The 60,918-nt window shown below is 38.4% G+C and overlaps 1 protein-coding gene across 1 annotated transcript; it reads left to right on the forward strand.

The window, feature by feature from the left end:
* Positions 1 to 3,254: 3,254 nt before the first annotated feature.
* On the forward strand, positions 3,255 to 51,657 carry BUB1B (BUB1 mitotic checkpoint serine/threonine kinase B). Its single transcript, XM_059372503.1, has 23 exons — positions 3,255 to 3,488; positions 6,602 to 6,748; positions 9,744 to 9,803; positions 11,025 to 11,169; positions 15,866 to 16,062; positions 23,728 to 23,897; positions 24,960 to 25,174; positions 25,337 to 25,428; positions 31,980 to 32,209; positions 34,219 to 34,331; positions 35,035 to 35,150; positions 36,081 to 36,127; positions 38,100 to 38,160; positions 38,281 to 38,386; positions 39,882 to 40,156; positions 41,542 to 41,675; positions 41,983 to 42,123; positions 42,612 to 42,712; positions 44,804 to 44,953; positions 47,118 to 47,260; positions 48,610 to 48,781; positions 49,572 to 49,678; positions 51,081 to 51,657. The coding sequence occupies exons 1-23, from the start codon at positions 3,454 to 3,456 to the stop codon at positions 51,310 to 51,312; spliced, it is 3,189 nt and encodes a 1,062-aa protein (XP_059228486.1). The 5' UTR covers positions 3,255 to 3,453; the 3' UTR covers positions 51,313 to 51,657.
* The last annotated feature ends 9,261 nt before the right edge of the window (positions 51,658 to 60,918 follow it).

A 60,918-nucleotide genomic window follows, 5' to 3' on the forward strand; every position in this document is an offset into this window, starting at 1 on the left:
TAACCCAGTGAGGCTTGAGGCAGACTTCTGACCTGCCAAACTGTAAGATGATAAATTTGTGGTGTTTTAAGCTACTAAGTTTATGGTATTTTGCAGCAATAGGAAATGAAAATAACCCTTCCTTAGAGATTCAAAATACACGTTGGCATATTAAAGAGACGAGGGAGACTTTCAGTAAAGATACCAGTTTAAGTCGGCATTTCAGAAACTTATTTGAAAACCTGGGGAGATCCAGAGGTTTTCATCTTTGCAGTGGTTAGTGTGCGAAAGTAGGATTTCATATAAATCCTGCGATGCCTGGGTGGCTCAGTCAGTTAAGCATCTGCCTTCAGCTCAGGTCATGGTCCCTTGGTCCTGGGATGGAGTCCCATGTCGGGCTCCTTGCTCCTCAGGGAACCTGCTTCTCCCTCTGCCTGCTGCTCCCCCTGCTTATGCTCTCCCTCTCTTTCTCTCTCTGACAAAGAAATAAATAAAATATTTTTTTAAAAAATAAAAGGAAACCACACCTTTAGTCCCCTGTAACATCTACTAAGCATCTTAGAACATGATATGGAAAATACTGCTGTAAAGCATTAACTGTTACTAACATCTTAGTGTGACTTAGTTCCTGTTTTCAGTGTGATAGCTAGGTGAGAGAGAACAGGACACAGGACAGGCAAGTTTTAGCAAGCCGACATGGAGCCCTAAAGGGGTGAACTCTGGTACAGGAAGTCAGGGGAGAGAGTGGGGAATAGAAAGGAAGTGGACACAGACTAGAGAGAAACTTCAGCTATGACAAGCCTGTGCTGACATGCTCAATAGTTTGTGCCAAATCTTCCCTACCTTTCAGGTTGACCATCTTTGCTACAAAATCTGCCCTGACTTCCTCCTCTCCCCCAGGCCTGGGCTGGAAGGTCCTTCATGAGCCTCCATGGCCCCCTGTGTTTGTTCAGCTCTGGCCGTGGCAGCCATATAGTGAAATTGCCTGTTTATTCGTCTGTCTCTCCCACTAGCCTGAAGTTGCTGGAAGACAAAGGCTGTGTCTGGTTCACTGTTCACATCTTCTGTGTCCCACTCATGCTCGGCACATGGAAGTACTCAGGCTGAGCCTCTGTCCTCCCCTTTTTGGACCAGAACTGTATATGAGATTATTCCTTTCTTTATGACCAGTGAGTACTGTTGAGACCTGTATCACCACTCAGTCACAGTCCAGCCCAACAAGAACTAACCTTCCCAGTAAGACCACAGAGCACCTTCTGTCATACCTTTAAAAAAAAAAAAAAAAAAAACAAACAAAACCTGTCTCCCTTCTCTGGTGAAACAAACAGAGTTTAGTCTGAAAGTGTTCCACGTTGGACCACAGTTTGTGGAGCTTCTGTAGAGGCTATAAGGAAGGCAGGTCAAAAGAGCACATGCTACATCTTCCAAGATGGTTTATAGGAAGCAAACGGAATTAAGGGTTGTATGTGTTGAACTCCGGGGAAAGGAAACAAGGGCTAGGTCAGTACTGGTGTGAGGTGAGAGATAAAGCAAACCAGAGAGAGAATCCCCTACACCACCTCTCCCACAATCCCGGAAGTCTTCTTGGACGTGAAACACTTAGAAGTAAAGAGAAACCAAAATTTCCTGTGGGGAACCACCCCTTCCCCTCTCCCCCCACCAAGAAGAAACACATGATTTGGGCCTGGATGGTTAGAGCCCTGAATCTGCTAGTTCCAGGAAGGGGGCGGGTTGGAGGGATAGAGGGAAGTAGGCAGATGAGAGTGACTTCTGAGTCTGAACTTGAACCTGGAAGGACAAAGTCCTGTAGCTGTCACTCAGTGGAGAATGACAATAAACTACCATAAAGAAGAGCAGAGGTGAGAAACAGAAAGGGTCCCAGTTCTGGTGCCACCACATGAGTCCTGGGTTAAGTGTCATCTGAAGTCTTTTATATATGAGTCAATAAACTCCCCCCCCCTTTTAGATTTTATTTATTTGAGAGAGAGAGAGAGAGAGAGAGCGCGAGCACACAAGCAGGGGGAATGGCAGTTAGAAGGAGAGGCATAGGAAGAACTGGCTCCCCACAGATATGGAGCCTGATGAGGGACTCCGTCCCAGGATCCCAGGGATCATGACCTGAGCCAAAAGCAGATGCTTAACCAACTGAGCCACCCAGGTGCCCCTAAACTCCCTTTTCTGAGGAAGTCAGTTTAAGTTGGATTCCTATTCCATTGCAATCAAGAGTCCTGATGATGTAGAAGAAAGAAGAGCTTACATAGTATGAGAAAATAGTGGAAGGGCACTCAGGTGGCTCAGTCGGTAAAGCCTGCAACTCGGGGTTTTACGTTTGAGCCCCATGTTGGGTGTAGAGATTACTTAAAAATAAAATCTTTTTAAAAAATGAAGAAACCTGAAAACCAAGAGGCAAGGGGTAGTGAACACCTACTTCCAGCTCTCCTCTCTGGGAACTGCCACCTCTCCCCACCCCCAAGTTCACAGGAGGAGGGCTCCCTTGTAACTGGGTTTTGTTCAAAAGACCCTGCTCCCCCGGCCTCAACTGAGCCCACCATATTTTCTTTCTCAGGAAACTGGAGCTGGGACTTAGAGTGCAGTGCCAATGGAGGCTGGTATCCCGAAGATGAAAAGACGCCAGGCATAGCTGGGACGCGAGGCATAGCTGTATTTTCTGCCTGTGGACTGTGCAGTAGAGAGAAAGGCAATACATCACATTACAGATGAGAAATTTGAAAAGTCAGAGAGACTATATAGCTTTGCCTAAGGTTGCACACTTGGTACGTTTTTCACAGAACTAGAGTCTAGCTTTTCTGATTCAAAAGTTAGGCAGGGGGGCGCCTGAGTGGCTCAGTGGGTTAAAGACTCTGCCTTCAGCTCAGGTCATGATCCCAGGGTCATGGGATCTAGCCCCGCATCGCGCTCTCTGCTCAGCAGGGAGCCTGCTTCCTCCTCTCTCTCTGCCTGCCTCTCTGTCTACTTGTGATCTCTGAGTGTCAAATAAATAAATAAAATCTTAAAAAAAAAAAAAAAAGTTAGGCAGGAAACAGCGGGATCGGGGCGCCCCAAGAACTCTAGACCTGTGAGCAACTTGCCTTGCTTTACAGCACTTCCCGAGAATTTACACCGCCTCAACCTCAGCGGTCCGAGCAGCCACTAACTCCCCGAAACTCCAACTCCCATTATGCATCGCGACTGCACGGACTAAACCCGGGATAAACTACAAGCCCCAGAATTCTTTGGGAGAGAGCTACGCTAGAACGAAGGGGCGGAGGCGCGTATTCACGTCGGCCGCGCGGGACCGTTAAATTTGAAACTTGGAGGGTTTGAGGTGGCTGGTTTGCCAAGGAGTCGGTGCAAACTTTTGTCCCTCTGGTCGCTTTGTTACTTCTAAGGGCAGGTTGCGGAAGGAATTCCAGGCGGTCTGCGGCCCTGAAGAAAGGCCTGCGGCAGGAAGAGGGCTTGAACCGGGAATGCAGGATGGCGGCGACGAAGAAGGAAGGGGGTGCTCTGAGGTGGGTACCGGAGAAAGGCTGCGGGGAACTGTGCCTGGGAGACCCGAGGATGTAGCCGGTGACAGTCTCTGCTCAGTGCAGTCCAGAGGAACACGGTCGGGAGAAGAGTGGGCCTGGCTGGAGCCTCCTTCCTGCTGGAGTCGGGGGCGCAAGTGTTGGAGGTGAAGACAGGGTTAGTTAGCATCGACCTCACTGGGGTGAGGGCACGGGAGAACGCAGCTGCATCAAAGCAAAGGAGGCTGTGCGATCCCAATGTACAAAGAACTGGGAATTTGTAGTGTGGTCTATGTATCTCCGCTCAGCCATTTTCTAGCTCTTTGATCTTGGACTCACTCGTCTTAGGATGGAAAATGCTGGTGGGTGGGGGACGGCCCTAACGGGGTGATGGGCATTAAGGAGAGCACTTGAGGTAGTGAGCACTGGGTGTTATATGCAACGGATGAATCACTGAATTCTACCTCTGAAAGTAGTAATACTGTGTATGTTAAGTGACTCTAGATAAAAAAAGGATAGCCGAGATATAATAAATTGCTACTTAAATATGAAAATCATACTGTAATCTTATAAATAAAATCACACTGTTATCTTTTTAAAAAAATATGGAAAATGCTGATGAATTCAAAGTATGTGTAAGGTAACTGCCTCCAAATAAGTGCCAAATGGTAGGTGTTTCCATGTCAATGGCATAATTAAAAATATAAAAAGCCCTTCTCTGCATGCTTGCTGCTTTTCTATATATATATATCAGTTCTTCTAGGTTGGAAATCTGTATGCATTTTTTAAAAAGATTTTATTTATTTATTTGAGAGACAGTGAGATAGAGCATGAGAAGGGGGAGGGGCAGAGGGACAAACAGACTCCTCGCTGAGTGGGGCACCCTAGGTGGGGCTCCACCCCAGCACCCTGAGATCATGACCTGAGCCAAGTCAGATGCTTAAACTACTGAGCTACTCAGGTGCCCTAAGGTATGCATTTTCATTATGGGGTACACCATACTTAGATAAATGCTATATGGAGAACTCTTTAGCTTATGCAACAAATATTTATTGATTACCTACTAAGTGCTAAATATGGCAAATAAAAGACACAAAAATCCCTACCCTTGTGAAATTTAAGTTCTGGAGTGGGGTGAGGGTGGGTGCAGCAGACAAGAAACAAGATCAATAAACTTAAGTTAAATGGTCAGTACGAAAAGAACTAAAACAGTGGGGATTAGGGGCATTGATGCAATTTTAGATATTTTTGAACACGGGGCCTCACTGAGAAGGTGTCTTTTGGGTCAAGACTTGAAGGAAACTGCTCTGAGTTGGATTCCCTGCTCACCATGGAGTCTGCTTCTCCCTCTCCCTCTGCTGGTCCCCCTGCTTCTCTCTCTCTCTCTCTCTCAAATAAATAAAATCTTTAAAAAAAAGACTTGAAGGAAACTCAAGAGTCAGTCAAGCACATATCTGGGGGAAGTACAGAGATTTGAAGGGTGAGGGTTGGGGGAGGGAGCTGCATCTGGCAAGTAGTTGGATTCAAGTGAACCAGAAGAGCAAAAGGAAATGAATGATGAGGTAGAGGTGAGGATGCAAAGATTGTAAGGACTTGGCTTTTACTCTGGTTTAAAAGTCAGTGGAAGGTTTTGAGCAGAGGAAAGACAGGATCTGATATTAGTTTCAATAGGATCACTAGCTGCAGTGTTGAAAAGACTAAGGCAGAAGAGGATGAAAGCAGTTATGAGGTTACTGAAATAATCCAGGCAAGAGAAGATGGTAGCTTGAGCCAGACTAGAAACAATGGAGATGATAGAAGGTTGATTTCTGAATCTGTTTTGAAGGTAGAGCCGACAGAATTTGCCAGGTAACTGGAGGTGGGGGATAAGGAAAGGGGTGTCAAGGTTGGCACTGAAGATTTTTGGCTTGAGCAACTGGAAAAATGAAATTGCCATTTATTTGAGATGGAGGAACACTGGGAGGAGCAGGTCTGGAAGGAGACCAGACAAGCAAGGAGGGAGGGGAGCAGTCCCAGCTCAGTTTGGGACATTAGGTGAGGTAGTTTAATTGCTATTTCAAGATTAAGAAAAGAAATTCAGATGAACTCAGCAGACATTTATTCAGTGCTTCCTGGAGACAGAGTCTATAATATTAGACCATGAGGTTGTAAAAATAAATGACATGGCCCTTACATTTATAAGATTCACACATATAGTTAAAAAGATGTGAGTAGTTACAACCTAAATTATTAATCACTTATAGTTAACCTTGAGAGTTTTCAGCTCTCATCTAAACTAAGGTCACATGTAACTTTCACTTTATTTCAAAGATTAGTGCCTATCTGTTTCTCTGTTTTAAACCCAGAGATGGTGTCTCTCATAGTTACAGAGCTCTGAAGTCCAGAGCACATACCCCATAAGGTATGGGGTGCCTCCAAAAAACTTGTGGGAATTTCCCCATCCACAGTCTGGGGGCAGTTGTAACCAATAAATCGTATTTTTGTCTGCTTGTGCTCTGGGCTACCTGTATATACATATAAACTTCAGTTTTAAGTCATCAGTTGAAGCATGGTGTGTTGGTCTGACAAACTGCTAATTTTTTTTTTTAAGATTTTATTTATTTATTTATTTATTTGAGCCTAAGAGAGAGAGAAAGCACACACAAGCAAAGGGAGGAGCAGAGGGAGAGGGTTAAGCAGACTCCATACTGAGCGCAGAGCCCAACGTGGGGCTCAATCCCACAACTCTGAGCTGAAATCAAGAGTCAAATGCTTAACCAACTCAGCCACCCAAGTGCCCCTGTTTGCTAATTTTAAACTGAATGAGATGATGCATTTAGTGCTTTTTATCTACTTTGCCAAATTTATAATTTTTCTCCTTCTTTTCTTCCTTAAATTTTATTCTTATAACTGTCTTCAGTACCCTAGTTACATTCTCTCTTCTATTAGGCAATACTACAGCCATAAACTTGGAAACCAGGTTACAGAAAGGCCCAGACACTTAGGAGTATAAGAACACTACTAATGTGCCAGTCCACCATATTCAGCCCAAAGATCATGAATAATCACTTATTTGAAAACATTTATAATAATCTATATATACATAGAAGTATGAAACTTACTTTCATTTCTCTTCACAGTGAAGCCATGTCCTTGGAAGGAGATGAGTGGGAACTGAGTAAAGAAAATGTCCAACCGTTACGGCAAGGGCGGATCATGTCCACACTTCAGGGAGCATTGGCACAGCAAGAATCTGCCTCTAACACTACTCTTCAGCAACAGAAACGGTGTGTAGAATGGTGGGGGGTGAACCTGTCATCATTCATCTCCAACTGTAGTTGGTAATGAAGATGTGGATCCATGCCTACTGGCATTAAGAAGTACTTTTCAAAATTTGATAGTGTGAGAATCTGTTCCCCACCTGCTTTTTCATCACACAACAGCTACTTAAAGATCTGCTCAAGTATGATTAAGAACAAGAGCTATAGGATTTCATTTAATTATGGAGCAGTCAAACTCTTGTATCAATAGAAATAGATCTTATACAGAACAGTGAGAAACAAGGGAAAGTAAGTATCATATTAAACAATATTTATCAAAAGTGTTATATCATGCTGGATCCCTAAATAGAATTAACTCTTGAATAGTAATCAGTTAAAAGAAATTGCTTCCTTGGATTCTGAGTACTGAGAGAGTAAAATCTTCTTTTTTTTTTTTTTAAGATTTTATTTATTTAGGCAAAGAGGCCAGCAGAGAGAGAGGGGGAAGCAGGCTCCTTGCTGAGCAGAGAACCCAATGTGGGGCTCAATCCCAGGACCCTGGGATCACGACCTGAGCTAAAGGCAGAGGCTTTAACCCACTGAGCCACCCAGGTGCCCCTGAAATCTTCTATCTTGTGTATGCATTCAATTTTTAACTTTCCAGGAAAGCATTTTTGAGAGTACGCCAAAAAGAAATAGTGATCTCTAAAGAAAATATAAACCTGAGAGAAATTAACCCACTGAGCCACCCAGGCACCCCAAGGACTGCTGATTTTTTTTTTTTTTTTAAGATTTTATTTATTTATTTGACAAGAGATCACAAGTAGGCAGAGAGGCAGACAGAGAGAGGAGGAAGCAGGCCCCCTGCTGAGTAGAGAGCCTGATGAGGGGCTTGATCCCAGGGTCCTGGGATCATGACCTGAGCCGAAGGCAGAGGCTTTAACCCACTGAGCCACCCAGCGCCCCGGACTGCTGATTTTTATCAGTAGTGTCTTAGATTTTAGTTTTCCACCATTTCTGCAGGTAATGGCCTCATTATCTCATACCTAAATCACCATATTAACTTCATAATGGTGTTTCCTTTTCTAATTTCTTTTATTCTTAAAATGTTACTTAATTGATCTTTTAAATCTTTACTTAACATATTCAAGATACTCTCCAATTAAAGAACCAGTAGTGGCTTGAGCAGATGGAATCCAAAGTCTTTTAGTTTAGTTATATTTCTTTTAAGTAATCTCTGTGCCCAGTGTGGAGCTTGAACTCATAACCCTGAAATAAAGAGATGCATGCTCCACAGACTAAGGCAGCCAGGCTCTCCAAGTCTTTAAATTTACATTTAAAACAAGCCCTTCTTCTCCAGTAGACATTCTAACGTAGTGTTAGACTACTACTGACCTCCTGACAATATGTCAGAAGGAAGATCTTTTGCTCCTAGACCATGGTTGTGTGTTTGTATGTATATCATGGTAAGGTTAATCCCTTACTCTGCCTATCTCCGTTTATTCCTGATACAGTTAGTGTCAGGAGCTAGTGTTAGTAACTCTCCCACTTTTACAACTTTATTCAACATTGATTTCTTGGAAATCTTGGAAAAATCCCCCCCCCTTTTTATTTTCCCCAAATTTTATGGTTCCTTCAGAATCCCACCTTCTGAAGCTGCTTCTGTGATACCTCCTTTTGACTTATCAAAACCTTTATGATCCATTCTTGGCAACTGTGATATACTATCCTGCTTTGTATTGTTAGTTAATTTTCCCTTTGTATACTTTGTCTTTCTTATTATAGATGCCTTTGCATCAGTAATTATTGTATAGTTCTTTGTATCAGATATAACCTTTTATATGGTTTTTATAAATTTTTTATTTTAATTTTGCTTTATTAATTTCTATTAATGTAAATTGTTTATTACCTAGTACTTCCTATCATTTATGGAGTACTTATTATGTCTAAACACTTTATAGTAAGAGTAATCAACCTAAATAATTAGATAGGTACTACAGTAGTCCTGCCTGATCTGTGGTTTCACTTTCCTCAATTTCATTTACCTGCTGTCACCTGTGGTCCAGGAGCAGATGATAGTCCTTCTGACATTTTGTCAGGACGTCAGTAGTAGTCTAACTCTGTGCTAGAATGTCTACATCATTCACCTCACTTCATCTCATCATGTAGGCAATTTATCATCTCACATCATCACAAGAAAAAGATGAAAGATGAGTAGAGTACAATAAGATAGTTAGAGAGAGAGACCACATTCACATAACTCTTACTATAGTATATTGTTACAGTTTTTCTATTTTATTGTTGTAAATTCCTTACCATGCCTAATATATAAATTAAAGTTTATCATAGGTATGTATGTACAGGAATAAAACATAGTATATATAGGTTTAAGAAGTATCCTCAAATTCAGGCATCCATTGGGGATCTTGGAAATTATCTTCCTGCAGATAAAGGGGGGACTTCTTTATTTTTATTCCCAATTTACAGATGAGGAGACTGAAAACAGAATTTGAACTGGTTGTCTAATGTCACTGTGCTATTGATTAGTAGAACTGCTAATTTGAACCTAGGGAGTTTTTTTCCAGAGTTCTAAACTGCTGTGTAATTCTGTTTTTCTGTATGTTGTTTTGGAATTTATCTAATTTCCCCATGTTTTGTCCTTTCTGTTATATTATCAGGCAGAATCTTGATTATTTCTATTTTTCTTCCTGTTTAACAAACCCTCAAGCTCCAGTGAAGTTATTTGGATTGATGCTAAAAAATGAATAAAATTAAATGAATTATGAATGAATATGAATAAAATTCATATTAATAAAATTGAATAAATAAAAATAAATGAAATGAATAATAAATGAAATAAATAATAAATAATAATATAATAAATAAATATAATAATAATAATAAATGGAGTGAATAAATGAAAAATGAATAAAATTAAAAAATGAATAAAATGGAAGTGATGCTTGTTTATTTGGCTATTTATTTATTTTGCTAATGCTAACATTTTCTGTTTAAATTTCAGGGCATTTGAATCTGAAATTCGGTTTTATACTGGAAATGACCCTCTGGATGTTTGGGATAGGTACGTCTTTTATTTCACAAGGGCACTAGAAACTTTTTTTTTTTCTCATAAAATCAGTTTATTTACAGTTTGCCACCTTACTCTAAAAGGATATGATAAAGGACACGGATGAACATCCAGATGGATGAGATGCATAGGGCAAGGATTGTAGAGCTTCTGTCAGTCTCTTTGAGGGCCGTTCTCCCAGCACCTCCACCCACGTGCTCCAGCCACCTGGTGGAGGCTCTCCAGGCCTGTACTTGTGGAGTCTTAGGGAGGTTTCATCGAGTTGGCATGACAGTCATTAACTCCATTTCTCCCCTCTCCCCTCTTCGGAGAGTGGGCTTAGGGCTGACTTCCAAGCTTCTAACCATGACCAGCTCCCATCCAGGAGTCACCACATTAGAACAAGAGACCTTGCTCTCATCCAGGAAGTAAGGGCACTAGAAACTTAACAGATGAGTCCTTAGGGCCATGCCTCTCAAATTAGGGTGTACGGAGCAGTGTGTCAGAATACAAAGTGGTATCTCCCTCTCTCTTTTCTTTTTTTTTTTTTTTTTTAAGATTTTATTTATTTATTTATTTGACAGACAGAGATCACAGGCAGAGAGGCAGGCAGAGAGAAGGAGAAGCAGTCTCCCTGCTGAGCAGGGAGCCCAATGCAGGACTCAATCCCAGGACCCCAGGATAATGACCTGAGCTGAAGGCAGATGCCCAACCATCTGAGGCACCCAGGTGCCCCAAAGTGATATCTTTGAGAGAGACAGTGTTTCTTCCTGAGGTGTTCGTAACTGAAGAAATTTCAAATTTGTGGCATGCAGCTGAGAGCTACACCCTTTTATCCCCATACCCATTATTTCCCAGAGGCACATGTTAGCAAAATTTAAGAAATATAGGCTTAGGACATGTCATTGAGGGCCTCTAAATAAACATACTTTCAAATTAGATATTTTTGCTTAAGAAAGTCAAGAATGGGTCTTGGTGCAAGAATAAAAGTACACATTAAACTTTAAAATTCTTTTTGAGCGCCTGGGTTGCCCAAAAAGTGGCTCAATTGGTTGGGTGTCTGTCTTCAGCTCAGGTCATGATCCCGGAGTCACAGGATTGAGTCCCATGGCTAGCTCCCCGCCCAGTAGGAAGTCTGCTTCTCCCTCTCCCCCTGCTCTTTTTCTTGCTCACTCTCTCAAATAAAATCTTTAAAAATCAATCAATCAATAAATAAAACTTTTCTTTTCCATTCAGGTATATTAATTGGACAGAGCAGAACTATCCTCAGGGGGGGAAAGAGAGTAATATGTCAACATTATTAGAAAGAGCTGTTGAAGCACTACAAGGAGAAAAACGATACTATAACGATCCACGATTTCTTAGTCTTTGGCTCAAATTGGTAAGTCTTTCTCAAGTCTGTTTGAGTTTAAAGTATTACGCCAGGTGATTTTCTCTAGAGCTTTCTGGTACATACCAAAAAAAGAAAGGCAAAACCTGAGCTATTTAGTAGGTACTAAACTAAACAATTAATACATACTCAATATTTGTCAAATTGGCTCTATTTAAAGATGGATTTTAATGGAAGTTGGGTTTTTTTTGGCCCCTTTAAAAGTGATCATAAGGCCTGTATACCTCCTCATGGGAGTGGATTATTTATTTCAAATATAACTGGGCCATGCAACTGTACTGGGAGAGGATCTGTAGGAGCCAACACATGGCAGTAGTATGATTGTTAGTGAAAAAGTTTTCCAGGTGATTCTGGTATCCCTTTGTCCCCTTTCTGAGAATCAATACCATGAAAAGATAGTGTTTTTTATGTAGTATACTGCTACATCCAAAAATATCTGCCTGTCCACTTTATATTATCTCATTTGACATGTAGTTCTTTTATTTCTAGAACACTCTTTAGGCTTTTTTTTTTTTTAATGAAAATATCTTCAAATAAGATAATGACCAGAATTTCTTAGGTATTAATTTCATTGCCTTTATCCTAAAAGAGATAAGAAAAAGTAAGTGATTTAAAAAAAAGAGAGAGAAAAGAAAGATAAAGTAAGTGATAAATATTTAGAATAGAATGTTAGATAATAGATAATTAGATAATGGATAACTGGATACTTATAAAAATAAATTATTTTTATTAAAACAATAAAAATAGATAATTTTATATTTTTAAATTATTCTAAATAATAGCATATTTACAATAGCCATTGTAATATAAAATATTGACATTTGAAATTGATAAAATTTTTGGCTAAAATATATCTCTTGAGACCTTATTTTAAACTTCAAATATCACTAATAAAGGGAATTAGGTGAGTCCTGAAGGCATAAGCTATCTTGGTTTCCATAGGACATTTGACATATCTTGGCATCATTATTGACAATTTGGAAAAATTATCTTTGGAGCATTAGTGGTAAGGATGTCAAAGGATGGTACCCAAGGAATGCTAAACAGATTTGTTAGCATGGAGACTATGGTCCCTGGTAGCTTACAAATAGATTTTTTTTCTTCATTCCATCCTATATAATATTCTTATCCTAAATAATGTTCTTATATGTGATTTACCTAACGTTTGGACTAGATAAATCTCTAAAGTAATTCTTTATCTCAGGATTAGATGATAATATTTAGTTGGAACTATTGAAAGTAACAATTAATTGGAATAATTTTGCTGTTCACAAAAGCTGACCTGGTGCTGGTATTGAAGAATAGTGATATTATTATAACATAAAAAGCATAGTCTAGACCAAAACTACTGGAAGAATGGTCGGCAGACTGTTCAACATATGTAAAAGTTCAGAGCAAGCATTTCGAAGTTTTGTTAAGTTTTGTTAACAAATTTGACTTTCCCGCAACATCCAAACACATCATCGTATTTCTAGTAATTTGTTTTTATTATATTTTTTTAAAAATACCAATCAACAATAGGAAAAAAAAATACCAGTCAACAGGGTGCCTGGGTGGCTCGGTGGGTTAAGCCTCTGCCTTCAGCTCAGGTCATGATCTAAGGGTCCTGGGATTGAGCCCCACATTGGGCTCTTTGCTCAGCGGGGAGCCTGCTCTGCTTGCCTCTCTACCTACTTGTGATCTCTGTCTGTCAAATAAATAATTAAAATCTTTAAAAAACAAAACCAAAAAACAGTCAACAATGGAATGGAAACTTGAAACTCTCACACACCAAAACTAGCTTCTTTCCCATGGACAGTCTGAGAAGTGCTGTTCTAGACAACTCTCAGAGTCAAATGATCAGCCCTAGAATGATCAGCAATAATCTGAACTTTGTAGATGGTTAACAGGATGCATGATGAACTATTTTGCTGGTTTTTTTTTTTCTTTATGTAATGGTCAAGAAGAGTAACAGTTGGCTTCCTCACACTACTTTCTTTGCTTTGCAGAAAAATTTCTCTAAGAATTATTTTTGTAAGGGGTAACTACAATCTAGCTAAGGAAAAAATTGTTCTTAGGCAGTATCCAGGATTTCTAGTTAAAAGTGTAAAATAAAATTGTTGGGCGCCTGGGTGGCTCAGTGGGTTAAGCCGCTGCCTTCGGCTCAGGTCATGATCTCAGGGTCCTGGGATCGAGTCCCGCATCGGGCTCTCTGCTCAGCAGGGAGCCTGCTTCCTCCTCTCTCTCTGCCTATGTGTGATCTCTCTCTGTCAAATAAATAAATAAAATCTTTTAAAAAAAAAAAAAAAGTGTAAAATTGTTTTAGTTGGCTTGTTAGGGATTACCAGAAAGATTTGTTTAACTCTTGGATATATTAATCTAATCATGTGGTCCTTTTATTTATGTTATTTCTTAAGTAATCTCATTCAGCACTCTAGAATAACCTGATCTTTTTTGGCTTTTTCAGGTTGAACCAGAGCTATTTAGAAAGCCATTAACAAGTGCAGTCAATGTTAACCTTTATTTATATAGTAATAGATGTCGAGGACTATATCTGATACTGATAACATGTTCAGAATTAGAACTTGAATTGCTATCACAAAGGGGAAAACATCACTCATTTGGATAAGCAGAAAACTCCATTTATTGTATTACTATACAATTAAATTATAAAATACTATTTGTTTTTGTTAAAGATAGAAATGGAGTATTTCATTTATTCAGTTTTCTACCAGACCCTATCTAGAGATTGGGATATAGTGGATAGTAATATTTTGTGCCTTTGTGGAGCTTACTTTATTGGGAAAGACAGATGTTAAGCATTTAATTGTCACAAAAGAGAAAGCAGGAAAGTATTGAGTTGTGTAGGAGTGAATACATACAAGGAGGACTTAACCTAGGCTAGACAATCAGGGACAGATATAGAGGAGAGAAAATGTATCAAGTAAATAAATAGGAGAAAATGTTAGTCTCCTTTGTGGTATAAGAACTCCTAATTAGAACACTGAAATGCCATTTTTGTATGAAATTAAAATTGGGTATTTTCTGTGAAATTAGTATTTGGGAATAACTACTAGCATTTTAAATTTGTACAACACTTAGAAAGCAAGTTGTTGCTTTTTTAGAGTGATTTAGGGTGATTCAGTCCATTAGGCGTCTGCCTTAGGCTCAGGTCTTGATCCCTCGGTCCTGCGATTGAGCCCTGCATCAGGCTCCCTGCTTCTCCCTCTGCCCCCTGCTGCTCCTCCTGCTCATGCTCTTTCTCTCTTTCTCTCTCTCTCTGTCAAATAAATATATAAATAAAAATCTTCTAATAAAAGGGCAATTTTTTACTGTTTAACATAGTTCTATTTCTAGGACTTTATTTAAGGGAGTAATATGAAACATGAAAGGTTGTGTGCATGAAGATATTTGTTATAAAAATTATTGTAATGGGGCAAAGTAGAAGCTGTCTATCCAAAAAATAGGGAGTAGCTAAATGATGGAAGATTTCTGGGTGGAATATTTTTTACTTATCTAAAAATAATAACGAATAACCAGCAACATGGAAAAATGAATGATGGACAATTAAGTGGAATAAAAGCAAATTTTCTTGTGATTAAAACTTTATAAAATGATAAAAACCCCTTTATCTGTGTAAGATGATATATGTTCTTTTTTTTCCTTAAGGAAAAAATATATGTTGCACTGTTAATGATGTGGGATTTTTTTTTTTAAAGATTTTATTTATTTATTTGACAGAGAGAAAGATCAAGATAGGCAGAGAGGCAGGCTGGGGGGGGGTGGTGGGGTGGGTAGCAGGCTCCCTGCTGAGCAGAGAACCTGGTGCGGGGCTTGATCCCAGAACCCTGAGATCATGACCTGAGCCAAAGGCAGAGGCCCAACCCATTGGGCCACCCAGGTGCCCCTGATGTGGGATTTTTATTGAGCCATTCCCCTACCTTCTTACTACTAGAATTATCTACATTATATCTGGTCTTATAAGACCCTCCTAAAATACAAATACAGATTTGACCATGTCATTCCCTTGCTTACAGCTCTCCCACCCAACACACATACATTTACTATCAGGTAGATTTAAAATTAATTATCTTAACATTTAAGACCTGTTAAACCCTTTTTTCCAAGCTCCTGTCTTGTCTGCATCCCTATAAACTTTAAGTCTCTGTCTTTGCTTAAACCATTTTCTCTGTCTAGAATGTCCTTCCTTTCCCATTCTCTACCGGATGTCTATTCCTCCTTCAACGCCACACTCAAATGTCATACTTTCTTGAGATCTTTCCTTCTCATCCCTTTTCCTTTTTTTTTTTTTTTTTTTTAAAGATTTTATTTATTTGACAGAGAGAGAGAGAGATCACAAGTAGGCAGAGAGGCAGGCAGAGAGAGAGGGGAAGAAGCAGGCTCCCTGCGGAGCAAAGAACCTGATGCAGGGCTCAATCCCAGGACCCCGGGATCATGACCTGAGCCGAAGGCAGAGGCTTTAACCCACAGAGCCACCCAGGCGCCCCTCTCATCCCTTTTCTTACAAATTAATTTCTTTTGCTTACTTTTTAAGTCTTCCCAGTAAAGTCCTTATAACATTGTATTATAACAGATACATATTTTTTCAATGCAGAAACTACATAAAACTCCAGTGATTTTTCTGGCACATAAAAGACAGTAAGTGAATAGAAATTGGTTAACTGTTAATGCTTTTAATTTGTTACAGGGACATTTATGCAATGAGCCTTTGGATATGTACAGTTATTTACACAGCCAAGGGATTGGTGTTTCACTTGCTCAGTTCTATATCTCATGGGCTGAAGAATATGAAGCTAGAGAAAACTTTAAGAAGGCAGATAAGATATTTCAGGAAGGAATTCAACAGAAGGCGGAACCACTGGAACGACTACAGTCACAGCACCGGTAAACTTCTCTAGAGCTTATCTTCACTCTTTAAAACTAATAGATATAAATCATTGGTTTTGCATCTGAATAAAATGTTCTCCATGGATTGGCAAGTTTCCTTAGTTTTAATTTTTAATTTTTTTAAATTAAATTTTTTAAAAGACCAATTTATATTTAGCATATAGTAAAATCTACTCTTTGTTGTACAATTCTGTAAGTTTTCACAAATGAATGGAGACCTGTAACCATTACCATGATCAAGTTCCGACACTCCATAGAATTTCCTTATGCTCTCTGCCTTTGTAGTTTAACACATACTCTCATTCCCAAACCTTGGCAACCATTGATCCTATTCTCCACCTCTATAGTTTTGCCTTTTCCATAATATCACATAAATAGCATCATTCACTGTAGCTTTTTGAATCTGACTGCTTTCATTTTAGCATAATGCATTTTGGTTGTTAAATTGATTCTGCTTTAAAGATAGATATTCTGAATTCAAGTCTTTGTCAGGTATGTGACTTGTAAATCTTCTCCCAGTTTCCCTATGGTCTATTTGTTCTATTAATAGTGTGATTATAGAACAAAATGTTTTAATTTCGCAGAAGTCTAACTTACTTACTTTTGCATGGATCATGAGAACTCTGTGTAGTGGAAGGTTGCCAAAAGTTTCTCCTATGTTTTTATCTTGAAATTTCAAGAAAAAAAATTTGAGTATAGTTTATACACAACATTGCATTAGTTTCAGGTGTATAGTATAAGGATTGGCTAAGTTGATAAATTAAGCTGTGCTCATCACAAGTGTAGCGCCCATCTGTCACCATACAAAGCCCTTACAGTATCAATAACTTTCTTATGCTATTATTCTTATGCTTTTATTCCCATGACTTATTAATTCCATAACTGGAAGCCTGTGTCTTCTCTTTTTCACTCATTTGTCCAGCCAACCCACCCCTGTCCTCTCTGGCAATCAACAGTTTGTTCTCTGTATTTATAGGTCTTATTCTGCTTTTTGTTTGTTTAAGTCTGACTTATTTCACTTAGCATAATAGGCTCTAGGTACATCCATGTTGTCACCAGTGGCACCAATTTATGCTTTTTTATAGCTGCATAATATTCCATCGTACACGTGTGTGTGTGTGTGTGTGTGTGTGTGTGTATGTGTGTGAGTGTGTGAGAGAGAGAGAGAGAGAGAGACATACACACATAAGCACACAATATCTTCCTTATCTATTGAGAGGCACTTAGGTTGCTTCTATATCTTAGCTGTTGTAAATAATGCTGCAGTAAACATAGGTGTTAGGTGTGCATATATCTTTTTGAATTAGTGTTTTTGGGTTTTTTTGGGTAGATACCAGATAGTGGAATTATTGGATTATATGGTATTTCTATGTTTCTATGTTTAATTAAAAAAAAAAAAAGATTTATTTATTTACTTTAGAGAGTATGGGTAGGGGCAGAGGGAGAGAATCTTTAAGCAGACTCCCCACTGAGCACGGAGTCCGATATGGGGCTCAGTCCCATGATCCATGAGGTCACAATCTGAGTTAAAACCAAGAGCTGGATGCCCAAACAACTGATCCACCCAGGCGCCCCAGTCTTCAAGTCTTTGTCGTTTTACTTTTATATTTAGCTCTCTGATCCACTTTGAGTTAATTTTTGTAGAAAGTATTGATCAAAGTTTTGTTTTTGTTTTTGCATACAAACTTCCATTTGTTCTTGTACCACTTGTTGAAAAGATTTTCTTCATTGAACTGACTTTGCACCTTTGTCGAAAATCATACTCGACATTAAAAAAAAGTATTTGTGTAGGTTTATTTCTGTTATTCTGTTCTGATCTGTATATCTGTTAATTAGTGTATATACCACAGTATCTAGATTACTGTAGCTTTATAGTGAGTCTAGAAATCAGGTAAATAGGAGACCTCTAACTTTGTTCTTCTTTTTAGGTCTTCTAGTTCCTTGGACTTTCTGTAAAAGTTTTAGAATTAGCTTCTGGGATTTTGATTAGTATTGTGCATAAACTTGGTATATTTCTCCATTTATTTAGATCTTTGATTTCTTTGAGTATGCTTTTATAGTATTTGTCTTTTGAGGAATTGACTCATTTCATCTATGAGTTTAGGAGCATAGAGTTGTTTATAGTGTTTATTTTCCTTTTAATGTCTGTATGTTATATAGGTACCTCTCCCCTTTCATTCCTGATATTCGTAATTTGTGTTTTCTCTTTTTTCCCTCAGTCTAGCTAAAAGTTTATTGATTTTATTCATCTTTTTTTTTAAGACTTTATTTATTTATTTGATAAAGACACAGTGAGAGAGGAAACACAAGCAGAGCGAGTGGGAGAGGGAGAAGCAGGATTCCAGCTGAGCAGGGAGCCCTATGTGGGGCTCGATCCCACAACCCTGGGATCATGAGTTGAGCTGAAGGCAGACGCTTAACGACTGAGCCACCCATGCGCCCAGATTTTATCGATCTTTTTAGAGAACCAGCTTTTGGTTTCATTGCTTTTTCTTAATTGACTTTTTCTTCTTATTTTTATTAATTTCTGCTCTTTATTATTTCCTTCTTTTAATTATTTTTTAATTATTATTTCCTTCTTTGTGTTTGCTTTAAGTTTAACTTGCTCTTTTTCTAGTTTAAGGTGATAACCTGTTTCACTAATTCTAGATCTAATATCTAATCTATGCCTTATCTAATATAAAAATTTCCTTCTTAACACTGCTTTAGCTATACACCACAATTTTTTTTTTTTTTAAGATTTTATTTATTTATTTGAAAGAGAAATCACAAGTAGGCAGAGAGGCAGGCAGAGAGAGAAAGGGGAGCAGGCTCTCTGCTGAGCAGAGAGCCTGATCGGGACTTGATCCCAAGACAACTGAGATCATGACCTGAGCCGAAGGCAGAGGCTTAACCCACTGAGCCACCCAGGCGCCCTATACTCCACAAATTTTGATATAATACTGTATTTTTCATTTTCATTCAGCACAAAATATTTTAATTTCACATATGTTGTTCCTTTGACTCGGGTTATTTAGAAGTGTATTAATTTAATGGGAAATGTTTGGAGATTTTTCAGATGTCTCTCTGTTACTGATTCCTAGTTTAATTCCATTAAGGTCAGGGAACATTTGTATGGTTTCATTTGTTTTTAAGTTTTGTTTTATGGCCCAGAATATGTTCTGTTGTCAGTGAATATTCTGTGGACACTTGAAAAATATGTGTTTTCTGCTGTTCAGGGGTAGAATGTTTTAAATGTTATATAGGTCAAGTTGATGGATAGTCTGTTCTGGTCTTCTGTTTCTTTGCTGATTTTCTGTCTACTTGTTCTATCAGTTACTGAGAGGAGAATTTTGAAGTCCTTTTTATTATGAATTTGTCTTTTTTTTTTCTCAAGTCCTATTTTGTTTTGCTTTATATATTTTGAAATTCTGAAGCATGCACATTTATAATTGATCCCTCTTTCATTATACAATGTCTATCTTTATCCCTCGTCATACACGTTCTGAAGTCTCCTTGGTCTGATTACTAGTACAGCCAGTCTGGCTTTCTTTTGTTTATATGATATATCTTTTTCCTTTCTCTTTCTTTCTTTCTTTTCTTTTTTTTTTTAAACAGTTTTAGAGTTGTGTGACCACCACTATCTAATTTTAGAACATATTTAACACCCCAAAATGAACCCCATACTTATTAGCAGTGACTCCCCATCCCCACTCATCCACTTCCAGGCAATTGCTTATCTGCTTTCTCTCTCTAGATTTGCCTATTCTGGGCTTTGCCCATAAATGAAATCCTACATTATGTGGTCTTTTGTGACTGGTTTCTTTCACTTAGCATACTGTTTTAAAGGTTCGTCCTACTATGTTCACTGATGAACATAGTTCTGTCATATACTAGTATCTCATTCCTTTCTATTGCTCAGTAATATGCCATTCAGTGGCTATGCCACATTTTGTTTATCCATTCATCAATTAATGAGCAATTAGGTTGTGTCCATTTTTTTGGCTATTATGAAATAATGTTGCTGCAAACATTCATGATGCAGGCTTTTGTATGGATTTTCTTTCATTTTTATCCCATGTCTTCATATTTAAAGTGGGTTTCTTATACACAGCGAATAGTTGGGCCTTGTTTTTTCATCAGCTCTCATATTATCTTTTTAAATGTTGTGTTTAGAACATTTACTTTAATTATTGTGTTGGATTTAGATCTATTATTTTCTTATTTGTTCTCTACTTGTTGTATATATTTTGTTCCTCTCTTGCCTCTTTCCTGCCTTCTTTTGGATTATCTGAATATTTTTTAATATTTTGTTTTAATTTATATTATTGGCTTTTTTTTTTCCATTACTGTTTTTTTAGTGGTTGTCTAGGGTATATTATAAACATACCTGACCTTTCATGGTCTACTTAGAATTGATATTTTACCACTTTAAGTAAGAAAATACTGAAACTTTATAACTATATAGGTCCCTTGATCTTCCCTACTTTTTTGGTATACTTGTCATATGTACTACACCTACATATGTTGAAAGCCCCACCAGACAATGTTATAATTTTTGTTTTCAACAGCCTTACATATTTAAAGAACTATGGAGGAAAATGGTCTTTTGTATTTATCATTTTTATTCTTTCTTCATTCCTTAAGTCCCAAGTTCTCCTCTGGTATAATTTCCCTTTAGCCCGAAGAGGTTCGTTTAGCCATTCATTTAGAGTGAGCCTATGGCTAATAAACTGCCTTAGTTTTTCTTCTTCTTCTTCTTCTTTTTATTTTTATTTTTATTTATTTGACAGAGAGATCACAAATAGGCAGAGAGGCAGGCAGAGAGAGAGGAAGGGAAGCAGGCTCCCTGCTGAGCAGAGAGCCTGATTTGGGGCTTGATCCCAGGAATGACCTGAGCCAAAAGCAGAGGCTTAACCCACTGAGCCACCCTGGTGCCCCCTTAGTTTTTTTTTCATCTGAGAATGTCTTCATTTCATCCTCATTCCTAAAGGATATTTTTGCTGGATGTAGAATTCTGGGTCCACAGTTCTTTTGTTGTTGTTGTTGTGTTTTATATTAAATTTTATTTATTTGGGAGAGAGAGAGCACAAGTGGTGGGGAGGGGCAGAGGGAGAGGGAGAAGCAGATTCCCCAATGAGCAGAGAGCCTGACACAAGGCTCGATCCCAGGAGCCTGTGATCATGATCTGAGCTGAAGCCAGCTGCTTAACCGTCGGAGCCATCCAGGTGCCCCTCAACAGTTCTTTTCTTTCAGTACTTTAAAGATGTTGTACTGTTTTCTGGACTCTGTGATTTCTGATGAGAATGGTTCCTTCTCTATATGTAATATGTTGATTTTCTCTGGGTGCATTTAAGATTTTTTTTTTAAGATTTTATTTATTTGACAGAGAGAGAGTGCATAAGCAGGGTGGAGGGGTAAAGGGAAAAGCAGACTCCCCGCTGAGCAGAGTGCCCTCCATGGGACTGGATCCCAGAACCCTGGAATCATGACCTGAGATGAAGCAGACATTTAACCGACTGAGCCACCCAGTCACCTCTAAGATTTTTTTCTTTAACATTATTATTCAGAAGTTTGATTATGATGTGTCTCTGTGTGATTACCTTTGCATTGAATCCATTTGGGGTTTACTGAGCTTTTTGAATTTGTAAATGTGTGCCTTTCCCAAAATTTGAGAAGTTTTCAGCCATTATTTATTTCTGCACTTATATGTCTTTTTCTGAGACTTCAGTTACACATGTTAGACTTTTTGATATTATTCCATAGGTCCTTGAAGCTCTTTTTTATTGTTTTCTTTTTGTTTTTATTTTTTTAATTTACTTTTTTTAAAAAAGATTTTTATTTATTTATTTGTCAGAGCACAACCAGGGCGAGCAGCAGGCAGAAGCAGAGGGAGAAGCAATCTCCCTGCTGAGCAAGGAGCCCAAAACGGGCTCGATCCTAAGACCCTGGGATCATGACCTGAGCTGAAGGCAGATGCTTAACCAACTGAGCCACCCAGGCACTGCCCTTGCTTTTTTTTTTTTACTTTTTTAACTTTTCTTTTTTCTCTTCTTCAGAGTGACTAATTTTTGTTGATTTGTCCTGAGGTTTATTTACTCCTTCCTTCGCCATCTCCATTCTGATCCAGTAATTTTTTATTTCAGATTATGTGTCTTTCGGTCTAAATTTTCCATTTGATTCTTTTTTATAGTTTTTGTGTCTCTGCTGAGAACTTCTGTCTCTCTATTCATTTCAGATATTTTTACCTTTATCTCCTGGAGTGTAGTTATAATAGCTGCTTTTAAATTTCTGTCTGGAAATTCCCAATACCTAGCTCATCTTGATTTTGATATGTGTTGATAGCCTTTTTCTTTGAGAATTGATCACATTTTCTTGGCTCTTTTTCTGTCAAGTCGTTTTAGATTATATCCTGGACATTTATCCCGTTACTATGTTATTAGACTGAGTCCTATTGGCTAATATTCTCTGGGGAATCTGATATTTTTGTCTTAGCAGGCAACCAACCTTCAGATACCATAAGTTCTTTTTCATGTGGGTGGTGGTTCCATTGGCAGTTCAATTTTCAAGACCTTTGGGTCTATCCCATGTGTAGGCTGCTCAGTGGTTAGTCTAGGACTTGGCCAATGGTTTATATCATAGTTCAGTTCTCAAAGCCTTTTCTGTGCTGCTTTGGGCCTGCCTTCTGTATGCATAGCTCAGGAGTGAGTCCAAGGCTTGTGCCCGTTCATGTAGAGAGTTAGGAGATCCCCTGCTTCAGCTCATCCTCTCCAGTATCTTTCCCACATTGGTTGGCCCTCAGAGTCCCCTTTTCCCAGTACTCTGGCCAGAAAGATGAGGTTTTAGCTTCCCACACCATTGTTGCAACAATTTAAAACCACAACAGAAAAGAGAAGAAGAAAAAAAAAAAACAGGAAACAACCCTGTGTGGGTTGTTTCTTCAAGTTTGACCCCTCTCTACAGTCTACTTGCTTTTGTTTACTTTTCAGAGGCCTCAGTTGCTTTTTTTGTATTTTGTTTAGAATTTTTAATTCTACCCAGTGAGAGAGAGGCGATCACAGGCTTACTTCTTGGCCAGCATTTGCAGTTTATTCTGCTTTTTTACCCTTTTGATAATATGTAAAACTTCAGCAGCAGCACAGAAAATTTAATCTTCAAACTTCTGCAAGCTTTGCTAAAGTAAAATGACATGTGGAATACAACTTCATTTCAGATGGGTTGGGAAAAAATGATATGGGGGTGAGCAATGTGCCTAAAGAGAACAAGAGACATAGGTGGTGATAGAATAGATGTGGCAAGACATTAACAGTTGCTGAATCTAGGTGAAGAGTATATGGATGCTCATTTACTCTTCCAACTTATTTTGTAAGTTTAAAAAGTTGGTGGGAACTCTGACCTTAATACATTCTTTAACCTTAGTCACCCCAGTCTGATCCTGAGATCAGCCTAATGGTGCTCTTCAGAGTATGCCAATTGGTTGAGCCTTGGACATTAAAGGGGAATTAAATCATCCTATTCCAAACTTTCTCTGAATTCAAGGTAGCTTTGTTTATTCCTGAGAGAATAAACACTTTCTTTGGGCTATTTGTCTATATTTCTTCTCCCTTGTTTTAATAAATCAGAAATTTTTATTCCAATGAGTAGTCTTCATCTCCTCCAAAAGTTAATTATCCATTCTCTTAGACAATTCCAAGCTCGAGTGTCTCGGCAAACTGTGTTGGCCCTTGAGAAAGAAGAGGAGGAGGAAGTTTTTGGATCTTCTGTACCACAACGAAGCACACTGGCAGAACTAAAGAGCAAAGGGAAAAGGACAGCAAGAGCTCCAATCAGCCGTGTAGGAGGTGCTCTTAAGGGTAAGTTTGTTAAGTGTTATTATGGGAAACTCTTAGTCGCGGGCGGTAGGCAAATTATGTAAAGAGATAATGTATAAATATATATGTGGACACTGTCCTAGTTTTCTGAATACTAGGTAGCAAAAAGAAGGAAGTCTTCAGAGAGCTGAGATTACAGTATGCAGTAAAAGCAAAACATGTCAGCAATTTTGTGTCTTAATTAAGAAAAACCTAATATATAGGGAGCATCGAGAGTTTCTGAGTTTGAGTTGTTCGGCTAATTTATCTTCTTTAAATTCAGCACATTTCAGCTGATATCCATTGAGAGAAAATTTTAAGTTGACAAATGAAGATTTAGGTTAGGGTAGTCTCTAAGAAAACTAGACAACGTTAGAATGATGATTGAAGGAAAATGTAGAATTTTTTTTTTCCCGAAGATTTTATTTATTTATTTGTCATAGAGAGATAGAGAGAGTAAGCACAAGCAGGGGGAGTGGCAGGCAGAGGGAAAAGCAGGCTCTCTGCTGAGCAAGGAGACCAATGTGGGGCTCTACCCTAGGACCTTGGGATCATGAACTGAGCTGAATGCAGACATTTAACCATCTGAGCCACCTAGGCGTCCCTCTTTTTTTTTTTTTTTTAACATATCTATAAATAAAAGACTGTAGGTGAGAGAAAGGAGGGGGAGAGTATAACAAACAGAATAGATTAAAAAGTTAGTAATTTGATTCATGTAAGGTTTTAAAAAAATTATTGTTTTAAAAAATCTCTTTGGGTGCCTGGGTGGCTCAGTGGGTTGAACCTCTGCCTTCAGCTCAGGTCATGATCTCAGGTTCCTAGGGTAGAGCCCCTCTGCTCAGCAGGGAGCCTGCTTCTCCCCACTCCCTCTCTGCCTGCCTCTCTGCGTACTTGTGATCTCTATCTGTCAAATAAATAAATAAATAAAATCTTAAAAAAAGAAAAACTTTGTTTCTATGGTAGTAGGGGTAATCTCCTTGGCTTTAGGAAGAATTAGGTATACCTTACTAGCACCGCAGTTGATAATTAAAGATTTTACATGAAGTTTTAATATTTTTCTCCTAGCTCCAAACCAGAACAGAGGACTCCAAAATCCAGTTCCTCAACAGAGGCAAAGTAATTCCAGAATTACTATTTTTGATGAAAATGCTGATGAGGCTTCTAGAACAGAGTTGTCTAAGCCTACAGTTCAGCCATGGATAGCACCCCCTGTGTCCAGGGCCAAAGAAAATGAGCTGCAGCCCGGCCCTTGGAACACAGGCAGACCTTTGGAATACAGGGTAAGGACTATTATAGCCAGTGTACTTGCCAACATAACAAAGACTTCAGATTTAGTGTAGAGGAGTATTTTTAGTGTCTCTTTTAATTCCTCCTGAATGATTAGGCATGGTCTGCATATACTTTGTCAGAATGGTAATTATCATTTTCTTCTTCATCGCCAGCCTCGTGGTGGTACAGCTTCTGTGACCACTGTACCCGCTCTGCTTCCCAGTTTTACTCCATATGTTGAAGAAACTGCACAACAGCCAGTTATGTGAGTTTAATTTCCTGATGTTTTGAGGGGGTAATTATTAAGAGTGAGCAGGGGCCCCTTTATTCTGGTTCCCAAAGGCATTTCCTTCTTTACAGTGATGAAAGTAACAAAGAGAGAGAGAGAGAGTGTGTGTGTGTGTGTGTGTGTGTGTGTGTTTTAATGTCTTTATTCTTTAGAGTATATTAGGACTAAAAGACCATTTGGTAAATTCTTTTTAAGAAATAAACTTTATAGGTTAAATTTAGATTGCTATAGTCAAAGATAATCCCTTTGATTTAAGTGAGATGTTCTATTTTTGTTTTGACAGTAATTAGAGATTATGATAGTTTTTCCTCTTACCCTGCTCTTTCCTTCTGAATATCTTTTTCTTTTTCTTCCTAACCCTTAGTATTTCTGTTATAGGAAAAAGAATGATAGGTGATACTTAAATCATTAGGCAGTGTGAGATCTAGTCTAATACACACTGCAGAGCTTATAATACTAGGTTCAGATTCTGTGTCCCAGTTCTCAGTGCAAGAGTTTTCTCATAACTTATCTGTAACCCATCATCCCTACATGCTAGGTACGGTAGGAAGACAAAAATAGATAAGATTCATAACAAAAATTTCTGCCTAATAAGAGCTCAACACAGGGGAGGATATTATTAGGAAATTTCTATGAGGGGCACCTGGGCGGTGCAGTCAATTAGGTGTCTGACTCTTGGGTTTGGCTCAGGTTATGATCTCAGGGTCATGGGATCATCTGAGTACAGAGTCTGCTTGAGACTCTCCCACTGTGCTCACTCGCTCTCTCAAGCAGATGAATAAATCTTTTAAAAAAAGAACAAAAGAAAAAAAATCCCATGAGCCTTTAAAAAAGATTACCTGAAGAAATTGCTAGCACACATTTGTGGATATTTAATTTTTCTAATGTTTCAGATCACCTGTAAGTACAATTATGGCAAAATAAATATAGTATAGAAAATGTTGAACTTTATTTTTATTTGAACTCTTCTTCATGGCTGTCTTATTTGACCTATCTGCAACACTTTTCTTTAGTTTGTGTTTTCTTAATGATGTGTTCCAGGGTCTCTTCATAGATTAAAATAATCAGCGAAAATCTTTAATAGGAGTTGCAAATATTTCCCCCTAATTTGTTGCTGCTTTCGATCTTGTTAAGCAATAACCATTACCAATATATTTCTAATTCCTATATAGATTTAACAGTCTTCTTTATGGTGTCTGTGTCTCCATCATTCTTTGCTGGGATTACTACAACCTACCTAATCTTTCTACTTCTACTGTGACTCATCCCATTCATTCTTTATGCTGTCACAGGTCTGCATTGCAAATCTGATTGATTCATTTTCCTGATCAGAATCCTCGCTAGGTCCCCATAACCTTTGTGATGAAACCAGAACTCCTTAAGATTAATTATGAGACTGTTCTTGATGTGGCCTCTGCTAACATCTCCAGTTTCCTCCCAACATATAGTCAAACCAGATTGTTTGCAAGTCCCTGAACTTGTCTAGAGCAGCTACCATTTGGACGTTTGGGTTGTTTTTAACTTTTTGGCTAATTATGAATAATGCTTCTGTGAACATTTGTGTATATGGGTTTTTTTTGTGGACATATGTTTTTGTATTCTATGAGTATATACCTCGGAAGGGAATTGCAGAGTCATATAGTAACTCCATATTTAACATTTTCAGGAACTCTCCAATTGTTTTCCAAAGAGGAAAACAATTTGTTTCCAAATTGCCATAATGAATAAGGGCTCCAGTTTCCCCACATGCTCACCAACACTTGCTATTTTTTGTTTTTTGTTTTTTTTTTTTTTTTTTTTTGTTTGTTTGTTATTGCCATCCTAGTGGGTGTGAAGTGGTATCTCATTGTGGTTTTGATTTGCTTTTTTCTAATGATTAATGATGTTGAACATCTTTTCATGGGCTTATTGGCCATTTGTATTTCTTTGAAGAAATGCCTTTTCAAATCCTTTGCCTATTTTTCAATTGGATTATTTGTCTTTTTATTTATTTTTTATTTTTATTTAATTTTATTTTATTTGTTTTGTTTTGTTTTAAAGATTTTATTTATTTATTTGGCAGACAGAGATCACAAATAGACAGAGAGGCAGGCAGAGAGAGAGCAGGGGAATCAGGCTCTCTGCTGAGCAGAGAGCCCGATGCAGGGCTCCATCCCAGGACCCTGGGATCATGACTTAAGCCGAAGGCAGAGGCTTTAACCCACTGAGCCACCCAGGAGCCCCTCTTTTTATTTTTTTAATAGATTTTATTTATTTATTTGAGAGAGAGCATGAGTGTGAGTGGGGGGTAGGGCAGAGGGAGAGTGAGAAAATCCCAAGCGGACTCCCCACTGATATCTTAGCCTAAGGCAGGGCTTGATCCCATGACCCTGAGATCACACCCTGAGCTGAAATCAGGAGTTTGTCACCCAACCCACTGAGCCACCCAGGTGCCCCTGTCTTTATTTTTGAGTTGTAAGGATTTATATATTCTGAGTACAAGTCTTATCAGATATATCATTTACAAATATTGTTTCCCATTCTATCAGGTGTCTTTTCACTTTCTTTGTTTTTCTTTTCAGTTTCAAAAGGTGTTACCTTTTGAAGCCCAAAAGGTTTAAAAATTTTGATGAAGGAGCGCCTGGGTGTCTCAGTCATTAAGCGTCTGCCTTCGGCTCGGGTCATAATCCCAGGGTCCTGGGATCGAGCCCCACCTTGGGCTCCCTGCTCAGCAGGAAGCCTGCTTCCCCGTCCCCCACTCCCCTTGCTTGTGTTCCCTCTCTCGCTCTGTAACTCTCAAATAAATAAATAAAATCTTTTTTTTTTTTAAATATTTATTTATTCATTTGACAGACAGAGATCACAAGTAGGCAGAGAGGCAGGCAGAGAGAGAGAGGAGGAAGCAGGCTCCCTGCCGAGCAGAGAGCCCGATGCGGGGCTCGATCCCAGGATCCTGGGACCATGACCCGAGCTGAAGGCAGAGGCTTTAACCCACTGAGCCACCCAGGCGCCCCAAATAAATAAAATCTTTAAAAAAAATTATTTTTGATGAAGTGCAATTTATTCTTTTCTTTTTTTTTCTTGTATATTTGGTGTTGCCTAGCTCAAGATCATGAAGATTTACTCCTGTGTTTTCTTCTGAAAGTTCTATAGTTCTAGCTCTTACATTTAGGTCTGTAATCCATTCTTAGCTAATGTTTGTGTCTGATATAAGGAAGGAGTCCTACTTCATTCTTCTGCATGTGGATATACAGTTGTTGTTCGAAAAAACTTCTTTCCTCATTAGATGGTCTTGGTACTCTTCTTTTCATTTCTTTTTTTTTTTTCCAGAGAGGGGTTCAGGAGGGACAGAGGTAGAGAGAGAGAATCTCAAACAGGCTCCATACCCAGCACAGAGCCTGATGGAGAGCTCAATCTGACAACCCAGCATGACCCAAGCTGAAGTCGAGTCAGATGCTTAACTCTCTGAGACACCCAGATGCTTAACTGTCACAAATGGTCTTCGTACTCCTGTTGAAAATCAACTGACCATAATATATTCTTGAGACTTTTCTATCGCATTGATCTACTTGTGTATCCTTATGCCATATCCTTGATTAATGTAGATTTGTTGTAACTTTTGAAATCTAGAAATTTGAGTCTCCCAACTCTCCCAACTTAGTTCTTCCATTTAGACTGTTTTGACCATTCTGGCCCTTTGCAATTCCATCTGAATTTTAGGATCATTTTGGTAATTTGTGCAAAATAACCAGCTGGGATTATGTTACAGATTGTGCTCTAAATTTGGTGTTCAATTTAATAAATATTGCCATCTTAATAATACTAAATCTTTTGATACATGGACATGGAGTATCTTTAATTTATATCTTCTTTAATTTCTTCCAACAGTTTATCATAGTTTTTAGAATATAAGTTGTGCACTTTTTTAAAAAAACAAGTAGATGTTGTTTTTTTGAGTTATTTTAAGTTTATAGAAAAAGTGTACAGAAAGTACAGAGTGTTCCCATATACTTCCTCCTCCCCCACCCTTTACACAGTTCTCCCTATTAACATCTTGCCACCAGTGGTTCTTTTGTTGTAATTGATGCACCAGTACTGATACATTATTAACCAATGTTCATAGTTTACATTCGGGTTCATTCCAATGTGTTTTACAGTTCTATGGGTTTTTCAGGTGTCCATCATTACTTTGTCACATAAATAGTTTCGGTGCCTTAAAACTTAATTCCACCTGTTCATTATCCTTTCCTCAAGTCCCTGGCAACCACTGATCCTTTTATGTCTTTTTATTTCTACATTTTCCAGAAGTCCTAGAGTTGGAAATAAACAGTGTGTAAGCTTTTCAGACTGGCTTTTCTCAGTAATATGCACTTAAGCTTTTTTCATATCTTTTTTGTGGCTTAATAGCTCATTTATTTTTAGACTGAATGATATTCCATTGTGTGGATGATCATCCATTTATAGGAGGACATCTTAATTGCTTCCAATTTTAGCAATTATGAACAAAGTTGCTCTAAACCCTTGTGTGCAGGGTTTTATGTGGACATAAGTTTTCAACTCATATAGCTGGATTATATCAGAAGATTCAGTTTTGTGAGAAAGTGCCAAACTCTCCTCCAAAGTGGCTATACCATTTTTCATTCATTCATACCTCCACATCCTTGTCAACACTTGGTGTTGTCAATATTTTAGATCTTAAAGATGTATGGTGGTATCTCATTATTTTAATTTGTAATTTCTTGATAACATGTGATATTAAATATCTTTTATATGCTCATTTGCCTTCTGTATATCTTCTTTGGTGTTTGTCTATTCACACTTTTAAAAATTTATTCTGAAGTACTTCACTCTTTTTGGTGCTGCTGCCAATAGAAATGTTTTCTCAATTTCTTTTCCATTCATTACAAGTGTATAAAGCACAATTGCTTTTCATATATTGGTTTTATATCCTTCTTTTTTGGTGAACTCATTATTTGCCCTTGTCATTTTTATAGATTTTTAGGATTTTCTGTATATAAGATCATGTCATCTACAAGTAGAGATCATTTTACTTCTTTTCCCACCTGGATGTTGTGTTTCTTTTTTTAGTTATGCTTTATTTCTTTTTTTTTCCTGATTGTCCTGGCTAGAAATTCAAGTACAGTTTTGAGTAGAAGTGGCAAGGGTGGCACAGTGGGTTAAAGCCTCTGCCTTCGGCTTGGGTCATGATCCCAGGAGTCCTGAGATGAAGCCTCAGTCCCACATCGGGCTCCCCTCAGCAGGGAGCCCGCTTCCTTCTCTCTCTCTGCCTGCCTCTCTGCCTTCTTGTGATCCTGTCTGTCAAATAAATAAAATCTTAAAAAAAAAAAAAAAGGACATTCTTATCTTGTTCCTGATCTTAGAAGAAAAGCATTCAGTCTTTCATCATTAAATATGATGTTTGTGTGTGTTTTTTGTAGATGTCCTTTATTAGGTTGAACAAGTTGAGGAAGGCTTTTAGGTATGTAGATGTTTGGTCCCTACCATTAAAAGTTCTGATTTAGTAGATCTGGGGTAGGGACCAGATGTCTGGGCTTTTTGTTTGTTTGTTTGTGTAGATTGTATTTGTTTATTTAGAGGGGGTGTGAGCAGAGGCAGAGGGAGAGAGAGAGAATCTGAAGCCAACTCTGCACTGAGTGTGGAGCCCGATGTGGAGCTCCGTTTCAGGACCTGAGATCATGACATGAGCTGAAATCAAGAGTCAGATGCTTAACTGACTTAACCAGGTGACCTGGGACCAGATATCTTTAGCTGTGAAAAGGCACATAAGAAAATAAAAGGTAGGGGCGCCTGGGTGGCTCAGTGGGTTAAGCCGCTGCCTTCGGCTCAGGTCATGATCCCAGGGTCCTGGGATCGAGCCCCGCATCAGGCTCTCTGCTCAGCCGGGAGCCTGCTTCCTTCTCTCTCTCTGCCTGCCTCTCTGCCTGCTTGTGATTTCTCTCTGTCAAATAAATAAATAAAATCTTTAAAAAAAAAAAGAAAAAAAGAAAAAAGAAAAGAAAAGGTATATAAGTAATTTTGTCCATTGCCAGGATTGAGAATATCTGCCCTATTTTGCTTGAAGTATTTTATGCTTATTCTTTTCAAACCTGTGTTATCACTTTCATTCTTCCCCTTCAGCTGAGAACCTTGAACTTCACATTCCTGAATATTGTATTCCTAACTCTAATTGTTTTTGGCAATAAACAGTAGCAAATGGGCTATATTGAGTAGGTTAATTTTTTTTCATACACTGGGTTTGATTAAGATATGATATTCAGATCTGTTTTACCTATAAGGAATATAAGCTATTTGATGACCCTAGCTTATGGCTAATTTCATTCCTCATCATAACAGAGTAATACTCAGAACATAATTGTTGATAATCCACATAAATTATTTTTTAGCCTCTTTTCTCCATCTTTTTTATTTTTTTTTGAAATCAATTATACATAGTCTTACTACTGACATTGTCCCTGTGTTCTTTCAAAACATGTAATAAATAACTCATTTGACCTGTATAGTGAATAATAATTATTTTGTTTCTTTAGGACACCATGTAAAATTGAACCTAGTATAAACCATATTCTAAGCACAAGAAAGCCTGGAAAGGAAGAAGGAGATCCCCTGCAAAGAGTCCAAAGCCATCAGCAAGAGTCTCAGGAGAAGAAGGAGAAGATGATGTATTGTAAGGAGAAGATTTATGCAGGGGTGGGGGAGTTCTCCTTTGAAGAGATCCGGGCTGAAGTTTTCCGGAAGAAATTAAAAGAGCAAAGGGAAGGTATGTGTATTTTTCTAGTTCACAGCAAAATTTCTTGGGAATTGTAATCTTTGTCCCTGCCCATTATTTTCGCAAGCATTCCCTCTAGTCCAGTGAAGCAGCTCTGATCATGGTCACCAGAAACCTACTTTTTGCCAAATCCAGTGGCCATATTTCAGTCATGATCTTTTTTCCATCTTGGCTTCACTTGACACAGTTGAGGAGATACTTGTTTATGAAATGCTTCTGTTGGCTTTTCCTTTTTGTGCATTCCCTCTCAGTTTCCTTCACTGCTATTCTTATCAAAGACATCTTCCTAAAACCCAGAACAGAGTCTTGGAATATTCCAATTATCTTTTCTTTCAACAACTATCACTAGATAATAGATTAAATACTGTTTACAAGATGGGGATTCTTGAATTTATATCTCTATCCCTGACATTTCACCTGAACTCGAAACTTCTATTTAGTTACCTGTATCTATTGGCTATTCCAACAGATGTTTTTAAAAATTGTTTTTTAATTTTTTTATGTTGTTAATCACCATACAGTACATCATTTGTTTTTGATATAGTGTTCCATGACTCATTGTTTGCATATAACACCAGTGCTCCATGCAATCCGTGCCCTCCTTAATACCCATTACCAGGCTAACCCATTCCCCTCACCCTCCAATAGACATTTTTAAACTCAGCGTAGCCAGAATAGAATTATTGATTTCTGCCAAAAACTACACCCCAACACATGCACATACCACAGGCTTCCCCATTTCAGTAAAAGGGAACAATATGTACCCAGTTGATTCAAACCAAAAAAAGCCAGAATTCATCTCTGATCCCTCTTTCTGTACCATTCCCCCATATCTAATGAATAAGCCTATCAACCACACCACCAAAAAATTTCCCAAATCTTTCATTTATACTGTTCTCATTATTAATCCAAACCTCCATCATTTTTTAAAAATATTTTATTTATTTATTTGATAGAGATTACAAGTAGTCAGAGAGGCAGGCAGAGAGAGAGAGAGGAGGAAGGAGGCTCACCGCCGAGCAGAGCCCAATGCGGGGCTTGATCCCAGGACCCTGAGATCATGACCTGAGCCGAAGGCAGAGGCTTTAACCCACTGAGCTGGCCAGGCACTCCCTAAACCGCCATCTTTTAGTTAGACTATTGCAGCTAGACTTTCTGCCTTTAGTCTGGCCTTACTGTAGACCATTTTGCTCATAGAAGATGATTTTTATAAAAAGTCCAGGTCCTGTCATTACTTAAAATTCTTCAATGTTTTCTCATTGTCTTACCATGCAGTACAAACTCTACCCACACATGGTATTAGCCACATAATATTATATATTATATATAATATTATATATATATAATATAATATATAGCTACATAACATGGCTCCTGCCTACCTCTCCAACCTCATCTTTTACTTTTCTCTTCTTACTTTGCTACAGTCATACTGGCTTTCTCTGGAACTCACTTTTGAACATAGTGATCTTGTTCCTGCATTTGGGCCTTTGTGCCAGCTTTGGCCTAGAATCTTTCCCCAGATATTTATATGACTGGCTCCTTGTCATTCAGGTTACAACTTTATGAATGTCGTTCTCTTAAAATGATCTTCCCGACTTACCCATCTTAAGTAGCTCCTGACCTCCATTCTCCTACTCAGTCACACATTCTTTTATCACCTATTTTATTTTTAACACTGATTTCCTTATTAATTTGTGTGTCTGCATGTCTCCCCTAAACTGAATATTAGTGTCACATGGCCAAGAACTTTGTGTTATGTACCAGTGACAAGTAAATGCTCTGAATTATGCTTGGTACATCATAGATATTCTGGTTCTTATTGATTAAATAAATGAAAGAATAGAGACCTAGACCTCAAGTAGAGGACTTTGGTCCATTTATATTAATCTCAATCTGTAATATTAGCATGCATGTTAAGGCCATGAGCTCCAAAGACATTTTTTCACAGAATAAATTGCTATGAGGACTAATGCATCAGCCAACCTTACTGTTTCTAGCTGAGCTACTGACCAGTGCCGAGAAGAGAGCAGAAATGCAGAAACAGATTGAAGAGATGGAGAAGAAGCTAAAAGAAATTCAAACTTCTCAGCAAGAAAGAACGGGTGATCAGGTCATTTCTCTCTCTCTTTCTCATTTTTTTTTTTTTAAAGATTTATTTGTGTATTTTAGAGAGAAAACATGCAAGCAGAGAGAGGGACAGAGGGTGAGAGAAAGGGAAGGCAGATTCCTCACTTAGCGCCGAGCCCCGTGCAGGGCTCTCTCTTTCTCACACCCTGAGTTCATGACCTGAGGTGAAATCAAGAGTCACACGCTTAACTGTGCCACCCATATGTCCCCATTTCTCTTTTTTTTTAATGTAGAAAACTATGCTTATTGAAACAAATTTAAACAATATCAAAGCATAGAAGATAAAAATCCTTTTAACCCCCATTCAGAGTTTCTGGTAGTTTCATAGCTATTAGTAGCAACAAAGTCCAGCAGGAAAGTAATATAACAGGTGACCTCAAATGGAACTTGAGCCACTAAAAGCAATGCAATTTATTGACTATTGACTTCTTTTTATTCTAGTCATGTTACATGTCACCCAAAGAAATTTGGTATATGCTTGGCACTGCTCAGTTGAGTACAACAGAAACAGCTTATACTAGGAATGTAAATTATTAGAAAGAACTTTTATAGCAGAGATATTTTATATGGTTAGTGGTTATCTACGCAAAGAGTATGGTAAACCTAATTCTGGAACTAAAGCTTGAAAATAGGTAGGATTTTTTAGATAGAGGGACACATTCATTTTGTTTATTTAATGCAAATAGCATGAAGAGAAGATGCCTACAAAGGAGACAGCTGAACTGCAAATTGCTTCAGGGTCTCAGGAAGTACCAGGAATGGCTCTATCCAGTTCTGTTTGTCCAATAAACTCTTGTGCCAGGTAAGACCACATTTGGTGAAAGGGATGATGCTTATAGGAGGGCACTTAGAACCAACCTTTTACTCTAATGACTTGGTCTTTTATAATATCAAGACATAATATCTGCAAATCTCTGTCACAGCATAAGTTCTAGTAATGATGAGGGAAGAAAGGGTACTGACTTTTTTTTTTTGGTTAAAAAAAAATACATGTTTGGGGTGCCTGGGTGGCTCAGTGGGTTAAAGCCTCTGCCTTCAGCTCAGGTCATAATCCCAGGGTGCTGGGATCGAGCCCCGCATTGGGCTTTCTGCTCAGTGGAGAGCCTGCTTCCCCCTCTCTCTCTGCCTTCCTTTCTGCCTACTTGTGACGCGGGGCTCAATCCCAGGACCCCGAGATCACAACCTGAGCCAAAAGCGAGGCCCAACTCACTGAGCCACCCAGGCACCCCTCAAATTAAAAACACATTTTTTAAAGTGGGCTCCATGGATCCCAGCATGTGGCTTGACTTGAACTCATGACTCTGAGATTAAGATCATCGCTGAGATTAAGAGTTGGACACTTAACTGACTGAGCCACCCAGGCACCTCTCAAATATATTTTAAAACCACCCATTTCTACCACCAAGAGATTATTGCTATTAACATAAGTATATTCCTATGTGTTCTGTTTTTTGTTTTATTTGATAAAAATGAGAGCTTACCATTTTGTTATCTGCTTATACTGTTAATATTACAACATCTATTATCAAATATACTTCTATAAAGCAATTTTAATGACCGAAGGAAGGTTTTATCTTCTTAAAGAATTTAGATTGACAGTATTAGAATTTTTTTTTTTTTATCTTAGAGAGAAGAAGATTGTATTAAATAAAAAAGCCTCTTGGACTTATAAGAATTAAGTAATTCTTTTTGTGGGTACTTAGGACATGTCTTAAAACAAATTTCTTTACAGAGAGACTTCACCTGAAGAAAACATTTGGCAAGAACCTCATTCTAAAGGTGAGTTGCATTTGAAAATGTCATGAAAAACTTACCAATAACAAACACATTATGTAATATGTGGTAAATATTTTTCTTAATTATGGTAAAGGGAGTTGTAAGAAGGCAGAGGGGAACTAAGGTAGTATCATATCTTTGAGTTATGGAATTCAGTTATAAGCATGTAATTTGAGATAGGGAAGACATTTAAGAGTATTTTTGTTTTTATAAGATTCCTTGGTGCTTTGAAATGTTTAGTTTAAATGTAAATTTAAATTTATATTAACTACTGAATATCATCTTCCACCTTATCAGTGTATACTCAGCTAAACCTATCAGTAGTATTTAGCAGCCAAGAAAGTGGTTTTTCAGAAGAAAGAAAAAGAAATATCTAAAACTGAAGCAATTTAGGGGTACCTGGGTGGACAAGCGCCTAAGTGTTGCCTTTGGCTCAGGTTATGATCCCAGGCTTCTGGGATCAAAGACTGCATCGGGCTCCCTGCTCATCGGGGATCCTCCTTTTCCCTCTGCCTCTCCTCCTGCTTGTGCCCTCTCTCTCTCAAATAAATAAATAAAAATTATTTTTTAAAAAATTATATTCAAATTTATTATCTTTTTAAAAAGATTTTATTTATTTATTTGACAGAGAGAGAAAAAGAGTGAGTAAGCACAAGCAGGGGGAGCGGCAGGCAGAGGGAGAGGGAGAAGCTGACTGTGCATGGAGCAGGGCGCCTGGTGCAGGACTCAGTCCCAGGAATCTAAGATCATGAACTGAGCTAAAGGCAGACACTTAGCCGACTGAACCACCCAGGCGCCCCAAATTTATTCTCTTTTCATTTGAAAATACATTAAACGTGGTAAAACATAACTATCTACCTGTTAGTAGTTTAAAAAATATATAGGATATGATTAAAACCCCAACTCTAACCACCAATTTATAGGAAATACAAAGCCTGGAGGAACATGTTAAGCAACACAGGAAGATGTAATTGGCAAAAAAAAAATCCAGGCTTATTGGGCAAACAACCCAGTTTCTTCAACAGAAAATTACTAAAACAACAACAAACCCTAAAGAATCAAAGTGATTTAGGAGACGTTTCAACCAGTCACAATATATGAATCTGCATTCTCAATTCAGACTTTCTAAATAATTTTGGTAAAAAGCGAATCTTCTGATTGGATATATGATACTCAGAAATTACTAATCTTATAGGTATGATTATGTTTTGAGATTATGCTTTTTTGAACGAGCCTCTCTTTTAGAAATACATACTGAAATATTAACAAATGATATGATGTCTTAGATTTGCTTTAAAATAATTCAGAACTGAGTTGGGTTTGGAAAGTAGTAGCAGTGGTGGGGAATAAAGATGAGACACAGTCATTCATGTTTAGGTAACTGTTATTAAATGATCTCTACTTTTATATGTTTTAAATTACTCATTTCATTCATTTATTTATTTATTTTAAAGATTTTATTTATTTATTTGACAGACAGAGATCACAGGTAGGCAGAGAGGCAGGCAGAGAGAGAGAAGGGGAAGCAGACTCACCTCTGAGCAGGGAGCCCGACTCAGGGCTGTCCTGATCTCAGGACTCTGGGACCATGACCCGAGCTGAAGGCAGAGGCCTTAACCCACTGAGCCACCCAGGTGCTCCTGATATTATTCACTTTTTTTTTTCTTTTTTTTTATTTACTTGACAGACAGAGATCACGAGTAGGCAGAGAGGCTGGCAGAGAGAGAGGAGGAAGTAGGCTCCCTGCGGAGCAGAGAGCCCAATGCGGGGCTCAATCCCAGGACCCTGGGATCATGACCCGAGCCAAAGGCAGAGGCTATAACCCACTGAGCCATCCAGGTGCCCCCAAAATTATTCATTTTAAAGAACAGATTACCTTTCTGCTTCCAAATAGCACAAAATATTAATTGACCTAGATGTCTTGAAGAATAGGCATTTACTCTTAAGAGCATAAATCTGTTCTCTTTTTCTATAGGTCCCAGTTTACCTTTCTCCATTTTTGATGAGTTTCTTCTTTCAGAAAAAGAAAACACCAGGTTTGAAGTTTTTTGTTTTGTTTTGATACTTTAAAGTCTTCTATTATTATAAATAAGGATGCATTAAGGGCTACTGTTATCTATATGAACAGAAAAATAAATTAATTGTTTTTTTTGCAGTCATCCTGCAGCTCCCCCACGGATATTAGCCCAACGAAGACCCCTTGCAGTTCTCAAAACTTCAGAAAGCATCAACTCAAATGAGGATGTGTCTCCAGATATTTGTGTAAGGAACAGTATTCCTAAGTTAATATAAGCAGACTTGTGAATTGTTTCATGCAGTTCTTACAAATTTAGGGTTAAAATTAAAATAATAGGCTTCAAATTTAAGCACATGAAAAGATGCTTAACGTCTTTAGTCATTAGAGAATGTAGACCAAAACCACAGTGAGATAGTACTTCACATGTACTGTGATGACTATAATCAAAGACAGAAAATAACAAGTGTTGGTGAGGATGTGGAGAAATTAGAACCCTCATACAGTGCTGGTAGGATTATAAAATGGTGCAGCCACTTTGGAAAACAGGTTGGTAGTTCCTCAAAATGTTAAACATAGAGTTACCATATGTATGACCTAGCAGTTCTCTCCTAGGTATATTTCCAAGACAATTAAAAACATGTTTACATTTTAAAAAATTGTACGTGAATGTTCATGGCAAGATTATTTATAATAGCCAAAAGATACTAGCATTTATCCTATAATTTCACTTGTTATAAACCCCCTTATTTATTTATATTAATACTATTACTGTTTTTTAAGAGGATCCACATCCAGCATGGACCTTGAACTCACGAGCCCAAGACATAGAGTCACCTGCTCTACCAACTGAGCCAGCCAGATAGCCCTGAAACCCTTTCTTAAGTATATGCGTGTAACCTACCAGGTGTTAAAATAACTGTTCCCTCTGGGGAATAGTAGTTGAAGTGGAGATGAGGGTCAAGTGCAAGAGGGAGACTTTTTCACTATATATCCTTCTCAACTAGTTGACTTTTTAAACCATATACATATATTACTTTGAAAGACAAAAGAAGGCACTTGAGTGGCTCATTTGGTTGTGTCTGACTTGGTTTCAGCTGAGGCCATGATCTCGAGGTCCTGGAATTGAGCCCTGTGTCAGGTGCCACGTTCAGCTAGCACTTTGCTTGAGATTCTCTCTCTCCCTTTGCCCCTCCCCTCTGCTTGCACATGTACTCTCCCTTAAATAAGTAAATCAATCTTTGAAAGACAAAGGAATATTTTTTAAAATTTTCCATTTTTTAATACTTTATACTCCATCTTTTCTACAATGACTGTGAATTATCTTTAAGAAATAAAATAAAAATTCAACATTTGGCATAGAAGAAGACTTAAAAGCTAGGAGGATAGCAGATTATTAGAACATTTTCTAGGTCAAAGCCAGAAGAAAAATAGAATTACTCCTCTAGTTCTTAGGTGAAATTGGTTGGGAAAAAAATTATCCAGTATTTTTCCTTTGTATGGCGATTCCTCACAGTATACTTTTTGATAATACTTAGTTTGCTATTTTCATGATGTAAAACTTTTTCCCTCAAACGTTATGATGTGCTTTTTAAAATTATCTTTTCTAGAAATTCTTATACTCTACTTCTATACCTTACATCAAAAATCACTTATCTAATGTTTGTCTCTCTGAATAAAAAAGGTAGGTCCTCTAGATGCTCACTGAAATATTTCAGCTAAACTTCACGAATCTTTTTTCAGGATGAATTTACAGGACTTGAACCCTTGAGTGAGGATGCTATTATCACAGGTTTCAGGAATGTAACTCTATGTCCTAATCCAGAAGATACCTGTGACTTCGCCAGAGCAGCACGTTTTGTATCCACTCCTTTTCATGAGATAGTGTCCTTGAAGGATCTCCCTTCTGATCCCGAGAGACTGCTGCAGGAGGAGGATCTAGATGTGAAGATCTCTGAGGACCAGCAGACTGCTTGCGGCACCATCTACAATCCAACTCTCAGCACCAAGAAGCTCAGGTAATTGATTGTAGGTTGCACAAGCCAGACTGTCTAAGTGTGCTTATCAGTTGGAGCAATCATTTATTAAGTTCTCACTACCCGCCAGGTTCCATGATAAGTGCTTTACATGACAGTGGGATTCCCCCTGACAAAGTGGTAGTGGTATTTGGTAATTGATTTGAGTATGAGGGTTAGAAGAAGTCAATTTTGATGGTTATGAGATTGAGAGCCCCAGGAGGATTCTGGTGTCTTTGAGGAAACTTGGTAAACTCTGCCATGGGGAGATAGGAGACATTTTGTTTTTCCTTTAATATTGTTTTAAATAATGGTAGAATAGCTTGATACTAATTTCAGATAGGCTAGAAGTGTACTTTTTTTTTTCTTTTTAGATTTTACTTATTTGAGAGAGAGAGAGAAAGAGAGAGATCATGATGGGGGTTGGGGCAGAGGGAAAAGTAGACTCCCCGCTGAGCATGGAGCCCTATGTGGGACTCGATCTAGTGATCCTGGAATCATGACCTGAGCTAAAGGAAGGTGCGTCACCGACTGAGCCACCTGAGGCACTCAGAGTATACTTTTTTAAAGTATCTTTTAGGGGCGCCTGGGTGGCTCAGTTGGTTAAGTAGCCGACTCTTGATTTTGGCTCAGGTTATGATCTCAGGATCATGAGATCAAGCCCTGGATCGGGCTCTGTGTTTAGCATGGAGTCCGCCTGAGATTCTGCCTCTGCCTCTGTCTCTCCCTCGCTCTCTCTCTCTAAAATAAATAAATATAAATAAATAAATAAATAAATAAAATCTTTTTTCAAAAAGGAGAATCTTTTAATGGGGAGGTGGAAATGAATAAATGGTATGAAGAAATGGTGTAGAGAGCCACAGACAAAACCTTTTGATGTATTTGTATTTAAAAGTTGGCTAAGTTAAACAAATAAATGTTGGTTTTAGGAATATTCTTTAAAATGCCAATTTGTGCTTTTAAAACTGCATTTTAAAAATTTTTGTCCAATAAACTTTATCACATTTTTGTTAGCATGTTTTCATCTTGAGTGATTCAGGTTTCCCTTTTTCTTTCTTGATCTTTTCTTATTAAAGAATAAACTGTCTAGAGAAAGGATAAACAAGAAAAAAGTACCTCAATCAGTGTTTCTCAGTAGTATAGAATAGATTTAGATTAGGCATTTGCTATTGATTAGGTAAATAAAGCATAAATTTAGGAAATCTAATGCTCAGCATTGACTGTCAACCAGGATAGATAAAGTCACCTAAATTCTGATTATAAATCTATATCTGTTTCAGGAAAATAATGGACTTTGAAAATTAGACTAATGAATATTAAATAAAATAACACAGATAAAGTGGTATCTATTATCCCTATGAGAACTGACTCATTTGTGCTTCTTTCAGCCCAATTATCGAAGACAGCCGTGAAGCCACACACTCCTCTGGGTTCTCTGGATCTTCTGCCTCAATTACAAGTTCCTCCTCCATCAAATGTCTTCAGATTTCTGAGAAACTGGAGCTTACTAATGAGACTGCAGGTAGCTTCATACCACTTGTAAGCAAACCTCCATACCTGTGTTTACTGAACACTTACTTATCTCAACAAACTGAACTATGTGTTTTTTTTTTCTGTAGAAAAAAAGTTCCTATAAATTGTACAGTTTCTGGAATGAATCAGTATTAATTGAACACCATAAAAATCTGAGGTAGATGAATTTTGTTAGGTTAGCCATGTTGATTGTACAATCTGGTGTTTTTTCCTCTCCTCTGTTTATAACACCCATTTTAGGTTTTGGGGGTGATGGGGTTTTTGGTTTGTTTGTTTTCAACTTTTTTTTCCCCCAGACAACCCTACTCAGTCACCCTGGTGTCCCCAGTATCGCAAACAACTACTGAAATCTGTAATGGAGCTGAGGGCCTCTGCAGAGTTTTTTATAGAAGATAGACCAATGCCTAAGTTGGAAATAGAAAAGGAAATTGAACTGGGTAAGTATCATTGAACACATGGGGTTTTTTGTATGACACTGTAGAAGTAAGTTATTATTTGTACTTGAGCCTGTTGCTTGAGCACAGCAAATATTTTTAGAATCTAAGAACAACATTATAGGGGTACCTGGCTGGCTTATTCAGTAGAACATGCAACTGTTGATCCAGATCATAAGCTGGAGCCCCACACTGGGTTTAGAGTTTACTTAATTAAAACAAAAAACAAGAAAACTCATGTATTAAAAGGAAAAAAAAGAACAAAAAGAAACAACATTATAGAGGTTGACACACTGATAAGTTCATGTTCTAGTAACAGTATGGATTCTGTCTTCCCCTCTTTTAACTTTTAACAATGATTTTGAAAAGTATTCTAACTAGCTGTTAACTGACAAATATAAAGTACCTTTAGCCCTTAAACCAGGAAGTAAAAGCTAAGGGGCTGTACATATTCACAGTGATCTTTAAATGGAATCAAACCTTCTCAACAGGTAATGAGGATTATTGCATTAAACAAGAATACCTAATATGTGATGACTATAAATTATTCTGGGTGACACCAAGAAACTCTGCAGAGTTAACCATAATAAAGGTAGGACTGATTCTTTGTCATTTCAGTTACCTTGTAAAAAATAATGTGGGTTGAAGCAGTAACTTTGGCCCTGTGCCACGTGGTACCATCAACTCCCTTGAATAGTCCATAAGCTTCCTGATAGAAAAGTTGCTGAGAAATAAAAAAAAATCACTCAGCATTGTGTGCCAGGATCAGATGTCAAAAATGAGAGGCAATTGTGTATATCTCTTAGAAGTCCAAACATACTAAATATTCTACCAATTCTATCTTTTTGAGGAAATACCCTGAAATTTTCTGGCCTGCTCCAATCCGGAAAAATTACATCCTGGGCTTCTTTCTTTCTTTCTCTCTCTCTCTCTCTCTCTCTCTCTCACACACACACACACACACACACACAAACACACAAACTCAGAGTACTACCTTGACATTTCCATTCTCCATTTTCCTAGGGAGTCGCATTACGTCTTTCTTATATTGGATGCCCAGTAGTATTGGCTCCCATTTTTATTTCTTTCTTGATTTAAGCCTTCACATTTTAGTAGTCTCCCGAGAAAGGATGCATGGGTATAAATTTTTTTGAAATGTTTCATGTCAGAAAATTTTTTATTCCACACCTTTACTGTATTGGTAGTTTGAATATTAGAATTCTAGGTTCAAAACTTTTTTCCTTAGAATTTTGACTATAGCTTTATTATCTTTGGGCTTGCGGCTTGGTTTTTAAAGTTTTGCCATTTTTTGTGTGAGACTATTTTTCCCTCTCCCTGAATCCTTGTAGGATCCTCTGTTTGTCCCTAGTATTCTGAAATTCCACAAATACATCTTTTGGTAAAAATCTATTATTGCCCATCTGCTAGACACTGAATGGCCATTTCAATGTGGAAACTCCTTCAGTTTTGAGAAATTTCCTTCAAAGAATAAATTATTTCTTCTTTTCAGTCTTCTCTGTTCTCTACTTAGGATATAGGGTCTCTTAGAGATCCTTTAAAAGTCTTACTTTTTTTCTCCTTTTCTCTGTCTTTTTGCTTTACGTTCTGAAATGTTTTGTCAGCTTTGTATTCAGACTTGTTATTGGGTTTTTCATTTCTTTTGTCATGTATTTGATTTGCCAGAGCTCTTTTTTATTCTCAAAATTTTCTTCTTTATAACATTCCACTCTTCATTTCAAAGGTGGAATATTCTTTCTCTGAGTGTATTTGCGAGGGTTTAAATTTTTTTTCTCCTTGCATCATCTGTTTCCTTTTGTCTGTTTTGAACTCTGTCTTTCATATTAGAGGATTCTTCAAGACTTTGACTCTATTCATATTTAAGTATGAGACTCTTAAAGCTAACTGAAAACTCTATGTATTTAGGGCCTTAACAGCTTTGGGGCCTCACAGTAAGAAGATCTTGCTTGGCCATTCAATAAAATGCCTCAATTCTTGACACCTTTTCTTTTGAGCTGATCAGATTCTTCACAGAAAACTTCTAATATCCTTCCTGGAGCACATAATCCTGGCTGCTAGCTTCTTAAAAGCTAAGTGGGAAAATTAGTCTGGAGAGTGGAGGGGCGGACAGGTACATCTTAATATTTGAGGTATAAACTTCCCCCACCCCTATCTCCCTTAAACAGTCCCTGGCAACCTCTAGCCCAGAGCCCTTCTGCTTTATACTTTCTAGGGGTAAACTTTTGGTCTTCTAGAATGGAGGAGAGGCAGTTGTTAGGCTGGGCTATAGGAGCAGCAGAGGAGTTTGGGGTTTAACTTCCTCATTAATAGAATTCAACCACTCCTGTGTTTGTTCCTTCTCTACCTTATTTCTCTAGGTAATTGGTGTGATCAGTTTTATACCATGGGGAGATGGTCCTGTGGCATAAATTCAGTTGTGCTCAGCTTTCTCTACTGCTAGAATCAGCTTTCCTTGGGTCTGCTAAGTGCATTGTTACCTCTTACTATACTCTTTCCAGCTTTCAGAATTTGTTGCTGCTGTGTTTTTTACTATTGATTTATGACTTTTAAAACATTCCTTTACTACTATTTCTGTTGGGGTATCATAAAGGCTGGAGGGAATGTTTTGAATCTGCCAACCATAATCAGAGATTCTAATAGCTCTTATTTTTAAAATTTCTTGCAGGTATCATCTCAACCTGTCCCATGGGACTTTTATATCAACCTCAAGTTAAAGGAACGTTTAAATGAGGAGTATGATCATCTGTGCAGCTGTTACCAGTACCAAGATGGTTGTATTGTTTGGCACCAATATATAAACTGCTACACCCTTCAGGTTTGAATAATATAAAAGCATTATCATTTAAAGCCCTTAAAATAGAGAGATTTGTGCTCCATTTAGCAAAAGAATTTAGTGCAAAATTCCTATTAATCTTCTAGAAATAGACCAATTAAATTATAAACTTGAAGCATTGATCATTTTCCTTTCCCAAGTTGTTTTGACCAAAAACTTCTTTGGTACGTTTTTTCTTAACTTTTTATTATGTCAGTTTTCTTCTTTTTTCTTAACATTTGTTTATTTACATAATCACTACACCCAAGAAAGATGGGGCTCGAACTCATGACCCCAAGACCAAGAATCCACACTCTACTGACTGTGCCAGCCTGGCCACCCCTATTATGTCAATTTTCAAACAGACAAAAATAGACAGAATTGGACAGTGACCCAGTAATCTAACTATGATCGTCATCAGCTCATGGCCACTCTTAAGTTAAATTCCTGGTGTGATAATTCCAATATTTTTTCCATGTCTGGTTTTGATATTTCTCTGTCTTTTCAGATTGTGTTTTTGGCCTTTTAGTTTATCATATAAATTTTCTCTTTTCTTTTTTAAAGATTTATTTAATTGAGAAAGAGTGCATGTGCGTGTGTGAGGGGGAGGAGGGGCTGAGGGAGAAAATCTCTAGCAGACTTCCTGAGGAGTGCAGACCCCTGTGTGGAGCTCCATCTCACTCACCCATGACCTGAGCCAAAACCAAGAGTCAGCACTTAACTGACTGAGCCATCCAGGCGCCCCTAATTTTTCTTGACAGACAGGCATGATATACTGGGTAAAAGGACCTGCTATAAATTGGCCATTAATAATGTGGTGATAAGGTATGAGGGGAAAGAAAGCATTGTATAGTTCTGTGTGTTATGTTCTTTTATAGTGAGCCTATGCCTCTGGACTGTGTTCCTCCCAAGAATTTCTCCTCCCTTAGGTGAGACATGATGGCTAGAGCAGGCTGGTGTTGGGTTATTTCCCTTCCCCAGGTCAAGTAGGCTCAGATAATACTCTAGCAGGTTAGGTCTGGTTAACTGGTTTCTCCTGATGACAGTTTTTAAGAACAGTGCCTGTAGCCTATTTCAAAATGGTTCCTCTTCCCCTCCACCTCTGGAAGCACATGGAGAATTTTTCTCCAACACTTATTGTGAGAACCTGATCTAGCTCCTAGACATAAAACTCACAGAAGTGTGAGGAACCCCCTTTACCACTGCTGCCACCATGCTTATAGATCCTAGAAGAGTTGATTTTTCAGTCTGTGGCAGAGTGACACAGAGTGGCAACTTCTAAACTCTTTACATAAGGAATGGTCTATTTTTGCTACTCTTGGTCTATCTATGCTATCCCCCAGTAGATTATTTTTAGAACCCAAACACAATATATCATTTTATTCTTTGGAGTGTTTTTTGTTTTTTTTTTTTTAAGGTTTTATTTATTTATTTGAGAGAGAGTATGTGCAACCCAAGGAAGGGGAGGAGCAGAGAGGGAAGGAGAGGGACAGCATGTGCTGAGGGCAGAGTCCAACTCAGGGCTTAATCCCAGGACCCTGAGATCATGACCTGAGCCAAAACCAAGAGTTGGTTGCTCAACTGACTGAACTACCCAGGTGCCCTTGGAATGTTATTTTGATGGTAATATGAATTTTTTAAAATGGTTAGAATGAGGGTATTTTGAAATTACCATTTATAAAGCACCTATTGTGGGCCTGGCTAATCCTTGATGGTCTTCATCTATTATTATTATTTTTTAAGATTTTATTTATTTATTTGACAGAGATCACAAGTAGGCAGAGAAGCAGGCACAGAAAGGGGAGGAAGCAGGCTCCCTACAGAGCAGAGAGCCCAATGTGGGGCTTGATCCCAGAATTCTGGGATCATGACCTGAGCCGAAGGCAGATGCTTTAACCCACTGAGCCACCCAGGTGCCCCCTCTTCATCTATTATTTCATTAAGTCCTTATAGTATGGGTTATATATATATATATATATACACTATTTATACTCTATACTATATAGGAGAGCAGTGTTGTTAGAACTGAGACAAAGACCCAACCTATGAAAGCCAGATTCTAGTAGAGAACAACAAGGAATACAAAGCAGCAACTGATAAGGTATTGAGGGTAAGTACAGTCACCCCAACTTAAGAAATACTGAATTTTCTGTCCTTTGGTTTCTAGGATCTTCTTCAACACAGTGAACTTATTACCCATGAAATAATAGTGTTAGTTATTTATAACCTTTTGACAATAGTGGAGAAATTACACAGAGCAGAAATAGTCCATGGTGACTTGAATCCAAAGAGTCTGATTCTTCGAAACAGGTTGGTCCTTTTCATTCTCTTAAAATTCTGTCAACTTTCTCTTAAAATATGGATAGTTTCCATTTCCTTTTGCCTCTTGACAAATGCTGTATTGAGGAACACAGTATGTTAAAGTATTTGCTATCTAAAAGTAAATAATCAAGGGGAATGGTTTGAAAGAGTTCAAAGAAAATACATTGAGGAAATACATTAATTCAGAAAAAAATTTAACCACTCTGAGTATTGTGATGATTCCTTACAAGAAGAGATATAAAATATGATTCCTTGGAGGAATGTGACTTAGATTGGGTAGTCTTTCTCTGCATGCGGCCAGTATGGATTGAGTGAAGGTGCTAGCAAAACCAAGGCACTTCTTGGTTTCAATACCAAAATTTAAGTCAGGCCAAACTGAGGTCATTGCTAAGAGCAGTGGCTAAACCAGAGTGCAAATGCAAACTCTGCCAAGGAAAGGGGCTTAGAGTTCCAGTTAAACCCAGTTAAGCCATCAAATTCAAGGGTATCATTCTGTGCTGTGGAGGTATGTGATGGGATTAGTCAAAGCCTACACTTAAAAATATAACATCTCTCACTGATACTCATCAGGGATTTGAGGGAACTGAGGAAAGCAGAGACAAAAGGAACACAAAAATAATTCATTTTTTCTCTCACACAAATAGTGTATGTCTTCTTGGAGAGTAGCTTTATTGCATGGAATAGATAAACCCAAGGAAAATATAATTAATAGTGAATTCGTGTTATTAGGTTTTCTTTTATCTGTTTTGGGGGTTAGGAAATAATGGTTGGAATTACAGGTAAGAGTTAGAGAATATGGTGTTAAATAAAAACAGGATAGTTTACAGTAGAGGTGGCATTTACACAAAAACAGCCTTTTGTTGTTTCAGTTAAACTCTGAGAAGGAGGACTCTGAATGACCCTTGGAAAGCCTAATCTATAGTAGTGAACAAGAAAGGCTATGACATCTATTGAAGCTTCTAATTCTTCCATAGTTCTCATCAGTGTGTAAATCATTGCTATTGTACCTATTAATGTGTCTAGTATAAGACACTTCCAGTACTTGTTTTTTATAATAACTATAATATGATAAATGTTCTGTGGTGCCTATACATTATGGTTTAGATATCCTTGTATCACTAGACTAACCTCAACATTCCCCGCTTAGCTGGACACTGCCACTGCCCTTACAGGTGCATTTCCATAGCTAACCACAGGAGGGCGCTGTTGGCATAGCTAAGACCCACCTGCAATACCTTTTTTCCCTCTTTTTTTTTTTTTTTTTTTTTTAAAGAGCAGCTCTGCAGCTTCTTTCATGGCCTGTTTTTATTATCTCTTTCTCTTAAATCTGGGCTTAGAATCCACGATCCCTATGATTATAATAAGAACAATCAAGCTTTGAAGATAGTGGACTTCTCCTACAGTGTCGACCTTAGGGCACATCCTGATGTTTTTATCTTCAGCGGCTTTCGGACTGTACAGATCCTGGAAGGACAAAAGATCCTGGCTAACTGTTCTTCTCCCTACCAGGTAAGTGTAAAACAAGCCTGAGCAACTATGAGGAGGGTTTCTTAATCTCTTTCTTCCATGGATAAACCATGAAAGATAGTATTTACTGATATTCTCCCCTGGAATAGATGACCTAGTTTTCAGATATCACCAAGTCAAGCAAAATATACCATTTTTGTGTTACAACACTGAAGACTATACACATACACATGCAGACACATGACTAACTCAGTAACCTAAGTAACAGGGCCATTTCTATCACTCATCTGTGTGATCTTCTGTAAGTAATTTTCTATAATCTTTGTAAAATAAGGCTAAACAATCTGCTCTGTGTGTATCAGAATTGTTGTGAGGGTTAAATGAAACAATGTACATAAAAAGATTACAAGTGTTAAGTGCTTTATGTGATAGTGTTCTATACAAAGTCCCTTCTGACTCATCTCTGGATATTTGGCGTTTGCTGATTGAAAATGTAGCATGAACTTAAATCAGTCATGTGGATCACATTTAGATCACAGCTAGAGTCCATGCACATTAGTAGGTCTACAAATTTGAATTTGACAGTCTGTATAGTTTTGTTCTTCAGGATAATTTTTCCCATCTTTTGTTCTTAAGGGTAATTCCCAGAGTTAGCTTTATAAAGATCATTTCTTTGGGGAGCTTCTCTCTTCACCGTAGGAGTAGGGAACAGTCTACTAAAATGTATGTCATAAACTTCAACACTACAATAACTTTCTGCTTTCTACATAAAGAAATTGCCATGATATTAGCAGAGAAATATTTTAGCTGATGGTGCTTTTTGTGATTTCAGGTAGATCTGTTTGGTATAGCAGATTTAGCACATTTACTATTGTTCAAGGAACACCTACAGGTCTTCTGGGATGGGTCCCTCTGGAAACTTAGCCAAAATATATCTGAGTAAGTACTGGTGATTTTAGGGTCTTTGCCTATCCAGATAATTTTCTTTTACTCTTGGGTGCCCTCTGCTCGGGCGGCCTTAGTTTTCTTAGTCCGAATGCCATGATTCCATTAATTTTGAACAGTTTTCGTTAGTGTGTCAGTGGAGCATCTAGTGCAGAAGCAGAACAAAGGAATTGCTAATTAAAAATAAGAATCATACTATTCAGACTTTAGGACATCTTTCTGGACCTAGATATATCATATAGACTGTGACTATGGTATGGAAGCCTCTCATTCTAGAAATGTTAATAGAAACATTTCATAAGAATAATTTTATAATCAATTGATGTTAGTCTAATAGCACTTTTTAATAGCTATTGTTATCAAAGTTAATAAGCATCTCTTGAAGAGAATTAAATTTCTCAATTATATACTAATTTTAGGCTATTATTTATTTAATGAGTGGGTAGAATCAAAGCAGAGAACTGAATTCTCCTTGGAGAAGTAAATGCTCCCTTAATAAGAACTGCTTGGTCTCAGAACCTTAGTATTCCCTCTAGCCAACTCATAAAACTTATTAAATATCCCATGGTCCACTTTAGCTTATCATAGCTAATAACTTCACAGAATAAGCTTACCATATACCAATTAATTGGTATAGTCTTTGGCTTAAAAAAAAAAATAAAAAACCACTATTGAGAATTTAACACCCCTTCTCCATTCCCCCTACTCCCAACAAGTGAATTGTATTTTTTCTTTATTTAATTCAGAATTTGGCCAGTCTCATATGTCTCTGAAATATACTTTTTAAATGGGCTTTAAATATAATGTAAGACCTGTAGGATAAATTCAGGTATCTCCACTTGGCTGTGGTCCTCGGTGGGTCTAACACAAACAAATAGGTAGGGACAGCTGGGGTTTCCTAACAACTCTGCCTTGTCTGATAATACAAGCTTCTTTGGTTAAAAGAAAACAAGGAAGTTAAACATCGTAGACATAAGCAGTAGTTAATTTAGTCAAGCTTAGGGTTCTCGGAGGATTGTGAAGATAATGAAACTCTGGGCAGGGGAGAAGGAGAACTGCAGCCTGTTTAACGACCTAGACTTTAGGAAAGTTAGAGGAGAGGAGCAAAATTCACTTTTCTTTTTTGTAGAGCAGTGCTACATCTTAGCACACAGAGGAAATGTGTAGATTCCCAACAGAGACTTATGGGAAGACTCTCCTCTCTTTTTTATTATCGTATTATGGCTCTCCTCTCTTTTATATAGTTCTACCTTGGACTTTGAAAGGATTACTTGAGTTCTAACCCTAGACTTCTAGCCGTTACCTTAAATCAGTCAGTGCATAATGTAGCACTGATTTAAATACAGAATTCTTTTATATGCCTAATCTTGATGGAAATGGTTTTATGTATTTTTAGGCTAAAAGGTGGTGACTTGTGGAATAAATTCTTTGTACGGATTCTGAATGCCGGTGATGAGTCCACAGTGTCTGTTCTAAGGGAACTTGGAGCAGCAATGAGTGGGGTGTTTGATACCACATTCCAAAATCACCTGAACAAAGCTTTGTGGAAGGTAGGGAAGTTAATCAGTCCCGGGGCTTTGCTCTTTCAGCAGGATAGGCAATCAAATCTCTCACAGATTCCTGCCTAAAACCAATGATTGTATTGTGGAACACTGGACCTGTGTATGCTATAATTTAATTTAGGACATGTTTAGATACACTACCAATGCATTGCTACTTTTTAATAGAGCTATATTTCTAGTAACTGGCATTTTTAACATAGTACTATATCTGTTCTTGACTTTGTCTAACAAAGAACTGTTTTATTCTTAATGGACTCCATTTGAATGGGTGCCTTGTTGTCATTTAACACATTTGTCTCTACTTTTCCCTGTACATTTTTCTTTTGTAATTTGTGACATATACCCTTATGATCACTCTGTATTTTTTTTTATCACTCTGTATTTTTAAGTAATAAAATAGTATTTGTTGAATTAATGCTTCTAACATCTCATCTACTTTTTGCCAACTAAGGTAATAAATGGCTTGATTTCACAGACAAGAGCTGTTTTACCATGGAAATTTATATATCCTAGACTTGGAACTGCCATGATAGAATCATAACAAGACAGAATAGCCAGCCATTCCTTTGGGTGTTCCTGACCTTCCACTAATGGTCTAAATTTAAAAGTATATAAAATGATTTAATATAAGGCCAAATTTTCTTAAATTTCAAGTGGCAAAATTGTTCTATTTCTATTTTTATGTTTTCATTTTTTTTATCCACCAAACCCTTTGGACTATTTATATAATCTCGTGGTGTTGCAGCTTCTGGGTCTCTTGATTAGGACTGTGGCTCTAAGAAAGGAAGAGAAAAGGTTTTGAACAGGGTGTAGCAACCTTTCAGAAATAGAACAGTCACCATTCTACTACCTGCAGAATAACTTGGTGGGGCAAGTGTTCGTAAAGGAATGGAAGGAACTTTTGATTGGGAGATTTGAAGAGTTAGAGGCCAGGATAAAAAGATAACTTGGAAGCATGTAATAATCTGGGAAAGACTAGATCTAGAAGAAGTATCAGACCCCTCAAACAGAAGCATAAATTATACCTGGCTTTGGACATAGGGAGGAAAACTGAAAGAAAGGGCAATGAAAATGATCAATTCCATATCCAAATATCAAAATTCTCATCTCTGCCTCCCTCCATTGCTGGTGCCTGATATATATATATTTTTTTCCTTTACTCTAGTTGTCACTGTTAGTGCTCTAAGATTGCTGGAAAGCAGAAAATTCTAAGTATATCTCAACTAAAAATATTTAAGCACATATAGTTGATGCACTGAAATATAACTTGAATCTGAAAAATAATCAACTTAGAAAATTTTGCTCTTAGCCAAAATACAACTTTTCAAACATTTTCTTTTTTCTTTTTTTTTTATTATTATTATTTATTTATTTATTTGCCAGTGATAGAGGGAGAGAAAGCGAGCAAGCACAGGCAGACAAAGAGGCAGGCAGAGGCAGAGGGAGAAGCAGGCTCCCTGCCGAGCAAGGAGCCCGATGTGGGACTCGATCCCAGGACGCTGGGATCATGACCTGAGCCGAAGGCAGCCGCTTAACCAACTGAGCCACCCAGGCGTCCCTCAAACATTTTCATGTTTGCTTCTCATACAACTGATGATGTAAAATTATAAATCTGTATCTTTGATGTAATTGAGCACTTCTTTCCCCTATGCTCTCCTCATTTCTTTTTCTTTTTTCTTTTTTTCTTTTTTTTTTTTTTTTTTTTTTTTTTTTTTTTTTTTTTTTTTTTTTTTAAGATTTTATTTATTTGGGTGCCTGGGTGGCTCAGTGGGTTAAGCCTCTGCCTTCAGCTCAGGTCATGGTCTCAGGGTCCGGGGATGGAGCCCTGCATTGGGCTCTCTGCTCAGCAGGAAGCCTGTCTCCCCGCCCCCACCCGGCCCCGCCTGCCTCTGCCTACTTGTGATCTCTCTCTCTCTTTGTTGAATAAATAAAATAAAGAATTTTTTTTTTTAATTTATTTATTTATTTATTTATTTGTCTCAGAGAGAGAGAGAGCACAAGCAGGCGGAGTGGCAGGCAGGTGCAGAGAAAGAATCAAGGATCCCCATGTAAGACTCGATCCCAGGACCCTGGGATCATGACCTGAGCCGAAGCCAGCGGCTTAACGGACTGAGCCACCCAGGCATCCCATGCTCTTCTCATTTCTTAATCCACCATTTTGACACATAAAATCCTTAATCTGAGGATGGACAGTAAATTTAGATTCTTTCTTAACATAGGCTTAGCTACTAATTAGTGACTTCTTCAAGAACTTGGCAGCAAGATGGAAAACCCAAAGCTTTGTCTCTGAAAGTCAACTTTGAGGAGAGGGAAGAGAATCTGGGCAAGTTCCTTTATCAGAGAACTTGCCAATGTTTTGCCACCTCTCCCTCCATTCCCCATCCCCTCCAACCCTGACCGTTCTTTGTAGTGGAAGAAAACAGTAAGGACCTGTGATGCCTTAGTATTCTCTTTGCCTGGGCATAAAACCACAAAGTGTTTCCATTTCCCTTGTATTTTATGCTTGTTTGTCTTGGAAGAAGGAAGCTTTTGGCAGAAGCTTCAAATGGTTCTTATTTCTTGTCTCACTAAGGCAGAAGTAGCATAACAATGGACCTGGCAGGCGAAACAGCTGAAAAGACTGGATTTTTACTTTTCTTTGAAAAGAGACCATGGAATGCGTAGAGCCTCACCATTCACAAAGTCCCCATCCACTTATTTTTACTGCTGTTAGAGCCCTCATCTTCCTGTGCTGCTTGAATAAGAAACTTTCCACCCAACTCAGAGTGCTTTAACTGATGCCCAAGCTGAATCTGGAAATAAAAAGGGTTTTCTATAGCATAGGACTTTAGACTCTTAGTTGAGCTATTATCTCAAGGTAGATAAGAAAGCCTTCCAGACAGCGCAGGGCTCCCTGGAAAGACCCTTGATGGGTTTAAGCTAAAGTCTTTAAGCAAAGACACCAAAGAAAGGCTTCTTTTTTGTTGCATTGGAAAATGGAATTCTTCCAACTGCACCCTCTCTTCCTAATATGCCAAAATTTGCTGCTAGTCTCTAAAATTAAGACTTCCCTAGTGAGAAAGATGTATTTTAAAAACTTTTTTTAATATAGAAACTTCGACCTTAACGAGGTCCTTGGTTCCACCAAAGACAGAAGAAGCTATGAATACTTAACAGGACAAATGTTTCATTTTCAAATCCGTGTGTGAGAAGATGGGGCATTCAATAACTGGTGCGGAAACAGTGGGTTAGAGTTTGAACTCTGTCACCAGTGCAACCACTGGTTCATACCTTTGTGCAGATTACCAAAAGGCCTCTTCCTCTAGTGGATTCTGTACCTCCTGGTGCACGGTAGCCTTGCTGGATTTCAGCCCCCACACAACCTGTCAGCCTGCTGCCCTTGTTTGTACAGCCGTATGCAGTGGGCTTGCCTATTTCACTGCCTGTCTGCAAAACCATCTCAGATAGATCTAAAGTGTTAATGTAAGAAAATGAAAAGGTAAAATATTAGGGGCACGTGGCTGCCTCAGTTGGTTGAGACCCCGACTCTTGGTTTTGGCTCAGGTTGTGATCTCAGGGTCCTAAGATCAAGCCCCGCATTGGGCTACACGCACGCACACACACACACGCTCAGTGCAGAGTCTGCTTGAGAGTCTCTCCCTCTCCCTGTGCCCCACCTGTTCGTGCTCTATCTCTAAAATAAGTAAATAAATCTTAAAAAAATATATATATATATATAAATGTATATATATAAAATACTAGATGACTTTGTGACCTTTTGTCGCTGTGATGTAAAACCAAGATATAGGCAAGAAGATTGCTGTTTACTACTATAGTAGATAAAAGCCAAAATCGAATATAGCTACCTATCTCCCATCCAAAGAAAAACATAAACTGAAAATAACTTGCAACATATATTTGCATCATCTTTCACTTGCATTATCTCAAGTTCTCATAACTGATCTACATGCTTCCCTACCCATCTCCAGTCATAACAGAAACTTATCACAGCCTGTGAGACCCTAGCAGTCTGTCCCACTACCCCCTAACCTCTTCCTTGACTCTCCTTTTCCTCCTCATGCCTCTTGAACCTGTTCGCCTCCTTGCTCCTCCCTAAACATGTCAACTATTTTCTCTCTTTACGGCCTTTTTGCCTGCCATTTCTTCTGCCTGTATCTTCACGTGGATTACTCCCTTCAGGTATCCTCTCAAATCTCCACCTTAACAGAGGTCTTCCTTGGCCATTCTGTTTAAGTAGCATCCCCCCTCCCCCCACACATACTGCTGCTTTCTGTCCCTCTTTATCTGCTTTGTTTTTTACAAAGCACCTATCACAACCTCATGTGTGTGTAACTTTCTTTTTTGTTTCTGCAGCCCACTACTAAAATTTAACTTCCTTAAGGGTGGGGATTTACTTTGTTTCCTGTTTTAAGCCCAGCATCTGAATGAATAAAATATGACAAAGCACTATCTAACCCTAAAGTACAAAGAACTCTTTAAAATTTTTTGAAAACCAATAGAAATAGACAAAGGACATGAACAATCCATTAAAAACATTTTAATGGCCCCAACTTACCTGAGCTGTTCACCCTTCATTCCTAATTAAATCGAATGCAAAATAAACCTTAAATTTTTATCATTCACATAGGCTATAGTTGAAAATTGTGATTGTGATGGTGAAAGGAAGCAGGTGCTCGTATATTATTTGAATTATTAGCTGGAGTGCAAACTTTACCTTATCAGAAGGTGATTTGGCAATATTTATTAAATAAATATTCCCTCTGGCTGAGAAATTTTTTTAAAAACATATCTTTTTTTTTTTTTTAGATTTTATTTATTTATTTGACAGAGAGAGATTACAAGTAGAGAGGCAGGCAGAGAGAGAGAGAGAGGGAAGCAGGCTCCCCGCTGAGCAGAGAGCCCAATGTGGGACTTGATCCCAGGACCCTGAAATCATGACCTGAGCCGAAGGCAGCGGCTTAACCCACTGAGCCACCCAGGCGCCCTTAAAAACATATCTTAAAGAAACGTTGCCACACTCCCAAGAAAAGCGCCATTTGTATTATTGTCTTCCTGCTTCCAAGGCTCATTAGTCAAAAGGGATGATCAGTATGACAGACCCCAGGAAAACAGGAATTCTGGACTGTGCAGAGGTGACATGGGACCATTTTTGTAAACTGCAGGGGTGCTGAAAGTCTTCCCATTTGGTCCGAGTGCATAGAGACGTTCATTAGGCTTGGAGAGAGAAACTCCATTTTCAGCTTCGGCTAAAGACAAAAGAGAAGCTGAAGAGGAAATGTGATTACCTTTGGGGAGAGCCATTGGAGTGGGGAGAGAAAAGAATGAAGGCTTTTACTTTTCATTTTGTGCATTTCTGGACTTCTTGAATTTTCTGATCATGTCCATGGATTATTGCTTTTTTTTTTTCTTCTTAATCTATGGTCTTAGAAATGATGGGCCATGGTTTTGTGATCTTTTCTTTATATTAAAAAAATAAAAAGCCTAACAACTGTTAGTTTTGTTTTAGTTTTTGTTTTAATAGGGAATTTGGGAAGCTTTATCGTTCAAATATCAAAGCAAGATTAATTTGGAATTAAAATGAGACTGAGGGGTGCCTGGGTGGCTCAGTCGGTTAAGCGGTCAAGCGTCTGCCTTCAGCTCAGGTTATGATCTCCAGGTTCTGGGACTGGCCTGCATCGGGCTCCCTGCTCAGCGGGGAGTCTGCTTCTATCTACCCCCTGTCTATGCTCTCTCTCTCTCTCTCTCTCTCTCTCTCTCACTGGAATAAATAAAATCTTTTTTAAAAATGAGAGTGAAAATATTTTAAATCATTGAAGAGAATATATCTAACTTCTATTTTTAATATGCTAAAAACTCATATATTCAAATCTTTTGTAATTTTTCTATTTAAGATATGCTTTCTAAAATTACCATCTTCCTTATATTTTAATTTCCTATGTCTGTGAACAAAGGATTAAATTACATAAAACTTTTTTCTTTCTTTTTGGTAAAGATTTTTTTTTATTTGAGAGAGAGAGAGAACAAGTAGGAAGAAGGGGCAGAGAAAGAAGGAGAAAAGCAGACTCCCTGCTGAGCAGGGAACTCCATGAGGAGATGCGGGGCTCGATCCTGGGACCTGGAGATCATGACCTGAGCCCAAGGCAGATGTTTAATCAACTGAGCCACTTGGATGCCCCAAAACTTGACTTTTTTCAAAACAAAAATGCATTCTTTGGTTTTCATATAAAAACTTGAGTTTCTATAAACTGACATTGATTAAGAAAGGAACAAATAGACTATGATGAACTTAGGCTAAACTTCTATAAACTTAGACCTTTTTTCTAACAAAGCATGCCATTTCCAGTAACCTTGCTCCACAGAGGCCCCGGTGGCAGATTTTCGGCTGCTGAGCAGTATTGTCCCATAAGTTCAGATTGGTGTCTCCATGGGAAAGGAGTGGTTGCCCAAACTGCTAGTTTTCAAACGCCTTGTGAACAAAGGACTCTGCATCTATTAATTTTATATATTCCCAGAAACTAGCACATAGTTGTCAAAAAGAAGTCGTGAATTAAAATGTTGGAAAAGAGCTGCTCTGAGTTCAAAAACTAGTTGAACTGGAGCCTTGACGAGGGGAGTAAATCTATCCTAGGATCTAGATGTGCACAGAATCGTAATCTCACTTTTCTTGTGTGTCTCTTTATGTTTCTGTAATCTTCTGTTGGAACTGATTGCTGACCTCACATTGTGATACATTTCATTGTCCTGTTCACTCCTATCAAAATTAAATGTTATTTCCCCAGGTATATTTACTCCATTGGAATGTGTACTTTATTTCCCACATGTATTTAATCCAGCCTCACATTCATTTGAAAGTTATGCGAATCAGCCTATGCTGCGATTTCAATCTTATTGGCCTGGTCATGTGATGTATTTTTAGTTAACTGCTTCAGTCCTGCAATTAGCAAAGTGAGAATGGCATAAAAACAAATGCCCACTAAAATCTCTGAACAAAATGATGAATATATACATTTGTTTGCTTTTTGCATTTTTTCAGACGAGATTGAAAAATCTGGTAATGTTAGAATCAGGTGATAAAAACATTGAAAAGGTGACACGTGAAGCTTCAGTGAGATTGGCTCATTCAAGGAAATGAGATCGCTAAGGATGAGTGCGTGTGTGGTACAGTGAGTCAAGGAGTCCCAGCAAATCAAGGGGTTAGGCGGGCAGAAATAGGACCTAGGCAGAGTAGATGAAAGTTAACTAGTGTTGCTGGAAGACACCTTCCACGTCAACTGGACTCCTCATTGAGCAGATCGCCAGTGGTTGAGGGTCCATGATATATGCCATTAGGGGGCGCCCCATAGCTCCTACCTGTACCATTTCCCTGCTGCCATGTAGTCCCGTGTACTTATCCTATCTTTCTCACTCAGATGACCTCTTTGGGGCAAGATCTGTGGGGTTTTTCCTACCTTAGTTATAACTTGCATGGAGTGCTCATATTATAGGGGGTCAACTGCACAGGTCTAGAGCTTTCTAGAATGTCCTCAGTATTGAGGTGGCTCCCTGCCTATGGTGTCAAATCAAATACTAGCATGGTGGTTAGAAATGCCTCCAGAGCCAGAATACCCGGACTTAAGTCCTGGCTGTGTGGCATTGAGCAAATTACTTACCCTTTCTGAGCTAGTGTCCTCTATGAAATGAGGATAGCATGAGTGCCAGCCTTATAGAATATTGTGAATTAAAGTTCTTAGTATGGATAACATGTACATATCTGTATTGATGTAGTTCTAATGTTGCTTGAACGGTCTAAAGTTCTCTGGAATCCTCTCAAGTACATTGGGATCCCAGCTAGTTGATCTCTACCTTTACTGTCTTTTGAGTTAATTTATAGTATAGCGTATAGCCAGTCTGTGATATGATAAAGAAGCATGGTGTACTGTATTCTAAAGATAAGGGAAAGGAATTGTTTCTGTTGGAAGTGACCTTCAGGAAACCAAATCTTTGTCCTTAAGACAGTCTCAAGATCACCAAGCTATCAGGAAGGTCCCCAGTCTTCAGTCCACAAGAGCATTTTCAGTCTGCAGGCTCTCCTCTGCCTTACAGCTCTCTGCAGCTTCTGTGCCATGTTCATAGCACAGGAATCCTTAGAAGACTGCCTCCGGTCAGTTTGTTCTGACACATCAAGCAGGGTCTTGCTGCCCTCGGTGGTGGCCAGCAGGTTGCAGATTTCCTTCCCTCTAGCCATTGACAGATACAGCTTCCCCCACACCAAGGGAAAGATTGTCTGGCTTAGGGAGCAGAGCCTACTTACCCTATTTAAGGCCAAGACATTTAGTCTCTTTCTATACTCTTCCTGCTGGAGCTTGGGCTTTTGGAACGATTTCTATTTCACGCTCTGCTATCTCCCTCTCTCGAGCCAATGAGTAAAAGATGACCACTTGCTTAGTAGGAAAAAGAAAAAGGGGAACAGAGGGAACCCTATAAATTCAATTCAAAAACTAGAAAACTTGGGCTCAAACCCTAGGTCTGCTCCTTACCAGCTACTTGAGCTGGGCAGGTCAGTATTCCATCTAGAAACGAGTATCAATGGCTCCTACCCCAAAGGGCCATTGTGAGAATTGAAAATAAGATGTGGTTGCTCAGTATGAAAGTTCCTTGGCTCATGGCAAGCAGCAGATTCCTCTGTCTCCCCAGCAGCCCCCAGAGCTGGGTGCACAGGAGGTGGCTGGAGGTGGCGTCATCCGCTGTGGACTCTAAGCCAAGATGGAGAACGCTGACATTGTGATTGACTCAGGCCTCCAGCTACAACCTGTTGACACCTATTATATCCTTTGCTGAAATGTGTTCACTTACCCCTCTAGGGCAGCAGATAATCTCTCGGAATGTGTCAAAGAAGATGAGCCAAGAAATATTTATTAAACTCTATTGGAGTTCCATATTAATGACAGGCACCACGAAGGGCAGAAAGAAATATAAGAATGCTAACTCTCTTCAGGGAGTTTATGATTTAAAGAAACAGGATATTATAGGTTAAAACCTATAATAGATGTTAAAACCAATAGATGGTTAAACCAATAATTGGTTAAAACCAATAGATGTAGCGAGAAGAAAGTAGGACCTGCCAAGGTAAGCAACCAAAAGCCAAAGGAGCCGAACTGAAGTGTTTTAAGACACTCAGGAAGTGAGGGCCAGATGAGGTTGCGGTGCCACGGCATGGCAGGGACTGGAGCTCATTGGTATTAGGTAGTTTTCAACTACAAAAATCAGGAAAATAATCCAAAATTTCATAAGGGTAAGAATATCTGTTCCCTCCCATAACAAACCCAGAGCTCAGCAGATGTGGAGGGCCCGTTTCCATTCCATCATCTTCAGCATCTTCAGGCTGGTCACCTTATGGAACCCAGCTGGCACCCCAGTTCCCAGATCCACCACTTGGAGCAGCACAAGAAAACATTGCCCAGAAACCCTCCCAGCAACCTTCCCCTCTTGTTACCCACATGGGGATCCCTGGGGCCTAACTAATCCCTGGCAAAAGGAAGGGAATTAAGAAGGTTGGTTCAAACTAGCCAAGATTCACTCATGGGGCTGGGGCTGGGAAGGGGCCCTTCCCCGAGCACACAGGTATGAAAGTGCAAGTCCAAATAAATTGGGAATCTTCCAGCAAGTAAGAAGGGAGATGGATTCCAAGAGGCA

Source organism: Mustela nigripes, chromosome 13, assembly GCF_022355385.1.
Source record: "Mustela nigripes isolate SB6536 chromosome 13, MUSNIG.SB6536, whole genome shotgun sequence".
In the NCBI taxonomy this organism is placed as follows: domain Eukaryota; kingdom Metazoa; phylum Chordata; class Mammalia; order Carnivora; family Mustelidae; genus Mustela; species Mustela nigripes.

Bases quoted from the DNA above. Each gene is read 5' to 3' on its own strand.
- BUB1B (XM_059372503.1), top strand. From the start codon at position 3,454: ATGGCGGCGACGAAGAAGGAAGGGGGTGCTCTGAG. The intron at 38,161-38,280 runs GTTTGAAGTTTT...TTTTTTTTGCAG, and splicing joins TCAGAAAAAGAAAACACCAG to TCATCCTGCAGCTCCCCCAC. The intron at 44,954-47,117 runs GTTTGAATAATA...TTTGGTTTCTAG, and splicing joins TAAACTGCTACACCCTTCAG to GATCTTCTTCAACACAGTGA.